The 71,288-nt window shown below is 36.0% G+C and overlaps 7 protein-coding genes across 10 annotated transcripts in view; 2 read left to right on the top strand and 5 right to left on the bottom strand.

Moving 5' to 3' along the window:
* Positions 1-6,391, top strand: part of LOC145130921 (uncharacterized) — a 12,369-nt gene extending 5,978 nt beyond the window's left edge. Inside the window, exons 3-6 of the mRNA XM_079065674.1 lie at positions 4,598-5,023; positions 5,110-5,310; positions 5,630-6,070; positions 6,140-6,391. Coding sequence (XP_078921800.1) covers positions 4,598-5,023; positions 5,110-5,310; positions 5,630-6,070; positions 6,140-6,391 — 1,320 coding nt within the window. The remainder of the gene's footprint in view (positions 1-4,597; positions 5,024-5,109; positions 5,311-5,629; positions 6,071-6,139) is intronic.
* A 1,079-nt stretch (positions 6,392-7,470) lies between these two features.
* LOC145128290 (protein OSB2, chloroplastic-like) lies at positions 7,471-10,131 on the bottom strand. The gene is made up of 8 exons (XM_079063097.1): positions 9,571-10,131; positions 8,827-9,053; positions 8,550-8,681; positions 8,371-8,441; positions 8,162-8,270; positions 8,012-8,047; positions 7,865-7,929; positions 7,471-7,770 (listed from the first exon to the last, which is right to left on the bottom strand). The coding sequence occupies exons 1-8, from the start codon at positions 9,987-9,989 to the stop codon at positions 7,624-7,626; spliced, it is 1,206 nt and encodes a 401-aa protein (XP_078919223.1). The 5' UTR covers positions 9,990-10,131; the 3' UTR covers positions 7,471-7,623.
* Positions 10,132-28,681: 18,550 nt separating this feature from the next.
* LOC145129936 (uncharacterized) lies at positions 28,682-30,374 on the bottom strand. 2 transcript variants are annotated; one of them, XM_079064778.1, is made up of 3 exons: positions 29,698-30,374; positions 29,139-29,321; positions 28,682-29,040 (listed from the first exon to the last, which is right to left on the bottom strand). In XM_079064778.1, the coding sequence occupies exon 1, from the start codon at positions 30,209-30,211 to the stop codon at positions 29,720-29,722; it is 492 nt and encodes a 163-aa protein (XP_078920904.1). In that variant the 5' UTR covers positions 30,212-30,374; the 3' UTR covers positions 28,682-29,040; positions 29,139-29,321; positions 29,698-29,719. The 2 variants fall into 2 exon arrangements, with proteins under 2 accessions (XP_078920904.1, XP_078920903.1); XM_079064777.1 differs by having other exon boundaries at positions 29,139-30,374.
* Positions 30,375-30,504: 130 nt separating this feature from the next.
* On the bottom strand, positions 30,505-36,975 carry LOC145129935 (exocyst complex component SEC5A-like). Of its 2 annotated transcripts, none has more exons than XM_079064775.1 (21): positions 36,480-36,975; positions 36,120-36,268; positions 35,823-35,911; positions 35,536-35,730; positions 35,333-35,460; positions 35,089-35,247; positions 34,401-34,505; positions 33,977-34,051; positions 33,691-33,828; positions 33,281-33,469; positions 33,076-33,189; positions 32,846-32,975; positions 32,568-32,778; positions 32,378-32,490; positions 32,075-32,285; positions 31,885-31,978; positions 31,554-31,631; positions 31,427-31,483; positions 31,140-31,289; positions 30,872-31,066; positions 30,505-30,786 (listed from the first exon to the last, which is right to left on the bottom strand). In XM_079064775.1, exons 1-21 carry the CDS (start codon positions 36,810-36,812, stop codon positions 30,577-30,579), a joined length of 3,123 nt encoding a protein of 1,040 aa, XP_078920901.1. In that variant the 5' UTR covers positions 36,813-36,975; the 3' UTR covers positions 30,505-30,576. The 2 variants fall into 2 exon arrangements, with proteins under 2 accessions (XP_078920901.1, XP_078920902.1); XM_079064776.1 differs by having other exon boundaries at positions 36,120-36,350; positions 36,480-36,590.
* Positions 36,976-40,012: 3,037 nt separating this feature from the next.
* LOC145132689 (replication protein A 32 kDa subunit B-like) lies at positions 40,013-41,953 on the top strand. Its single transcript, XM_079067579.1, has 10 exons — positions 40,013-40,236; positions 40,324-40,434; positions 40,525-40,622; positions 40,709-40,750; positions 40,836-40,913; positions 41,008-41,086; positions 41,171-41,266; positions 41,347-41,426; positions 41,509-41,577; positions 41,668-41,953. The coding sequence occupies exons 1-10, from the start codon at positions 40,126-40,128 to the stop codon at positions 41,750-41,752; spliced, it is 849 nt and encodes a 282-aa protein (XP_078923705.1). The 5' UTR covers positions 40,013-40,125; the 3' UTR covers positions 41,753-41,953.
* Positions 41,954-48,322: 6,369 nt separating this feature from the next.
* CYCH;1 (cyclin H;1) lies at positions 48,323-52,098 on the bottom strand. Of its 2 annotated transcripts, none has more exons than XM_079069637.1 (17): positions 51,947-52,098; positions 51,693-51,852; positions 50,836-50,928; positions 50,582-50,656; positions 50,455-50,505; positions 50,288-50,366; positions 50,075-50,193; positions 49,930-50,003; positions 49,727-49,847; positions 49,585-49,653; positions 49,453-49,494; positions 49,296-49,373; positions 49,168-49,226; positions 48,988-49,072; positions 48,807-48,895; positions 48,585-48,697; positions 48,323-48,509 (listed from the first exon to the last, which is right to left on the bottom strand). In XM_079069637.1, the coding sequence occupies exons 4-16, from the start codon at positions 50,639-50,641 to the stop codon at positions 48,664-48,666; spliced, it is 960 nt and encodes a 319-aa protein (XP_078925763.1). In that variant the 5' UTR covers positions 50,642-50,656; positions 50,836-50,928; positions 51,693-51,852; positions 51,947-52,098; the 3' UTR covers positions 48,323-48,509; positions 48,585-48,663. The 2 variants fall into 2 exon arrangements, with proteins under 2 accessions (XP_078925763.1, XP_078925764.1); XM_079069638.1 differs by having other exon boundaries at positions 51,697-51,852.
* A 5,491-nt stretch (positions 52,099-57,589) lies between these two features.
* LOC145134310 (U4/U6.U5 small nuclear ribonucleoprotein) lies at positions 57,590-59,358 on the bottom strand. The gene is made up of 2 exons (XM_079069173.1): positions 58,580-59,358; positions 57,590-57,783 (listed from the first exon to the last, which is right to left on the bottom strand). Exon 1 carries the CDS (start codon positions 59,212-59,214, stop codon positions 58,585-58,587), a length of 630 nt encoding a protein of 209 aa, XP_078925299.1. The 5' UTR covers positions 59,215-59,358; the 3' UTR covers positions 57,590-57,783; positions 58,580-58,584.
* Positions 59,359-71,288: the final 11,930 nt, after the last annotated feature.

Below are 71,288 nucleotides of genomic sequence, written 5' to 3'. Positions count from 1 at the left end.
TGTTTGGTTCAGTCTGGGAGCCATTTCGCAGCAGCAGCGGCAATGTAGGATTACTCGCGTAGCGGTTGGGGTGAGTCTTCTCACTATACTTGCATGTATGGTAATTCATGTGTGACCGGAGGGTCTTATTCGTGTTACTGACCAGAGGGTCTTATTACATTATTAACCGGAGGGTCTTATTTGCTTATACTGTGATATTTGTTATTATGCATCCTGTCTTCGTGACTTATGTTGTTATATGATTCTTAGGCATGAGCAAACGGACCGAACCGTCCGGAACCGGCCCGGCCCGGACCTGAACCAGGAACTGGATTCAGCCAAAATCAAGAACCGAACCGGCCCGGCGGTTCTACCGGTTCTGGTTCCGGGTCCGGTTTTTGCCGGTTTTCGGTTTTGGAACCGGTATGATTTGACACGCTTCCTTCCGGGGCTTGTAACTCATTCAATTTTTAACAAAATCAAGCGTTTTTATAGTCTAAACTTAACTACAAAACCTAAACTACGTGTAGGAAAAAGATTCAGGTAAAAAAAACTTAAATTGAGTGAGTTATGCACATTTGAACAACAAAGTCAGATTACATTTAATTGTTGTAACATAAAAAAATTCTGATTTGACACCCTTCCTTGCGGGGCTTGTAACTCATTCAGTTTCTAACCAAATCAAACGTTTTTGTAGTCTAAACTTAACTAAAAATCCTAATCTACATGTAGGAAAAAGATTCAGGTCAAAACAAGTTAAATTGAGTGAGTTATGCACATTTGAACAACAAAGTCAGATTACATTTAATTGTTGAAACATAAAAAAAATTCTGATTTGACACCCTTCTTTGTGGGGCTTGTAACTCATTCAATTTTTAGCCAAATCAAGTGTTTTTATAGTCTAAACTTAACTAAAAATCCTAATCCACATGTAGGAAAAATATTCAGGTCAAAAAAAGTTAAATTGAGTGAGTTATGTACATTTGAACAACAAAGTCAGATTACATTTAATAGCTGAAACATAAAAAAAAATTCAGATTTGACATCCTTCTTTGTGAGGCTTGTAACTCATTCAATTTTAACCAAATCAAACGTTTTTATAGTCTAAACTTAACTACCAATCATAATCTACATGTAGGAAAAAGATTCAGGTCAAAAAAAGTTAAATTGAGTGAGTTATGCAACTTTCAAAATTTGAGTGAGTTATCCGGTCCGGTTCCCAGTTTTGGGCCGGTTCCAACGACTGGTTCTTACCGGGTCCCGGTTCCAAAATTGACGAAATTATAGTACCGGTCCCGTCCCGACTGGTTCCATCGGGTTCCGGTTCCGGTACCTGTTCCGGTTCCGGGACCGGTTCCGGCCGGTTCCCCGGTCCATATGCTCATCCCTAATGATTATATATATATATATATATATATATATATATATATATATATAGTTATGACCGGAGGGTCCCTTTCGAGATTTAGCCATGAGAGGCTAATATTTGGGTATATAGTGTTTTGGGGAACTCACTAAGCTTCGTGCTTACCGTGTTGATTTAAATGTGTTTCAGGTACTTTTGTAGATTCCCAGAAGGCGGACGCATGATTGTACACATTCGTCGGCTTATGATAAATTGTGGATTTTGGTGTAACATCCATAAATTTTACGCCAAATTTAAACTTTTCAATCATAAATAAAACCCAATGGTATTGTTTACAGAAAATGTTTTCAAATCATTATTCAATCAGAGTGTCCCAAAAGCCAGATCATAAGGATGAGGAGCGGTATGGTCACGCCTTCGCCTTGCCATGATCTCCTGAAGTACCTGAAACAATAACTGAAAATTGTAAGTCCGAGGGCTTAGTGAGCTACCCCCAAAATACCAATACCACACTGATAATACCATATCCGTAATAATAAATCAATCAACATGCATGCTGGGCCATCAGCCTGACTGGACCGCCCTACAGGGCTTACAGTCTAATTGAATCTATACCGAGCCTTCGGCATGACTGGACCGCCACGTGGGCCTACAGTCTCCCCGGACCGCTCATAGGGTATGTTGGCCTTCAGCACAAAGCAGGACCGCCTCAGCCCAACCAACGAGCAAATAATCATGTGCACATATCTAACATATACTGACATATACAAACATCAAATATATCTATCTTACTGATCATCAATCATAGCAATCTCTCATAACTAGAGCTCTGACCTAGCAGGCCACTAACAAACCAATCCCTAAGGATCATAAAAGCATAACATACAGTCTATCCTGATTCTGATCTATCAGATCATATCCGCATATATCATATCATAACCATAACAACTAAAGGGCCGACCTTGGTGCCTTATACCCTTTTGATATAGTGAGGATAACTCACCTTGCAAATGTCGACTCGGTAGATAAACTCCAACTCTCGGATCACTTGCCAAAGACTCCACCACCTATTACCATAATATGAATATACCCATAAGTCCTCAACCTTACAAGGTACTCCATAAACCTACTAGTCAACCCTTGGTCAAAGTCAAGTCCTCAGTCAAGGTCAACAGTCCATGTTGACCCTAACTCGTCGAGTACCCTCGGCTACTCGCCGAGTTCCTTGAAGTACTTGCCCACTCGCCGAGTCACCGGGGTGACTCGTCGAGTTCCTTCGGTTTACGATCGAAACTCTAAGGCCACTCGTCGAGTTTCCTTCATGCAACTCGACGGATATGCACACATACATAACTTGGGGAATTCTCATCCGACTCGCCGAGTTGTTCATACAACTCGTCGAGTCTATGGCAATCTCCAACGGACTCGCCGAGTTGTTCTTCCAACTCGCCGAGTTCATGCCTATCTTCATATGACTCGCCGAGTCGACCATGCGACTCGCCGAGTCCCTTCAGTCCTTTTTGCCATACAGACTCATTTTAGCCATGCAGCGGCTCCAAACTACAGATCCAAGCTTCTAAGGCATGCTTTTCACGTAAAGTTGCAAACTTTACGTGCATGCATAGCTACAAAGGCTCTTAATGTCAAATCCAAGCTCACAATGGGGGTTTCATACTCAAAGAGGCTTCATACATGACCATATTCGGAGCTTTATGACTCTAGAACCCAAGAAGGGTACAGATCTGAAGTTACAATTTCAGATCTAGCTCATATCCCACATTACCATCTCAACCAAACCATAAAAACCCTAAATCTCAACCAAAGAGGTCTAGAAGAAAAATGAAGTAAAGGTGACGACTTGATACCTCCAAATGATGCTATCTGAGGTAGATTTCTGATTCTCACACTTCCTTGCTCCTAGCCTTTTGTTCTCCAAGCTCTTCTTCTCAAAAGATCTCCTCTCCAAAGCTTTAAACACACAAGAATGAAGCACTACACGAATTAGGATTTTCTGAGCTCTCAAAGGACTGCAAAGAGGCCAAAGGAGGCTTATGTTTCTTTAAATAGGGTGCAAAACCCCGAGATTTAGGGTTTCATCTGCCAGCTCCTACTCGTCGAGTCCCTTTATGGACTCGGCGAGTAGGCCACTAAATACGCGAACCAACCCGCTGCTACTCGACGAGTAGGGCAACCAACTCGTCGAGTAGGCCTTGAAACCAATTAAATTCTTATTTAAACAATACCTGAGAATCGGGGTGTTACATTTGGGATACTCTGATATTGTTTTGATAATAACTTATGATTTATGTGATGACTTGAATTTATGAGTAATGTTTGGTGAATTTAAAATGAAACATTTGTCTTGAAATTTGAGGCGTTACACGAATCTAGGCACATAAATCGTAAGCCAAATTGCTAAAAGGATTCTATGTTCGTCTGAAGAAAAGAGAGCTAACAGTTGTGTATCCCTTCTCAAAGAGAAGAGTCGTTTATATAATAAACGAGACTTAAGGTTTGCTTCTTAGGGTTGGCCATCATGGGTTGCTTTGGAAGCAAGTCAGGGAAATCCGAAATTTAATGAGGAAATCAATGGTTTCCAAAACTGACGAATTTCGTCAATTTTACCATAATCACCCTCAAGAATTTGATTTTCCCACTATGTCCCCATGTGTAAAATTCAGGACCCCAGCCAGGGGCTCTGCCCCTTGGACCCCGCTAGGGGCGCTGCCCCTTTCGAAACCCGGACCCAGGGGCGCTGCCCCCGGACCCCCGACTTGTCGTCGAACCGACTTATAATTCGATCTTATACATGTGCACACTCCGCACATACCCGTACATATATTGGAGTACAAATTATAAAGCCCCTTAACTCACATGTTAGTTCCAATTACATAAAATGACATAGTGACACTAAAACCACCAACATTTAATTGGTTAGAGACTTAGAGAATAGCACAAAAGAGAACAAACTTATTGTTTATGTTGTTACTTGTTTGGAGACATTGTCGGGCAACAAGGGGGAGAGATGTATTTGTAACAGGAGGCGTTGACACTTGGAGTAGAAAGAAATCATTGAAAGATCATGTGGGTAAAGTTGATAGTCATCACAACAAAGCAAAACAAAAATGTGAAGATCTAGTAAAGAAAAACCAATCTATTAGTGAAGCTTTTCATAAGCAAACTGAAGTTGAAGCGAGTAACTATCAAATTTGATTACGTGCTACAATTGATACTTGTGGATTTTTATTGAAGAATGCGTTACCATTTCGTGGTCATGACGAGTTAGATGGATCAATTTCTAAAGGCTTTTTCATTGAAGAATTATCATTCCTTCGGGACCATAATGAAAGCATTTATAATGTTACTTTAGAAAATGCTCCAAAAAATGAAAAGTTGACGTCTCCAAATATTCAAAAAGAGATTGTTCAATGCTTTTCAAAAGAGATAATAAAGTCAATTTGTGAAGAAATTGGTAATGATGTGTTTACTATCTTAGTAGACGAGTCTAGTGATGTATCCAAAAAGGAACAAATGGTTATGGTTTTGCGATATGTTAATAGTCTTGGATTAGTGAAAGAAAGATTTGTTGGAATTGTTCACGTGAAAGATACAACTTCTTTAACTCTAAAAGAAGTCATCGATTCGGTATTTACCAACAATAACTTGAGTATATCTCAGGTAAGAAATTATGAATTCTTTTTTTTTGTATGTATTTGAATCTTTATCTATTTTATTTCTTATATATATAATTTTTTTTGAAATAGGTAAGAGGGAAAGGATACGATGGAGCAAGTAATATGCGGGGTGCATTTAATGGTTTGAAAGCATTAATATTGAAAAATAATCTTTTGGCATATTATATATACTGTTTTGCACACCAACTTCAATTAGTGGTTGTGGCTGTAGCAAAAAACCATGATGGTGCTAATGATTTCTTTGAGCAATTAGCTTTGGTGGTTAATGTGGTGTGTGCTTCTTGTAAAAAGAAAAGATATCATATGAGATAGTTACAAGGAAAGGGTTCAAAAAGAAATTGGTAATGGTGAAATTGAGACCATAAGAGGGTTAAATCAGAAGATTTCTCTTGTTCGAGTCGGGGATACAAGATGGGGCTCACATTATAAAACAATAATAAGTTTGAAGAATTTGTTTCCGGAGGTTATCAAGGTTCTTAAATATGTTGAAGAGGAGGGATCTAGTTTAAATAATCGAAATCAAGCGTACGATATTTTGTCGTATTTCAATACTCTTGATTTTGTGTTTTATTTACACTTGATGTTGGAGATTTTTGGTCTCACGAATATCTTGTCAAAACATCTTCAAAAAAAGGATCAAAATATTTTGGAAGCGGCTTTTTTGGTAAAAGTGACGATGAAAATGTTCAAAGCTTGTAGAAATAATGGGTTTCCTTCAATGTTGGAGAAGGTATTTTCTTTTTGTCATAAACATAAAATTAAAATTGTGGAAATGTCTGAATTTTATGTTACTCCAAGAAACCGTAGAACCAAGGTTACTAATCAACATCACTTTGAAGTTGATATTTTTAACACGGTTTTGGATATGCAAATTCAAGAATTTGGGGGCCGTATTAGTGAAGTGAACACCAATTTGCTTGAATACATGGTGGCTTTAAGTCCTTGTAATGCATTTTCTATGTTTGACAAATCAAAGTTGGTGAAGCTAAGTGAGTTGTACAAAACTGATTTTAATGATTCGGAAAGTGGTGTATCTTGATGGTCAACTTGAAACCTATTTCACTCTTTGATTGATGATGAGAGATTTTCTAATTTGAAGGGAATTGCGGACATTTCTCGTTTGATGGTGGAAACCGGTAAACATCTTTCTTTTCCTTTGGTTTATAGGTTATTAAAGTTGACTTTGGTTTTGCCCGTCGCAACCGCAACCGTTGAAAGATGTTTTTTCGCAATGAAGCTCTTGAAGACCGACTTACGTAATAAAATGGGTGATGATTTTTTGAATGATGCTTTAATTTGTAATGTAGAAAAAGAAGCACTTATGGATGTTAAGATCGAACGAGTGATATAGCGCTTTCAGAATATGGGTAATCGTAGAGGACAACTTTAAAAAATGTAATTATGTAAGACTTTTGCGCTAGTTTGTTATTTCTAACGAAACCGTAATTAAAAAAAATTATCTTACTATTATTTATCGGGATTTTTTTTTGTGCTACCCCTTGCAAAAGTTTCTGGTTCCGCCATGATATAAATAGATAAGTCAATACATATCGATTAAGACAAATAGACAATAAGCTGCACCAATAGTCTTTTGAAGACAATGTTTATGGGTCTAGGGGACATTACATTACTATACATTCTATAACTAAGATGCATAGGATGTATTTTCTAAATGACCTTTATATACTATTGAAATTCTTTCAAATATGAGTGATTATTCTATAAAAATAGAAGTTGAATTATTAATTCAAAATAAAGGTGACAATGAGTTGGATTGAATCATAAATGGATTCACATGTTTAATAATTAAACGGAATCAAAATTTCTATCCAACCCAACTTGTTTATGTAAACGGATTAAAAATTTATAACTCAACCCAACCTTTTTAGTAAATGAATTGAAATCGGGTTAATTGTTTTCCGAATTGAACATTTTTAATAAATAGGTTGAACTTGGGTTGACCATTTTATTATTCCAAAAACTCTTAAAAATTAAATAATCTTTCAAGTAAATTTACATAAAATTTAAAAACTCCAATAATTGTTTACATTTGAAAAATGATACAATCATAAGTCTACAAGTTCATAACACAAACACAAATTAAATGTTTACTACCATAAAACATTATAAATTTTAATTTTTAAATTCCATGCAACTTAACTTTTACTTTCACCAACTCGAAAAATTACTAACTCATATTTTTGAGAAATTAAAAGTAATCAAAATATAATAATCAATTAAATAATAATACTAAATAAATATAAATTTAAAAATATTTAAATTAGTTGGCGGGTTGTAACATGTTGAAAATTTTAACCCTAACAACCAATTTAATTAAACAGATTGGATGTGTTGACCCACTAATCGATTCACGCTCCAACCGATTCAACCCCGGGTTTAAAACATTGGATATCATGATCTCTAAAAACATAAGCAATTAGTTTGTTGTCATTTCAAGAAAACATACAAAACCTTAAACATTCACAACTTTTCTCTAAGTCTAAAAGTGCAAAGAAAAAAAATTAAAAAGAGAAAGAAAATGCAAAAAATATATATATATGGTTTTTTAGTTGGTGGAAATTACTAAACCCCCCATCCCTTTTTCATATCTACACCAAGTGGTTTACGTTGCAGTGGTGGCAAACTCGACAATACCCAGTCGGGTGCACTATCTAGCCACAACACTTTCCCGGAATCTTTGTTTTTGAAATCCGGTGCCTTCTCACTTTTCTGTATCAATAATATAATATTTCTCATCAACACAGAACAAAACTGACTGTACTGTGTACTGCATTTGACATGTATTGGACTGAGACTGACGTACCTTATCTAGTCTATTGTCCCACCAATTACCAGGATTTTCGACCAAGTGTTTCCAAGAATCACCATCTATATTTAAACCCGACAACAAACATATTTAGCAAGAAGATGACAGTAATTACAAAAAAGTAAATTTTAAAAAAGTAGCAACCTTTTACAGCCTTGTTATAAGGAACACCATCAGACTCTACAATGAAGCCATAATAAGTAGAATTAAATTACACTTTATATAAAAGTGAATTTGAAAGTATTAAAACTAGGTTAAAAAAGTAAATGGGTTTAATAGGATTAGAAACACCACCATTAAAGTGTAAGTGTCCAAGGCTTTGTAAAACCTCTGGTGGTGCATTGTCAAGCCATAGTCCATCACCACTGACTTTGTGTTTGAAGTCTGGGTATTTGGCTTTCACCTGGGATACATATTATATAATTTTTTTTTTTAAAAAGTGCATGTTATTATAACTATTATAATAATAAAATTTAATAATATACTATAAAAGTAATAATCACCAAGCCCTTGTGTTTCTTTTCACGGTTATCATCCCATTGTGTGGAATTAGTTAACAGATCTCTCCAAGAAGCTGCCAAAAAGAGTTGAAATTTATATTCTTGATATCATGGAAATTGGCAATGTTTTTTTAAAAAAAAAAAAGATTAATGTGAGAAATATTTATATATATGTGAAGTACCACGGGGGATTTGTTTATCAAACTTTTTAGCAGAATGAAAAGTTTTGACTTCTTTTGAATTATTATGGACTTGGGGAGATTCAGCATCATCATCGAGTAGCAGACTTTCATTTTCTTGTTCAAATGCTGCATCTGTTGTACATAAAGATTTGTGAATTCTTGTAATTCATTTGTAAATATAGGATGGAAATTGGAAAGGTGGAAGATTAGTTTCAAAGGCTATCAATTCTAGCAAAAATAGAAAATGATGAATGAGAATATTATGTGAACAGATTACCTGAATTCTTAGTGCTCCACCTATCCAGCTTGTATGGTGTAGAAGTAGATGTTTTCTTTTGAACAAAATTAATGGTGTGTGCCATAACCTGGACATTTGCTTGAACTTCACTTAGTTTAAATGGTGGAACATCAACACTTAAATGACCAGCTACATGTACAAAATCTTTTTCTTTCAGATGGCTCATTGCAATATGTGCCAGATCACCTTCAAATATAACTGGAATCCTATATTCAACAAGAAGCAAACAACAAAGAATTAACAGATACAGAAAATTGTATACAAATGTTCAAGATAAAAGTGACAAACACCAGTGTAATATACCCTAATGAAAATTTTATACATAGTCAAGATATCCACATACTTTGAACATACAACATACATGAAGTTATTATCTTATATTAAAGTTAAGAAATCTGAGCTAACAAAAGAATACTCAAAGATGTGCGAATTGAGTAGATAAGTTCAAAATTCAATATAATCAAAGCCCTAAATTATAAGGTGAATGAAAAGTATCAATCCTAGGTACATAAAACCCAATAGTATCTCCTTTTTAGGAACTGATGAGTATGTTTTTTTTCCTTTATAAGGAGAAGGAAAGGTATCACGATCATAACATGGATGTAATACCACCAAAAACGAAATGATTATACAGTTGGACTACTAAACACATTAACAATAAAGCTGTGCAACTTGAAGCAATACGCGAGCCAATATCAATACCAGGTGAGGTAATAGTAGTACCAGAAAGACGGTAGAGAAGTAGGAGATTCAGAGTCATCATCTTGAGAAATGATAGTGCCGGCCCAATTTTTACCATCAGAAGAAGTTTCAAACTGAACAGGAATCTTAACTCGCCCAATTAAATTCACCGAATTAACCACCTTCGCTTGCCACGGAATCTCGCTAGGTTTTGCCCAGGTCACTGGTTCCTTCAGAACGGCGTCATTCGAAGATGAGGTGGGTGCCAAAGGTGGTGGTGGTGGTGGAGGCGCTGATGATCTTACTACCGGCGCTCTAGTTTTGGAGGAGTTGAGAGTTCGCGACGTACTTCTAGCAGTAGTAGAAGAAGAAGAAGCGTGCTGTTTTTGGAGAATAGAAGTCGGAGAGAGTGTGAGGAGGCGTTTTCGTTCAGCAGTGATAGCTCGACGTATGGAGTTCATGACGACAGCAGCGACACCAGCCGCGGCGGAGTAAGGAAAGCGGAGTGTGTGTGTCGAGTGTGGAAAGAAATCAAAAGTTGAAAACCAAATTGCGCATTTGGGGCCGGGGGCCCTGACCAGAGTGTTCTCTTGACTCTTGAGGGAGAAAACCAAACTTAAACGGTGCCAAATATTCAAATAAGGTACATTTTAATTTATTATTTACAAAATTGCAAGTTTGTTTCTTGTTGTATGTCAAAAATTGGACATCTTGTCCAAAAAATTTTAGAGTTGTATCAATAGTCTAAAAGGTTTGTTTTGTTGTGGAAATGGTCAAATGGTGTGGAAAAGTTGCCTCCAAAATTAGCAAGTGGCAAATAGTTCAGAGGTTATTTCAGTAACTTATCATTTACTATTCATAGTTTGACTATGAATAGTAATATATATGTGAATTTGAATAATTGGACGGCACATTTTGGACGCCTACAATTTGACTATGAATAGTAATGTAATGTTTGAACGGCGAACCTTTTGGTCAAATGTTAGGCGCCTAACATTACCTAACATTGCCTACAATTGGACGCACAAAGTTGGACGGCATTTTTTCCTTTCATATGATATTCTTTTTGGCTATAAATAGCCTGAGCCAGAGAGATTTAACATAATCATCCAAGTATATATAAAAAATCATTACATATATATACTGATACACCACCGTGTATTTTAGCTCTCTCACTCTATTTTGTAATCTCTTTCATAATCCCTGTAAACACTGCAAATTATAGTGAATTGTTTCTCGGCTTCCTCCGCCCGTGGTTTTTTCCCGATTTGGGTTTCCACGTAAATTCCTGTGTCTTTATTCTATTTATTTTATTCGTATTACGTTGTGATTATTACGCTTTGATAATTTTTGATCCCATTCCGCATTGAGCTAATATTATTTAAGTCAATTTGAATCTGTCTTATTTTACAACAATTGGTATCAGAGCATCCGGGTTGTGATATTAGCTCGTTGGGATCATTTTATCAAGTAATTAATCATGTCTTCGGTAAAATACGATATTCCACTACTGGATCGTAACACCCGATTTCCGTTGTGGCAAGTAAAGATGAGAGACATTCTCATTCAGATGGATTTACACAAGGCGCTCTTGGGTTTCAATATGATGCCCGATACATGGACCGAAGAAGAAAAGGAGATGAAAGATCTGAAGGCTTTATCCCAGATTCGTTTGCACTTGTCAAACGATGTTTTGCAAGATGTTCTAAAAGAAACGTCAGCGGCTTCTTTATGGCTAAAGTTGGAGCAATTGTTGATGACCAAGAACTTACCAAACAAGTTACATTTGAAGCAACGGTTGTTCAATCTCAAGATGATTGAAGGAGGCTCTTTAGCTGAACATATATCCACATTTAAAGAGTTAGTAAATAACTTAGAGAATATGGATGTTCAGTATGAAGATGAAGACTTGGCTCTATTCTTACTATCGTCGTTGCCAGAATCCTATAGCCATTTTCGTGATACTATTATCTATAGCCGTGACACTCTAGTTTTAGATGAAGTCTATACAGCTTTGGATTCCAAAGAGAAGATGAAGCATATTACTGGTGGTGGTTCAAGTGATGCTAAAGTCGAAGGTTTGAATGCCAGAGGAAGAACAACAGAGAGAAGTAGAACGTCTCAATCTTCCAACAGAACCAGATCCAAGTCAAAAGGCAAACGAAAGTTTTGCAACTATTGTCACAAGAAGGGACATGTGCTTGAAGAATGCTTCAAGTTGAAGAATAAAGAAAAAGAGAAGACGACAGCAAATGGCAAACAAGCTAGCACTTCGGGTGAAGCCGATGTAGCTGAGGTTGAAGGTATTTGATAGCTTCATTTTATTTACTTCTTTTTATAGTTTATTTTAGCATATTTCATTCGCATTTTAGTTAATTTCCATGCATATTTTCCTTTTTGTTATTTTTATGACCATTTCGGGTACTTTCTAGTTTCTTGAGCATTATTGCAGATTTTTTGGAGGCTAGCAGAGCAGGATTTTTGGGAGGCGATTGGACTTGAAGAGAAATGGGGATTTCATGCTTGAAGGCGTGGAAGTGTTGAACTTTAAATTTGAAAGACACGGGAGAATTCTTGAGTGTGCAAGATCGATGTTTGGGGAGTTTGCGGAAGTTTTGAGTGATGTGGAGAGACAAATTGGGCTCAAATTGAAGAAGTATTGAAGAGAAATGGGCTAGAAGCAGATTGGATTCGAACTGGGCCAATGGATTAGCTGTGGGGGCCCAAGACTTGAAGAAGCCCAAAAATTTCCGTCGAAGTCACGCGGCCCGCGTAAGATTCCCCGCGGCCCGCGTGGATTCCTGACAAGGGCAATTTCGAGATTTTACTTAGAGCTCTATATTGGGAAGGTTGGTGTGCCTCTTTAGCATAATCTTGGAGGTCCGATTTTGATACTTTTCTCTCTGGAGTTTGGAGCATTTTTGAAGGCCAAGAACCCTCAAGAACTTCACCATTTCATCTCTTAATTTTTGCTAAATGTTTGGTACAATCTTAACTAACTTTGTTTCCTTGAGTTTAGTCATGCTTGGCTAAACTAATCTTGGTTGACTTTTGTTGAATCCTTTGAACTTTTGTTGAATATTGAAGAATCCATGAATTTGTGTTTGAATCTTTATGAAAATGTTTTGTGTTTTAACATCTTATCATTACTTGCATGTTTTTATTCATGAGTTTAAATGTGTTTGTGGTGATTAGTTGGCTAATTTCTTGATTAAGTAAAGGATCTTCAAATTAGCAAGCAACAAGTGATTCTTGTGTTAGTTTTACTTCACACAATCATAAAAACATTTTCTCCAACATGGTGGTGAAAGCATTTGACCCCTCTTGGATTTGGTGACTTTTTTGGTTCTTAATGCTAGTTGACTTTCACTAATTACATGCTTAATGGAATTAGTGACTTTAACTAAGGAAATTGTTATGAGCTTCTCTAACCATTTCAACAATTAAGAAAAGTCTAGGTAATCTCAAGCTCCTTGGATTACTATAGCCAAATTAAGGGTTTAAAACAAGTATTGCACCATTTGATTCTAATGATATGTTCATCAAAAGTCAAAGTGAGGAAACCTTAAGTCAACCATCTTTCTCTTATTGATTTCACATCAAATTCTTATTTTTGCCAAATTATTCATTTAAGTTCTAGTTTAATTCTAGTTTTAGTTTAAGTATTTCAAAAATATCAAAACCCCCATTTTTATTTTATTGTCATTTTCCAAGTATTTTTACAAAGAGATTTTTCATAGAGTTATTAAATTGAACCAATCCCCGTGGATTCGATCCCTTTACCACTATACACTATTTTAGTGTGTAATAATTAGGGTTATTAATTTTGTTGGCCTCGACAACCACCAAATTTTGGCGCCGTTGCCGGGGATTGGTTTATTTTAATCAGTTTGTTTCTCTATGCCTAGATCTCATTGTGCAGGTACTCTAGTTTAAAAATAAAAAATTGAAAAAAATTATGCTTCAGAAATGAACACTCCTTGCATTGAAGATAAACTTTCTGAGCTAGCTCAGTTAGTTATGATGATTGAAAGTGACCAAAGTGTGCAACCCTCGCCTCTTCTTTGCGATAATTGCGCCCAAAATGGACATCATTCCGATATGTGTCCATATTCACAAGGAGAATGGGAAGAAGTGCAAGAGAAAGGAAGCTACCACTGGTCAAACGAATGGATTTATGATCAACCTCAACATGATCAATGGTGGGACAACAACCAAGCTTGGGGATACAACCAATACCAAAGCCCATATCAAGCTTGGAGAAATGAAAAACACCAACCAACTCCACAATTCCAACATCCATATCCTCCACCTCCTCAACAACCTGAAATTCCAAGCATGTCCTTAGAGGACATTGTGAAGGGCATTGCCACATCTACCCAAATTTTCCAAGAAACAACCCAAGCTAGCCTCAAAAGCTTAGAGAAACAAATAACACAAATTTCTCAAACAATAAGTATAATGGAAGCTCAAGACAAACTACCGTCTGAAGAGAGCCCAAGGCATAGCACATGTGCCATTCCTTTGAAAGATGAGAAAAGTTTTGATGGCCCAAGAGTGTTATGTGGAGAAGAGGAAGAAGGAGTAGAAATGGAAGAGGTTGTCAAGGAGGAAGAAGAAATTGAGAAAGATGTCAATGAAACTATAGAGGACGTGTTGGGGGTTAACGAAAGAGAGTTTGAGCCACCCACTACCATTGATAAACTAACTCCAGTGGTAGACAAACCACAAGAGCCGAAAACGATAAATCTGTCGAACCCTTTAAATGATACATATCCCGAGAAGGAAGACACCCAACCGGTCACCAACTCGACCGCTATGTCGAATATGGAAGAGTTGGTCACCTTACTAAACAAGTACAAGAAAGAATATGGTTGGATTCTTTCTATTATCAAAGGTCTAAGTCCGGTATGGTTTTTCCGTAAAAAGAAAGTCAAATACAAGAAAAGAGTCCCAATGGAGATGTGGAAATTAAAAAATGTTGACACGGAGCAAGTTTTCAAGGTTAATGGACATTGGTTGAAGCCATTATATGAAGGTTTTGATTCAAATGTCCAAGATGTCGTCCATTTGGACGCCCCAAAGTGTTAAAGTGAAGTTTGGAGGCGTCTCGCCGAAGACGTTGAAGAAGGGTATTTTTGGGAAGCATTGTGCTTTCGTCTTTTATAAAGCGAATAAAATGATTTTGAAAATGTTCATTTTTGAAAAATTTCAAGCTTTATTCTCACCTTTCGTCCAAACTTTTGTTGTGTTTTTGAAACCCGGGATTTTGCAGGAATCATTTTGGCCAAAAATCAAGTTTTTAGAAAAATTTTAAATTTTGAAGTGCAGGAAGTCACGCGGCCCGCGTGAAATTCCACGCGGCCCGCGTAAGGTCTTGTGCGGCTTATGTGCGGCCCATTCCTTGCCCGCGTAGAAGAATCACCTCCAACCCTGTTCAGCACACGCGGCCAACGTGCGGGTTCCACGCGGCCCGCGTAAGACTTTGTGCGGCCATCGTGTGGGTTTCACGCGGCCCGCGCAGATTTCCGATTCTTTGCCATTTTCAAGCTTCAGGTCCCGCGGCCTCCGTGCGACCAGCCCGCGGCCCGCGTGAAAGGTCAGAAGAATCAGTGGGATTTCGAGAAAACTAGACGCGGCCAACACGCGGCCCGCGCCTTACCCGCGCTCCGTACAAAAACTCAATTTCCCGGAGATCTACCGGTCAGAATCCCGCGAGACCACCGCCATTCTTCACCACTTTTCCTCCTCTACAAACCCCTATGCTCCGCCCGACCCTCCGATTTAGGTCATTTCTGCCCTTTCCTTAAGCATTGAGGACAATGCTTGTTCTTAAGCTTGGGGTGGGGCATTTCCCTTTTCTTTTACTTTTTCATGCATTTTTTAACTAGGTTGCATAACATTTTAGTTTTAAGCTAATTTGCATTCATTTTTCTTTTATTTTTTATAAAATTCCAAAAAGATTTTATTTTCTTCTTTTCTACTTTCTATTTTTGCATAACATTTAGCTTAGGGCATTAGCATTCATGCATTTTTGTTGTCTGTTTATTCTCACCCCCCCCTGGATGCCATGGAACAGGTTCATAGTTATTGTATCATTATTGGTCCAGGATCTTGTTGCTATCTCACCCATCGAACCGGGACCACTAGCTGCAGTTTGGGATTTCATACTTGGGATCAGATGCTGGAAGCTTAAAGGGGTAAGTGATCATGACCAGGTAGTTTCATGAAGAATTATGCATACAATACTAACAGCTGTAGGATATACTATAGCAATGGATGTTCTTACCCTTGCGGTCACTACCGCTGAGAGGATCACACTTGATCATGTTTGAACCGTTAAGATGAAGCACTGGTGCTTGTCCCCGAGTAGAATCCATATCCGGTCTCTTTACATCACCATATCTTTTTGCGATTTTCTTAGGATCTTAGAGAGTCTTTTAGTCCGCATATGGACATTTTCATTATTTTTGAAAAATTGCAAGTTTGAAAAGGAGCTTACATCTTTACGCTCCACGCATGGTCATTTTCACATTTAGACCATTCGGATTATATTATTACCCTCTCGGTTCCACTTACATACTCTTGGGAACCAAATTTTGAGTCAAAAAGTTTTCTTTATGAAAAAAAAAAAAGAGAAAAAGAATAGCATGCGAATTTCCAGCTGCAATAATCGTAGATAGGTGACCGGTTCAATTATTGAACAAATTTTCCTACATTTTGGTCACCCGGCGTTTGATATTCATTTATTTAGGATTGTCTTATTGTATATAGATCGAGTTGTTGTTTTTTTCGCAAATTGATGATGTTAGAGAGACTGTTGAGTCGAATACTACGGGAGGTTTGGGCCAACACTAAGTGAACTGATTCCTACAACGGTGCCCGAGCGATGAAACCCAATCACACTTGAGAGAGGCCGGCAGACGTGAGATCAGAGTGTACACTTAAAAGAAGAGCTCCACACGAGCCCATCCAACTGCTTTCTCCCTACTACAGATGTTCTTCATTGTATGTATGTTCCATTGGGTTGCGACTGCTCATCCCTCCTTACTCACCTAAAGGAGTTGTCCTGGCTGTGGTTTATGGTCCCATTGTCATCGGATGAAAAATTCGTGAGGTAATAGCAAGATCAATTCTGACCATGTTGACTAACGGTGATCAGGTTCCGCGGTTCTATCCATTCTTTTTATTTTCCCTAGGATAGTTCATCCCGAGTTCATTTTAGTCTTGTCTTACTTGAGGACAAGTAAGGTTTAAGCTTGGGGTGATTTGATAGCTTCATTTTATTTACTTCTTTTTATAGTTTATTTTAGCATATTTCACTCGCATTTTAGTTAATTTCCATGCATATTTTCCTTTTTGTTATTTTTATGACCATTTCGGGTACTTTCTAGTTTCTTGAGCATTATTGCAGATTTTTTGGAGGCTAGCAGAGCAGGATTTTTGGGAGGCGATTGGACTTGAAGAGAAATGGGGATTTCATGCTTGAAGGCGTGGAAGTGTTGAACTTTAAATTTGAAAGACACGGGAGAATTCTTGAGTGTGCAAGATCGATGTTTGGGGAGTTTGCGGAAGTTTTGAGTGATGTGGAGAGACAAATTGGTCTCAAATTGAAGAAGTATTGAAGAGAAATGGGCTAGAAGCAGATTGGATTCGAACTGGGCCAATGGATTAGCTGTGGGGGCCCAAGACTTGAAGAAGCCCAAAAATTTCCGTCGAAGTCACGCGGCCCGCGTAAGATTCCCCGCGGCCCGCGTGGATTCCTGACAAGGGCAATTTCGAGATTTTACTTAGAGCTCTATATTGGGAAGGTTGGTGTGCCTCTTTAGCATAATCTTGGAGGTCCGATTTTGATACTTTTCTCTCTGGAGTTTGGAGCATTTTTGAAGGCCAAGAACCCTCAAGAACTTCACCATTTCATCTCTTAATTCTTGCTAAATGTTTGGTACAATCTTAACTAACTTTGTTTCCTTGAGTTTAGTCATGCTTGGCTAAACTAATCTTGGTTGACTTTTGTTGAATCCTTTGAACTTTTGTTGAATATTGAAGAATCCATGAATTTGTGTTTGAATCTTTATGAAAATGTTTTGTGTTTTAACATCTTATCATTACTTGCATGTTTTTATTCATGAGTTTAAATGTGTTTGTGGTGATTAGTTGGCTAATTTCTTGATTAAGTAAAGGATCTTCAAATTAGCAAGCAACAAGTGATTCTTGTGTTAGTTTTACTTCACACAATCATAAAAACATTTTCTCCAACATGGTGGTGAAAGCATTTGACCCCTCTTGGATTTGGTGACTTTTTTGGTTCTTAATGCTAGTTGACTTTCACTAATTACATGCTTAATGGAATTAGTGACTTTAACTAAAGAAATTGTTATGAGCTTCTCTAACCATTTCAACAATTAAGAAAAGTCTAGGTAATCTCAAGCTCCTTGGATTACTATAGCCAAATTAAGGGTTTAAAACAAGTATTGCACCGTTTGATTCTAATGATATGTTCATCAAAAGTCAAAGTGAGGAAACCTTAAGTCAACCATCTTTCTCTTATTGATTTCACATCAAATTCTTATTTTTGCCAAATTATTCATTTAAGTTCTAGTTTAATTCTAGTTTTAGTTTAAGTATTTCAAAAATATCAAAACCCCCATTTTTATTTTATTGTCATTTTCCAAGTATTTTTACAAAGAGATTTTTCATAGAGTTATTAAATTGAACCAATCCCCATGGATTCGATCCCTTTACCACTATACACTATTTTAGTGTGTAATAATTAGGGTTATTAATTTTGTTGGCCTCGACAACCACCAGTATTGGAGAACTTTTGACAGTTTATTCAGATAAACTGGATTCCACTGGTGATTGGATACTCGACTCTGGTTGTACTTTTCATATGTGTCACAACAAAAGTTGGTTTTACACATTTGAAAAGGTTAACCAGGGCTATGTGTTGATGGGTAACAATACTACATGTCCAGTTCTTGGACATGGTTCAGTCAGGATCCGTATGTTTGACGGAGTTATTCGAACCATGGGGGATGTTAGATATGTTCCTGACCTCAGAAGAAACTTGTTATCTCTCAGTTCCTTTGACAAAAAGGGATACGAGTTTGCTGGTAAAGGTGGAGTTCTCAGGGTATTCAAAGACGGTTCCGACAAACTGAGAGCCAAACGAAAAACCTCAGATCTTTACTTTCTTGACGGGCAAACAATTTCGAGTGATGCTGCTGTTGTTTCAAAGTCTCTTTTTGATCCAGATCAGTCCCGTCTTTGGCACCTTCGACTCGGCCATATGAGTTTTCAAGGCATGTTAGAATTGAGTCGAAGAGGTTTACTTGGTCAACAAAAGATTGTTGATTTGGATTTCTGTGAAGACTATGTATATGGCAAGGCAAAACGAGTAAGGTTTGCAAGTGGTATCCATACAACGAAAGGACCACTTGATTATGTTCATTCGGATTTGTGGGGGCCGGCTCGAGTTGCTTCAAAAGGTGGAGCTATTTATATGCTCACTATTATTGATGATTTCTCCAGGAAGGTGTGGTCTTTCTTCTTAAAACATAAAGGAGACGTTTTCTCTACCTTCAGAAATTGGAAAGTTCAGGTTGAAAAGCAATCAGGTCTGGTGTTAAAGTATCTTCGTACGGATAATGGACTTGAGTTTTGCTCAGAAGAGTTTAATGTCTATTGTCAAAAGGCAGGCATTACTCGACATCGCACAGTAGTCCATTCACCTCAACAAAATGGTGTAGCTGAAAGGATGAATCGCACCATTATGGAGAAGGTCTGGTGTATGCTTTCTAATTCCAAATTGCCAAAGTCTTTTTGGGCGGAGGCTGCTTCGACTGCTTGCTATGTTATCAACCGATCACCGTCACGAGCAATCGAGAAGAAAACTCCGTTTGAGTTATGGTCCGGTAAACCTGCCAATTATTCAGATTTAAAACCATTCGGATGTCCAGCGTATGCACGAGTTGACAATGGGAAGCTAGAACCAAGAGCAATCAAATGCGTTTTTCTTGGGTACAATCAAGGTGTAAAGGGTTACAAGTTATGGAGCTTTGATTTGAAGAAAATTATCATCTCAAGAGATGTTACTTTTGATGAGTCTGCTATAATTCAACCAGTTGCTGACTCTTCTAAAAGAACAGATGCATCAGATGTATCATCCGAAGCAAATAAAGAGAATGCTCAAATGGAGGTGGAGCTTCCTACTTCACCTACCACTAATCAGAGTACAAATCAGCATCAAGATTCTTCTTCGTCGGATGAGCATGTTGTTGGTGAAGATTCAACACTTTCACAACCACAAGCTACTACTCCAAGCATTGCAAGAGATAGACCGAGAAGACAGATTATTCCTCCGAAGAGGTATGATGAATCTGATTTGGTTGCCTATGCTTTTATTGTTGCTGATAATATTGAGTCCGCAACGGAGCCTGCGAATTATGACGAGGCTATCAAATCTGAAGACTCAAATGATTGGATGCTCGCTATGCAAAATGAGATGGAATCCTTGCAGCGAAACAGCACTTGGAATTTAGTTCCTATTCCGAAAGGGAAGAGACCAGTTAAATGCAAGTGGGTCTACAAGCTCAAGGAACCTGTCAACCCAAATGATAAACCAAGATACAAATCTCGGTTAATAGCTAAAGGCTACAGTCAGATTCCTGGTATTGATTACACTGACATTTATTCCCCAGTTGTCAAACATACTTCCATTCGTGTATTGTTGGGGTTGGTTGCTTCTAATGATTTTGAGTTAGAACAACTTGATGTCACTACAGCTTTCCTAAATGGTGAGCTTGAGGAAGAGATTTTTATGCAACAACCTGAAGGTTTTGTAGTTCCTGGAAAGGAGAACTACGTATGCAAGTTGAACAAATCTCTTGATGGCCTCAAGCAGTCTCTTAGACAATGGTACAAGAGGTTCGATTTTTTCATGACCAGTCACAAATTCAGCAGGTGCACCTATGATAGCTGCGTTTATTTCAAGAAAGGTGACAATGGTTCAAAGATCTACTTACTCTTGTACGTGGATGACATGTTGATTGCAGCGAAAGATATGAAGGAGATTCAGAAGTTAAAAGACCAGTTGAAAGCCGAATTTGAAATGAAGGACTTAGGAGCTGCCAAAAAGATTTTAGGTATGGAAATTATTCGTGACAGAAAGTCTAGGATCTTGCATCTTTCTCAGAAAAGTTATATTGAGAAAGTCCTAAGACGCTTCAGTATGCACGAAGCAAAGTCTGTCAACACACCTTTTGCAGCTCATTTCAAGCTATCATCCGCTTTGAGTCCTACTAATGAGACTGGTATGGCTTACATGGCACGTGTTCCATACTCTAGTGCTGTTGGATCTTTGATGTATGCTATGATCTGCACGCGCCCTGATTTGGCTTATGTTGTTAGCATGGTTAGTAGATACATGGCGAACCCGGGGAAAGAACACTGGAAAGCAGTACAGTGGATTTTTCGTTATTTACGCGGTACGTCTTCTATGTGTTTACGTTTTGGTAAATCTAACACTGGGGTGTTCGGATATGTTGATTCAGATTATGGCAAAGATTTGGATAAACGAAGATCAATTACAGGGTATGTGTTTACTCTAAATGGTTGTGCTGTTAGTTGGAAAGCCCAGTTACAGTCTACAGTTGCCCTGTCTTCTACCGAGGCAGAGTACATGGCGATTACAGAAGCAGTTAAGGAAGATATCTGGTTGAAGGGGTTATTTGGAGAACTCGATGATAGAATAAAGGTGACCACAGTTTTCTGTGACAACCAAAGTGCTATCTTCTTGAGTAAAGATCAAATGTTTCATGACCGAACAAAGCATATTGATATTCGTTATCATTTTGTGCGGGATATCATTGAAAAAGGTGATTGTGTTGTGGACAAGATTCATACAGATTATAATCCCGCTGATATGTTCACTAAAAGTCTTCCTATAGCCAAGTTCAAATTATGTTTGGACATGGTGGGTGTTTCTGATCGCAGTTGAGCCTGAAGGCTCGTGGTGGAGGAAGTATTATTTATTTTTCGGAAACAATTTTTTCTCTATATAAAATTTGCAGGTTCTTATGGAAGTTTTAGAGTTTGGTGAGCTATAGGTTTTGACTAATCGTAAAGCATGACTTGCTTAATTTTGATGTCAAGGTGGAGATTGTGGAAAAGTTGCCTCCAAAATTAGCAAGTGGCAAATAGTTCAGGGGTTATTTCAGTAACTTATCATTTACTATTCATAGTTTGACTATGAATAGTAATATATATGTGAATTTGAATAATTGGACGGCACATTTTGGACGCCTACAATTTGACTATGAATAGCAATGTAATGTTTGAACGACGAACTTTTTGGTCAAATGTTAGGCGCCTAACATTACCTAACATTGCCTACAATTGGACGCACAAAGTTGGACGGCATTTTTTCCTTTCATATGATATTCTTTTTGGCTATAAATAGCCTGAGCCAGAGAGATTTAACATAATCATCCAAGTATATATAAAAAAGCATTACATATATATACTGATACACCACCGTGTATTTTAGCTCTCCCACTCTATTTTGTAATCTCTTTCATAATCCCTGTAAACACTGCAAATTATAGTGAATTGTTTCTCGGCTTCCTCCGCCCGTGGTTTTTTCCCGATTTGGGTTTCCACGTAAATTCCTGTGTCTCTATTCTATTTATTTTATTCGTATTACGTTGTGATTATTACGCTTTGATAATTTTTGATCCCATTCCGCATTGAGCTAATATTATTTAAGTCAATTTGGATCCGTCTTATTTTACAACAAATGGCTTAAGAGTCGTTTATGCCCTGTTTGTGTGAAGGTAAATCTATCAATTCATATCTTTTATTTTAATATCTGATTAAATTAATACCCCCTTATTAATTGATACCTACCTCCAAATCCTACTTACCTTTTTGTCGATTCCATCTCCTATCACCTTCTTCTTCGTCTTGCATTACGTAATCAAAAGCCCTGATCTTAAAGTTAAGGTTTTTTTGTTCTGATCATAGTTGGTTTAGTGTATGAACATACCAATATGAAATTTAAGGCTCTTAGACAAACTTTCAACCCAAAGGTGGCTTATGGTAAGTTTGCTTGGATTTGCTATATACATTACATAATGTATTTTTGTGACATCATGTTTCTGAAATTGTTTTTGTTCTTGATTTGGCCACCCAACATTGTTTAACATCAAGTTATACCATGGAGGTGAGTTCACCAAGTTTCCTGATGTTTAATACATTTAAGGAAGAGTGAACTATGTTGACATGGTAGATATAAACGAGTTTCCAATCCATGATTTGGATGTCATCATGAGAGGGTTAAGGTACAGTGTTCCTCCAGTAATTTACTATCACTTCCTTTTGCCCGGTGGAGACTTTCACTTTGGTCTTAACCCTTTAGGCAATGATGATGTCTTACGCAATTTTGCCTAATATATGAGTGATCATAAACTGATGAGGGTAGATACAGAACATGGTGATATAAATTTACTTGCTTAATTTATGAATCCTAAACTTGTAAGGAAGGTAACTATTGTACATATGGATGAAATAGATGAAAATGATGATAATAGAAACCCTACAGCTAAGGTACAGCCATTAACAAGCCCACCTAGATCATCCCCTGTTTTTAGAAGAACCATTGCCAACTCCAATATCCCCTTAGTATAATTTGATAAAGGTTTTGAACAAGGACAAAGGGATGTAATCTTGTAGTAAGAGATTGAGCTTGGACTATGATGTTGATGTTAGTATTACAAAAGATAAAGATAAATAGCTTATAGCAAATGACTTTATTGAGGCAGCTAGTGAATTTGATATTAGTTTGTACCAAAAGATTACAGTCAAATGTAGATGTTAGTGAACATGTGCAAGTACAAGTGGAAGAACAAGATTAAGTTGAAGTGGAAGAACAAGTTGAAGTTGAAATGGAAGAACAACCTAAAGTTAAAGTGGAAGAACATAATAATGCAAATCTTAGTGAACATGGACATAAGGCTGACATGGAAGATAACTTGATTAATGACATAGATGATTACATGGAGATTGAAATAGAAGGTAACATAGAAAGTAATCAGGAAGATGGGAGCAAATCTGATGGGAAGATGACAGTGAGGACAGTGATTGGGTGGATGAAGACAATATAATTCCTGAAGTTGAAGTGGATATGCAGGATTTCCATATAAGCATTGACACTAAAGAAAAGTTTTTTGAGAAAAAGACTAAGGGATAACATAGAGAAAGATGGAGATCAAGACCATGAAGAGTTGGATGTAATTTAAAATGAGGAATGAGATTCATTGGGTGGTGATTCTGATATGGGCAAGAAGAGAAGAGAAATTATAAAAGAAATAGGGAAGGAAACAAAGTGTTCTTTAGGAGCAGTTCATAAAGCTACTTTTCGTATAGGACAAAATGTAATGCCTAGTTCCTGGTATGTATATAAAATCCTAATTTATTCACTTTTGTAGAGAAACTCGATGAGTTGGGAGCCCCAGACTCGTCGAGTAGAGATGATTTGGGACGCGGGTTAAGAAACCTACTCGACGAGTTGGGAGGCCTCAACTCGACGAGTAGATTGGCAGATATGAAACCCTAATTTTCGGGGTTTGCACCCTATTTAAACGTCTTAAACCTTTCATGTTGGCCTCATTTATAGCCTCCAAGTCCCAAACCCAAAATATCGAAAACCCTAAAGCCATTTGAGTGTTTGTGAGCTATTTTTTAGAGTTTTGGTGTGTATTTGAAGCTATTGGAAGAAGGAAGAGCTTATAGACACAAAAAGGAGCATATGGATCCAGAATCCTTGCCTCATCCATGACATTTTGTTGGTATAAAGCTTAAACCTTTCCTTGTAGTTGCTTAGATATCCTTTTTGAGGTTATTTTGCTAGTTTGGTCAAAATGGCATGATTCATGGGATTTGGACGTCCCAAGTGGGGAATACTTCAGATCTAGGATCTTGAAGGGTTTTCATGGCATAAAGATGCCAACTTTATGGCCATGGAAGCCCCATGCAACCTTTAGACCATCATTTTGGTCTTTTGAAGCTCCTATGGCCATGCATGTGGATAAAGTTTAAGACTTTACGTGATCATTTTGTCCCTTGAGTCCAGATCTATGACCTCATGTTCTATCTTGAAGTTTTGATGGCCTTTGGAGTTGGATCTAAGCCATTTTGAGTTAGGGTTTGAGTTTTATGCGTTTGGAGAGGACCTTAACGGGTAAAGTTGGAAACTTTACCCTTCTAGGTGTATTTCCAGTTTGGATCTGGAGTTTAGGGGGTAGACAGGGCCGGCCTGATGTATTGAAAATATAAGCTAGGGCTTAGGGCCCCACTTAACCAAAATCCTTTAATGTCGAATCCATGTTTCTCTTCTCGGCTTCTGCATTCGTTGATATGCATAGGACACCTCAAATCAAAAGTGACGATCACACTTCTTCCTTCCTCATCCATTCTTGCGAACTGAATCTCTGATTGACTGATTCCCCTTTCTCGATTCTAGTAGGCTTCTTTAATCTCGATTCTTGAATTGTTAAACACTAAAAGAAAGGTTGAACCGCTGAAATAGCTTCTGTTCTTCTTCCTCCTCCATTCTCGACTACTATTTAGACCAATGAATTTATCTGATGATTAAGGTATGTGCTGTGTTTTTTTCACTTGATTTTTCCATTATCTGATTATCTATTAGGGTTAATAGTCAGTTTTTGTATTATCTGTTTTCACTTGATACCCTTCTATTCTTGATTTTTTTTTGTTGCTGTTTGATTTTTGATTTTTTGAGTTAGTATTTCCATTCATTTTTTGTGTTGCTGGTAAACTGAATCTTAATATGTTTAGTACTTGTCAAGGTATTACAAGATTTATCTGATTTGGTAAACTAAACCGGTAAACCTTAATTTGTTTACATCTTGTGAATTGTGTTTTTGTGAATTTGTGTTTACCAAATTTGTCAAGGTATTCTATTTGATTCATGAATTAACTATAACTACTGTTTTATATAAAATGTTTCTTTTCTTAACATATTAAATAGAAATACTTGGGTATGCAAGTCAAATAGGGAAAATGTTTCTCCTGTTATGAGAGCAGTCTAAGGAATGTTGGTTATTATCTATTGATCAATTTCTATGTATATGGCTTCTGGCTTGTTCATTGATTTTTGTGTTGAGTTGTGTATTTTTGAGTTAAAATAATCCTGCAAGTTTGACTTCTCCTTTTAATTAAAACAGTGCAAGTTTAAACAAAAAAAAAGACAATCTTCACTTTTATATTTGTTTTTATTACACAATATAGAATCAGGGTTGGAACAAAAGGGCCCCAAGTTTTTAGTTACGCTTAGAGCCTCAAATCTGGTTGAGCCGCCCCTGGGGGTAGATTTGTAAAATGAGGGCTTAATGCATTAAGAAGGGTTGACAGACTAATAAACTCGGCGAGTCTATAAGGGAACTCGGCGAGTTGGTTTGGAATGTTCCCGATTTTGTTGAAGGAACTCGACGAGTCCATAAGGGAACTCGACGACTTGTACTGGGAAGGTCGTGTTTCTATTGAGAACGAGGAACTCGGCGAGTTGGAGGAAAACTCGACGAGTTGGATCGCGCTTTCACGATTCTGTGATTCAGGGGAACTGGGCGAGTTGAGGGGTAAACTCAACGAGTTGAGTCAACTCGGAGCGTTGACTTGGACTTGACTAGAGTTGACCCTTAAGGGTTATGAGTATGGAATGGTATCTAAGGGATTGTTTTGGTTCAGGGAGTGAGTAGAGTTGATTTCGGGCAGAGACGTTTTCAGCTATCATCTGACAGTGAGGTGAGTTTCCTCCTGGTTTGAACGGGTCGAAGGCACCAAGGTCGGCCCGTGTATGTTATGTATATTGATTAGCAGTTAAGTGTGGGCAGGGCCCGTATCTTAGCATTATTTGAGTATGGATATGGATTGATAGATTTGATTATACTTGTTGTCTGTGTGATACTTGTATGTGTTTCTTAGTAGCTGAGTGTGGGCGAGGCCCGTATCTCATAGATAGTTGAGTGTGGGCTAGGCCCGTATCTCATAAATAGCTGAGTGTAGGCGAGGACCGTATCTCATAGTAGATGTAACACATGTTTCAGGTATTATTTAATTTATCTAAGTTTTAGGGTTTTGTGCATGTACTCGGCGAGTTGGGGTGCTCCAACTCGTCGAGTAGAGACTATTATGAGGATGCAGGATTTGGATTCTACTCGACGAGTCGGAAGGCCCCGACTCGACGAGTAGGCGCTGTAGAGAGAAACCCTAATTTTCAAGGGTTTGCATCCTATTTAAAGTACTTATGGCTCATTTGTAGCCTCCCTCATCGTCCTTACAGCCCAGAAAGAAACCCTAGCCGCATATTTGAGCTTCCTTTAGTGTGTGTGAGCCTTAGAGAGTGAAACTTGTGCCTTTGAAGAAGGAAACTTGAAGGTAGAGGAGCTTGAAGAGATGAGAAAGATTGGGATCCAACATCTACTAGTTGTGAGCATCCATTTAGAGGTAAAAAGTTACCACCTTGATCTCTATTTGCTTAGATCTCATTTCATGGAAGGATATGGTCACTTTTGGGTGCAAAATGGGGTCAAACTCGGATCTGGACTTATCACAAGGATATGGTTCCAGATCTGGACCTTTCTAGGTCCCCAATGACATAAAGTTGCTTACTTTATCCAGCTTAGCCCCTTTCCATACACTAAAACCTTGTAGGAAGCTTAGTTTTGATGTTATAGCCTTGGAGGGCCTTGCATGCACGTACTTTACGTGGTATCTGCACTAGGGGAGGTTGGATCTGAAGTTTGGGACCTTAGATCCCACTGAAAAGGGCTGAACATAAAAGGGACTGAAGGAACTCGTCGAGTCCCTTAGTTGAATCGACGAGTCGGGGTAGGGTTTGCCCGTGTTCGAGTTTCCGACTGAGTGCAGTGAAGGATTAGGGTGTTGGTCTGAATGGACTTTAGGTTTCTGGACATTTGATGAACTCGACGAGTCACTAAGGTGACTCGGCGAGTTGACTCGGGGTTCAGTGGAATGGACTGAGGAGGAACTCGACGAGTTACGAAGGTAACTCGGCGAGTTGACAAGTTATGCAGCTAACTCGACGAGTTGCTGGACGCACTCGACGAGTTGAGGTCATCATGGACTGTTGACCTTGACTTTGACTAGGGTTGACCAGGGTTGACTTTGAGGTATTTTTAGTATTTTGGGATTGCGATAAGTTAATCACATGATGATTTATAGGCAGTTGAGTTGGAGTGAAACATCCCAAAAATATAGTCCAAAAATTTCTTTTTAAAATCATTTACGAAAACCATAACCCATCAATATCATAATAAAATCACAAATCATTTTTCCAAAACATCATATCCAATTACTGTATCAAAACCATATGAAAATATCAGAGTCTAAAAACATCCCAGGCTAAAACTGTGGTGTGTGCCATGCAGTCATCCTGAGCTCTTCCCCTTACAAGCAGAAGTACCTGAAACCAAAACTGAAAACTGTAAGCACGAAGCTTAGTGAGTCTCCCCAAACACCACATACCATACACATATCACATAAACATATCTTGGGCCCCGCCCCTGTTACATCGAGTCAAGCTCGACATCGGCTTTCCCGGCATCAGGCCCCGCCCGGCATCGAGCACATCTCGAAATACATATGAGCATAATCAATAATACACATAACCCTAAGCATATAACATTAAAACTTAAACATTCCTCGGGCCCCGCCCGACATCGGACCGTAATCCGGTAACATAGTAACATTCCTCGGGACCGCCCTGACATCGGACAAAAGTCCGGAAACATACAATACAAACACATGCAAGAATCACAAAGACATCAAGCATACAGGAATTCCTCGGGACCGCCCCGACATCGGATCGAAATCTGGAAAAGCATATAAACCTACATCAGGCCCCGCCCGACATCGGACCATAGTTCGGAACTATTACTAGCTAAACGGACAGGCCTTGGTGACTTAGACCCGTTCTTACTGGACTGTAATCTTTTAGGTGGACACTTTGGTCCCTCAAAAAGTTAAGGTTTGACCAAGTCAAACAACAACCCCAAGACATGAGTAAATAAATTAAGAAACTTGCATGCTACTTAAGCTTTGAGGAAGCATATTTTCATGACAAACCTGCAAATGCCCTTCTTTCCTAGACATGCTAAATAAACATTGGTCCCATTTTTGTCACCACACTCATTATATCACAACTATTTAATTTTTTTTTATCGAATATCCCAAAACTAAACTTTTTTAACATTACAACACAATTAACAAAAAGAATTCCGAAAATACCCTTCCATGTTTAAAACCTACGGATATCTTTCGGGGGTTTGAAGTTGACCGGGTGAGTTTCTGGAGTGGCATTTTCGTCTTCTTTCCACATTTTAATTGTTTTGTCTGCTTCACATGTAACCAACCTTGATCCGGTCATATCATAAGATAATGCATAAATTCCAGCCTTACTATCCAATGACCCTAATAAAATTTTACAAAAAATTAAATATTTAGTGTAAATTAATAAAAATTATAAAGTTAGAAGTAGATTGCTATTTGAAGCATTAAAAGACACGTACCTGGTTGAACAATTGTTTGAGATTGTTGGAAACTATGACCTGGAATCAGGCATGATATCTACATCCAATTTCACTGTGGAACCTGGATTAGTCCTCAATAGCTCCAAATCATAAATCCTAAGCTTTTCATAGTGTGCCACCAAACTCCCTTCTATCTCATCCATTGCAAATTTTTTGGCATTTCTACACTGACCAAAACTAACTTTTAGATTAAAATCTCTAAGGACTGTTGCTGCCATTTTCCTGTAACTTATTCTTGGATTATCTATTATGGTTTCCATTAACTGTTTTCCAATCCAACTATATGTGACCATTGCACCTAAATTAAAGGCCCTACAACAGTTGTGTTCAGAGATTAAGGACTTAATCTGAAATGATCTTTCTTTACTCATCCAAGTTGCCCACAACCTAAAAGGGCATTTAGACTTCTCTTCACCTTTGCAACATCTAACTAATAATCTAGTTGAATCATTTTTTTCATACCACAGTTTATACCCATTAGCAACAGCATAATTGCTTAACAAATGCTTAAGTTCATAACGATCACAAAATTTCATACCTAAGACTGGAACCATTGTATCCTATTTTTTGTTAGGATCATGAACTGGATACTTATGAAGATCTTTCTTGACATCTTTCTTATCATCTACAACTCTTGGAGGCCTGAAAAATTTTCTTCTAATGAAACGATCATCAGATGGTTGTATTTGTATCACTTCATCATCAAGTTCATGCTCCACAAACTCATTATCTGAAAGCTCAGAGTCTACATCATCATCATCATCCGTATTACCATCTATCGATCCATCTTCAACTATCTCTTCTTCAATCCACTCCATAACTGTCTCCTGACTGTGATCAATGTACAAATTGATCATACCCCCATTCTCATATCCAGCATCAAGGAAACGAACATAATCATTTTCATCTTCCAAGGCTCTTAACCCATCTCTCAGTGAACGTTGTGGAAGACAATAGTACACATTGATTCTTCCATCCTTGACCAACTTCTTCACATACGAGATGAACTCCATGAAACTCATGCTTCTGAAATCGACATTGCTAACAACCATTTTTACCGGATTGAAATACACAATTGGTTTGGGGAAAAACAACTTGTATGATTTACTTCGATTGTCAAGTTGGAATCTATTGTGGTGATTCTGTGGAAAGGATGAACGAACGAAGGGGAAGGAAAGGAACTCTTGATTTTTGGGGAAATAACGAAGGGTAAGGGCACATATATTCCCATAAATCTTTTAACCGGCTACCCTACAATACCCGGTAAAATGATATTTTTTTCACTAAAAAAAGAATAATTGTGTTTTTTTACGTTTTTGAAACATTATTACCTTTTTATAAGTCATTTTCCCAAATTTAAATAATAAATATGAATAAAAAAACTTGTTTCCTCCTACAAGCAACTTGAATCATAAAATCATCTCCATCTATGAGCAGCGACTATAGCTTGTGCGCCCACAAAAATCCCACTGGAAGCATCCATTGAGCCTCTAAACGAAGCATAAGCTACTTTCACCGATTCTGGAGCAAACTCCAATGGAAACGACTCCATAAAACATGCTGTGTTTATCCGAGTCCTCTCAAGCTCAGATTGTAGCAGTTCACTGCTACACTGTTGAGCAAGAGCCTATCAAAAAATACCAATCACAATCAAATTTACCCCAATTTGTTAAGCTATAGAAGGAACGAGGGTTTCGTAATTCTTATCTTACTATGAGGTCATCGGGTGATAAAGGGATTTGTTGTTTATCATCTGCTTCATCACTTCCGCGTCGCTGACTCGGAGAATCACTAGCTTCAGGGGAACCTTCCATGGCTTTCTCTAATAAAATCCCTTGTAGTGATTTTAGTGATTCACTTGCATCCGATGTGAAATACTGATTTAATATTGTCTCAAAGTACTCAAGCTGCAAATTAAACCCACATAGTAGAAAGGCGTTAGTGATTCACTAGCATAAAGATATCGAGTATATAAATTACCTCAAGCATGAGTTGGCAATATCCATTTGCATCCAAAAGCTTAAGATCCGTGTCTTGATGTTCACGAAAAAGGTTGAGTAATGTGTCAATTAGACCTTCCACAAGTATTCCAAGGGTTTTGTCAAGCAAGGGCTCACAACCAGCAAACACCTGTGACGATTAAATATTTATTTAACTCCACCTTCAAAACTTGATATAAAATATGCCTGAATGTAAAATGACAATTTTGCCCTTGCTTTGCTTTTTATATAATAATGTACCAAAAGACCGAGTAGTAAAAATGTTACCTCAGCATGAACAGCAACAAGAGTGTGCATTAACTCGACAGCAGGGTCCCTTACACCCTGCAGAGGGCAATATGGTAAATATTTGAACATAACTCCATTAATAATGATTGAAAACATGTTGACTCACTTTTACAGCTGGAGCTCCTCCCCATTGTAATCCAGCATCTAACAAATAGTTTGTAGCAGCTGTTCTAATATAATGTGCCTAAAACAGTAAGCACCATTGTTAAGAACCTAACCAGAAAGGTCAAAGGGTCAATAAGTAAAAATCCAATCCAGGTCCTTTGTAGGTCTATTTTCAATGATGAGGGCATTCATGTCTTTTGCATATATATTATATGATCCCTGTCCCACCTTTTTGGGTTAAACAAAATTTCCATTTTTGTCCCAAGTATGCCAAACACAATAAACTTTGAGTCAAATTGGCAACAAAAGAGATCTTGTTATATTATATATACCTTTGCAAAAGTATATTGTGCAAGGACTTTCTCTTCAAGCAGAGAGAAAGACTCATCCAATTCTTCTCTATCCTTGTCATCATCTTCTCTTCCCCTACAAGAATTTATAAATTTTAACTAAAAAAGATTCCTTTCATTCTTTATTTGAATTAAACTTAACAATTAAAAAGAGTAGTTTCATTCTACCTACCTTGCCTGCAGCCAAACATGGTTGTAGTTATTGTACATCTCACGAGAAAGATCAACTTTACAAAATCCAATATTACTTAAAACCATCAACAGCTGTTGATGTGGATCATTAATACTTTCAAATGAATTTTCTTCAAAAACACAAGGAATGGATGAGTTTTCTTGGTTTGATATATTCTCTCCAATCTCACCTCCAATCTGCTCCATGTGGCCTAATAAAGTGCATGCATCATAACAAGTATTAATATCAATCATTCATAAGTTATTAAAACATCATAAAAAGAAGTGATCTTTTCATATATACCAGCAAACCCTAGTAGACAATTGAAAAATGAAAGCCTAACAGATTCTTGAGCTTCTTGAAGCAACATAAGGGTATCTTCTGATGTCGCTTCATTCCTTAAAGACTTCATCATCCTGAAAAAAGATAAACCATTAAAACTAGAATCCTATTTTCATTTCTTTCTATTACAACATTGTTGTTTGTGTCTTACATATCAATCTGATCCATTGCAGATGCCATCACTGAACGAAAGGCTAATGGGAAGGAAGAAATAGCATACTGAGATTTGTTCCTTTCTAAAACAGTCACTGGGACCCACGATTCATTTTTAGAAATCTCTTCAATTGAAGTTCGCATCCATGAACAAAGCCTTAGTATATAAATTTTTGTGCTATCAAACAGAAGTGCCTGAAGAGATTCAACTGTTGTCATGGAAAGTAGTTAATTACAGTAATAATATGAAACAGTAAAAAAAAAAAGGTAAATAACCTGCTGCAATTGTTGGTGCTGCTTCTTTTGCTTCAAATGCTTGACATGCTTTAGATATATCCATTATTGCATCACTCATATATGGGAAAAGAACATTCGACTCCTCAAGATCATTAAATGATCCCTGAACCTGAAGTATAAAACAACATGCAAGAAATTGCAATGTAGTTTTATTTATATTTATTTGTATTACAGGAAATATGAAAACAATCTCAAAAATAAACTCTTACCTTGGATTCATATGCTGATACAGTATTGTGTATCATTCCAGACACAATATCAAGAGAATGACTAGAGTATCTTCCTTCTGTTTTTTCCCCTGTTTTATTTTGTTCAGAAGAAACCTAAAAAGTGTAGACATGATTCATAGTTGAGCATATTCAATAGCTTTCCTAGAAAAGGGCAAAATGGTCATTTTACATGGACTTAACGTACCTTTGCAAATTTTCCACTTGAAACAGAAAGGGCAACTTTCCACAAAGCTGGTATGTGATGGATAATTACAGCTGTTAATCTTCTTATATATCTTCCTCTGAGAGCATCAAGCTCTACACAACTTAAATCACTTTGTTGTGAATCTACCAACAAGTTGTTTGCATGTTGGAGGGTGGAATCACCATCTTCCTGATAGTAGTATATAACACAAATACTTAAGATGACAAAATATGAAAAAGACATAAACGCCCTCCTCATCTTTATCATTGAAAATAGCCTACAAATCTTATCCAATCCCGTGTAACAAATGCAACAGAAGAGACACTGGACAAGCTTTCTAGGGCTAGGTTCGGTGATGAGGATGAGGAGGGCATTCACGTCTTTATGCATAGACGATGAGGATTGCTCACAGATTCATGTAAGTCTTGCTGGATTTTCTTCCACTTTTCATCTGACAATGCTTTCTCATGTAGCTTATCTTGTAAGTTTTCCATCCTTAATTCATGATCCAATGTGCACATCTCAAGCAAACTTCGAATCCTGCGATTCTGATGATCAAAAAATGTCCAAGTTATTAGTGTCTACCCAATTATAATTGGGTAGATTTTTCAAAATATAATGCCTTAATAAAAAAAAACTGAAAACATAATCCTGTAATACAAAGAAATAAAGGTAAGATATACTAGAACCTCTCACCTGTATAGTAAAATAACGCCTTACAGGATCTGATCCAGGTTCCAGCTCCAACAGAAGTCTCACCACATTCTCAAGCTACAAGAAATGTCAACAAAATTCATTCAATGTAAAAAAAAAATCATTTAAACTTTAAAAATACTAGCTTAAGGTGACACTAGATACCAATATTAAACCTCAACAAAAGTGTGCATTTCATCAGTTGGCCATGTCATCATTATCTTCGATTATGTTAGTAAGTTGTATAGAATTATAGAAAAGTGAAGCAATACATAAACTGAAATAATACAATAGACTATTGTAGTTTGTGACTACATTTATGTTTACAAAGATATTAGTGGATTGGATTAATGTAGGTATGTAACTACTTAAATGAACAGAATATATGTTTTTTAAACACCATAGGAAAAGCATATATTAGGCTTACATTTGTTACATCTATCTGTGGATCTTCCATAGACTGGTAAAGCATGGTTTTAAATGAATCCATCACCTTTTCAACCTCCTCAAGGACACGTTTTAATATTCCAACCTGTAACTTGCATACTTAATATGAACACATTGCTTTTACAAGTAAAAGACAAAATACATGTCAATGAAGCAAATCATTTAGTGAAGTCTCAAAATAACATTATCTCAAAAGATATTAGTGGATTGGATTAATGTAAGTATGTAACTACTTAAATAAACAAAATATATGTTTTTTAAACACCATAGGAAAAGCATATTTAAAATTCCATAAAAACTACTGTAGTGTGATTTTGTTGGTTTAACCATTCAAAGAACTTTTTCTAGTTTAACAACCATTAAAAGTAAGATATATTTTTCCGGTTAAGGTTTTTTTTTTTTTTTAAATCAAAGTTTTAATGGTTAAACCATAATAAATAATCTTTCTGAACAATTTCCAAACTATAGTGGTTCTTATATAACTGAAAGTTTATGTAGTGACCTTCTTGAAAAAGAAAACAAACTTTCAGTGGTCAAACCAAAAAAAGAACCAAAGTATATATAGTGTTTTTTTATGGAATTTGACCTGTTTAAAAAAGTTATGTAGCTCAAATGATGTTGATGAAAAAAATAATAATAAATAGAAATGAGTAATTCGTATAGAATACATGAGAAGGGAGGGCAATTGACTTTGCTTTGTTGTATTCTCTGACTGCCAAGTCATATTCCCCCTTACTAATATTCCCACGGATGGCACCAGGCAAACTGAATAAAGTCCGGAACCTCTGAAGCGTTCCTTGAACTGCCCTGATTTTCTCTGCTTGAGCCTTAATCAAACCATCATTTCATATCATAAACAAATACTTGTATATACATTATATGTATATAATGATAACATGCATGATTTCCAACCTGTCTTTCAAGTAGGGGTTCAAAAGCCCGATTAGCCACTGAATTCACTTTTTCCACACTAGTATACAGATGAGAGGTTCCACAACCATCAGGATCTTCCTCTATCCTTTTCAGTTTCGACTCGATATCTGTAAAACAAAATACATATATCACAAGCTTATTTACAAATCATTATACAAACATTGTTCAAGAGAAATAAATACCATCAATAGTGGTTTTGCAAGAGACAAAGCAATCAAAATTTTCTTTCACAAGCTGTTTTCTATCTTGAGTGCGACCCAACAGGTCACTTTTCAAAGCCACAGCACCAGACTCCAAGTCTGCTGCAGCAGTGAATTGGTGTATGCGGGTAAGGAATAATTTCGGATCAAACCTCTCTGAGAAAAACATCAACCTCTCTGCAAATTAAAAATGTTAACATATATACTTGTATAATTGTATTCAATTCAAGTAATCAATTGCAACACTTTTTTTTATAAAGAATAAGTACCTCGAAGGTCTGAATTCACTCTCTCTGACTTGGGTGGAGAATTTAATGAACGTTCATCAATCAACCTCAATGTTCTGTTGTCTATAATCCTAGTATTAAAAAATTAAACCAACTTTAGTAATAATAAACTGTAACACGTTAAAAAAAATGATTCAGCAACCTTGCATTATCAACATCAAAGCATAATGAGTAGATTCAAGAACATTCAACATGCAAACAGGAATCTATATTGTTTAATTAACTGCGGATTATCTTTTAGGCAAAGTGTTAGAAGAACAGATTAGGATAATATTATACCCCACTCCTAGAGGATCTATACACTCCATGCCACGTGGCAATGACTGTACAGTATTGAGCCCTTTTGCAGTTGTCGTTTGTTTCCTCTCAATTTTTTGAGTTACTGTAACAACTTTCGATTCCCTCATATCACGAACCCTTCGAGCAAGCTGTTCACCACAGGTAAAACTTCAGAAATTCAATAATTCTTCAAGCTAGCTATTTTATTTATGCACGTTGTACTCTTTGAACCTATATTTCGTTCGCACAGATGAAAGTATAATAATAAGAAACTTGTAACCCTTGGTGAAATATCTATACACTAGCTCTAGATTACAAGAAGCATTTGAGTGTGTATATGTATGTGTATGTGTGTGTTACCTCGGATTCATTGACTTGTTTCCATTTAGTAGGTTCCCCTTCGAAGAGTGTATCGTCATCCTTACCACCACCTCCGTTTGAGTTCTTCTGATCACCATCACCAGCATCTTCATCCCCGGATGATATACTAAGCAATTCCTCAGAGTCATCATCCGAATCCTCGGAGGGCTCTTTGCGATGTTGTGGCTTGGTTTTATGGCTTATTTTAGGTAACCCCAGCGTTTGCATGAAATTAGCTACAGGTTTTGGTTTTGAAGATTTTTTCGCCTTAGATTTACGCGATTTACCTTTCGACGCCACCTGCGATACCTCCTCCTCATCGCTGTCGCTCATTGTCGTGATATTAGTATTTTTGATTTCAGATTCCGACCGATCAAATTACAGAGAGACGATAGAAAGAGAGAGATCATATATGAGAGAACTGAAAGGAAGAAAAAAAAATCGATTTGGAATTCCCTTTTTTTTTGCGATTGGCTACGTACATTTTTTGCGGTTAATTAGTTAATACATAGTAGTATGATTTATGGGTTTTTTCTTTTCTCTTTCCAAAATTACCTAGGGGTTGAGGGAAAAAAATGGCCTGATAAAAGAGAAAAAAGAAAAGAAAAAGTCACTTTGTAAAACTCATTATGTTCAAGATGATGACGTGTCACAAAAGCAAGTGAGAACCCAACCGATACAAGAGAATGAGATGGAGAAGAAAGAAAACGAGTACATTAAGTTGCAGGTATGATTCATTTTCTTACATGTATTCATGTATTCATGTATTCATTGATAAAACTAAATATAATTGTTAAACCGTAAAAAATACTAAAATATAATGATTTTATGTATTTTGTCATATTTTATTATATATTTAGTTGCTTCTGGTGATAATTACAAAGCCATGAGATCTCTTGAATCATGGGTTAAAAGCATTAAGCCAAGAGTTTTTCACAAGCTGACTCTCATTTGGTGGAGTTCCGTTTATTCATGCAATCTGATCTAGTTTCTTATGAAGAAAAATATTCATATAAAAAGTTGGAACATGTTATATGTTTGACTCTGAAAGTCAAACTGGTAGATATGAATTTGTGGGGATACTTGTCATACAACAGAAACATCTACCGACCAAATAATCAAATGGACTTTTCTGGGTCAAATTCATCCATCCAAAAAAGTCAACTACATAAATTCAATGTTCCCTTTGCACCCTATTTACTAGTGTGGTAGAGTAGATCGTAAGAAAAGTTCTTATGTATCATTTATAGTCTTTTTTATTTATGATAACTTGAATAATCAGAATTACTAATAATCAAATAACTTCTTGTTTTATTATTAGAATTTCAAACAATCAAATACCTAATCTCCATAACTCAGTCTTATTATAAATAGTTATCTATTTTTAATTTTAATCAAGTAATTATTTTCAATACCCAAAGACCCCCTAAATATTATATGTTATCAATTATTGTTGATTCTTACCAAAATAATGTATCCCTATCATGACCACAATTTCCACCAACTTTTGGGGTTGCTTTATGTTTGAAAAGTTGATTTTCATTTTATTATTTAAAATTAATAAACAGAAGTACTTTTATACACCTTAACGTGGTTGTCACTTATATTTTTAAATGCCCTACGTGCCTTACAACATCATCTATAAGAAGACCAATATGACACTTTCCATCCATAATTCTTTTTATCACTTAACATCCCCCTCCCTCATTTCTTATTGCAAAGAAATGGAAAATCGAGACATGGATATGCCTCAAAGCCCTTCATCTTGCATCAAGACTCTTTCAAGAGATTCATCTGTGGGTCAATCATCATGTATCTATTATCGTAGTACCCTAAACGAAGGGGTGCCTTTCGATTGGGAAATGCAACCAGGAACACCAAAACATCAACCACAAGAACAAATTATTCCACCACCAACACCACCACCCGCAATGCAAAGCTTGGCATTTTCTCGACCAAATTTTGATCTTTATGATGAGCCTAAAGAGTCAACATCTTGGCGATTTTGGTTTTGGAAAAAAAGATCAAGCAGGAATTTTCAAAGGCGTTAAAAGATTACGTTAAAAGATTATTATGAAGACTTAAAAGCGGGTTTAGTAAGGTGGGTTCATTGTGATCTCTTTCTTAATTATTGGTCTTCTTCAAGTGATTCACCATGTGAAGTGTAGGATAGGGGTGAATTTGATTTTCACTCCATGAAGAACATGAGAAGAATAATAAAGGAAAAGGGTGCCATACATAAAAGATTAAAATGAACATTTTACTTAACAAAGGGTATTTGTATGCATGTGTTTTTATGTAATTTCAACTTTTGTTTTGAGAATAATGATTTCGCTATAGGATGTTTGATGAAATTGTCATGGTTCATAAAGATTGATACAATGCCATTTTTATGGTGTTTTATTTTACAAATTTAGAAGATATCTTTCTAGTGTTTCATTTCAGTTAGTTATAAAAATACCACAATCATGTGACGACGTATTCAAATTTCATAAACCTATCCAATCAAATGATCAGATACTATAACCGTAAAATAAACATCATTTAAAAAGTTTTCATCATACCTTGGCATGATAATCCTTATATGTGCAACTAGTTCGTATTTATTATATTTTGTTTGGTGGTTATTACGTATGTTTGACTTTGTTTTGTGGTCTTTTGAAAAGAAAGAAACAACATGTTAATATTATAATGTTAATATTGTACATAATATTTATATTATGTAAATATAAAACATTTGATACGGAAAAAAACCGAACGAAATGACGAGACTCAATAATAACAAATAAAATGAACAATTTGTATTCTTAAGAATTTTCACAAATTGTTTTATAAATTTTATCAATTCTCAAAACCTAGAAAACTATAATGAAAAATACCTTATTTATAATATACTATATTAATCCTATCATCCTATCATATTCTAATAAATGAATAGTTTTAATCTCCTTTTGTCAAGTGTCACTCTAATACAACTCCTCATTAATATTATGTCACGTGTCATTTAGATATATTAGGCAACTCATTTCAAAATTCAAATTTACATTTTCTAATTATATGTTAAATTTAAAGTTATAATAATTTTAAATTTTTGATATATCTCTTAATTAATAATTTATATAAAATGATTTATTAAAAATAATTGATTAATAATTATAAACTTTTATTATGAAAGTTTAATTAATTTTATAACTCGTGGTTCCCACCGATTATAAACTAGTAACAAAATAATTATATATACTTTTAAAGATAATTTATAACTAACAAGGAATACAATAAAATATTTAAAGTTATCTTAAATTCCAAATTAAAATAAATACTACTTAACTTTAATAAAATATTTTTGAAACTAAAAACCCTAAAATACGATTTCTACAACAACATTTATTACAATTTTGTAACAACTATATATTTTAGTAAAATAAAAAAGGAAAAGAAAATGGAAATCATATTTCGAATTTGGACTTAACCGGGTTTGGGACCGATCCGGGTATTTCGACCCGGTACCCGTCCTTCTCACCCTAGTTTCACCGGCGAAAGGGGGAGGAAATTGGCGGGAACAACATTTTGTGAAGCAGAATTTCTTCTTTAAGAAGAATCACCAGTTGATAGTTTTTCATCTAATTGTGAGATTGATACGAAAAAGATGTACGCAAACGCAAGTCAGTTCGACGGCGCCGCCGCCTTCTCAGGAGGTGGTTTCATGCCTTCTCAGGCCACTCAGAATACGGACCCTGCGCCCTCTTCGACTACTAAGGTATCCATTATTTCCTCAAACCTCCAATTTTGTCCGATTTAAATGTTTATCGCTAGGTCTCACAGCGTCTGATTTTGTTATTTGCAGAATCGTGATACACATACGCTGATTCCCTTGACTGTGAAGCAAATTAACAAAGCGTTGTTGTCGAATGATGATAAAGTGAACTTTCTCATCGACGGCGTTGATGTAAACAACGTAGGGTTTCGTTTCCATTCAAAATCCTCATATTTACTAATTTTTCTACACAGTAAAGTTACTGAGTACCTTAGTTTTTGTTGAACCTAGGTTAAGTTGGTAGGGATGATATTGAACAAAGCTGAGAGGGTTACAGATGTTTCCTTTCTGCTTGATGATGGCACAGGTCGCATAGACTGCAACAGATGGTATCAGATTTATCTTATACTTACATTTATACTCCCCTCCTATTCTGTGTTTTTTCAATATAATTTACGTGTTTGTGATGTTTTAGGGTTCATGAACCAGTAGACACGAAGGAGATGGAAGCAATAAAGTAAATCCCCAATTCTTTCTAGGTTTTCAAATGGAGATTCGATTGGAAATTCTGACATTCTCTTCTTTTGTTTCTGAAAATATAGGGAGGGAATGTACGTTCGAGTTCATGGCCAACTGAAAGGCTTTCAAGGGAAAAAACAGTTAGTGGTCTTTGGTATCAAGTATAATTTCCATCTTCAACTCCTTTTCTTTCTCTAATAATTTGATCATTCAACTAAATCACTTATGTGTTTATGATTTTTGTTGAACTTGCAGACCTGTGGTTGATTTTGATGAGATCACACATCACTTTGTTGAATGCATATATGTCCACTCTTACAACACAAAGTTACTGGTAAAATTTCACAACTTTGCTCTACCTTAGAACACATGATATTAAAATAAGAATACTTGAAATTTTTTTGTTCTTCTGTGACAGAAGCAACAACCTGGTAGTAGTGGCACTAGTAATCAATCTCATATGCCAAGTTCAGGGATTAACACACAATCTTACCAAACTGCTCCATCAAACCAGGTAAACCTTTTAGACTCTTTTCTACAGTTTTAATCATGAGAAATCTTACTTTGTGTCATGTTAACTTTGTGATTTGGTAGTTCACTGGTCAATATGTTGTTAACGGACTGAATGGAGTTGACAAAATGGTGTTGGATTATTTGCTACTTCCAGCCAATTTGTAAGTTGTTTAGTTTGGTTTGGTTTATTTTAGTTTTATTATGTGAAATTCCAATTCTTTATAAGTTGTTTGTATGTTTCAGATCAAGGGAATCAGGAGTACATGTAGAAGAAATTGCTATGCAGTTGGGCCTTTCTTTAGACAAGATTCGGTAATCCTCTGTTTCTTTTATAAGTGTTGTATGGATAAATGATAAATGATGATTAAAGAATATGTTTTGATGGTTTTGAAATATGAACAGGGAGGCGATTGATGGGATGGTAATTGAGGGGCTGATTTACTCATCGATCGATGACAATCACTTCAAGTCCACTGGCAATGCGTGATTCCGATTCCAATTCCAATTCCAATTCCAATTCCGGGACTGTTTTTAAGTATGGAATAGGTTGATAGTTTTGGTTCCTAAAGTTTCCTTTGTTTCTTGCTTGATCTTTTTGAACCGTGATGCTACTAGCTAAACTTAGTTTATCTGGTTTTGCTTTTACTAGTAAAGATATTAATTACATTTCTTGTTGCATGTTTCGTTATGGTATGACTACATATTTTAACTATGAAATGAAGGTATAAGTTATAACACTAATTATCAAAAGTTATTAAACAATTAAATAGATTAAAAATACTTTCTTTTAAGAGTTCACTTTTATTATCCTCAAATGATCAATCCTTTTATTGGCGTTTGGAGATTAGATAGTTGATGATATAGATATAATTCTAAAGATGAAACTCTATCTATTTATCGTATTTTAAACGTTTAATGTCAATTAATATTTATTGGAGTGGGGTACATTTTTTTTTTGAAAAATGGTCAATCATATTGTAATATTAGCTTTTCATATGTTAACTAACATAAACCTACCTTTATTACTAGGGTAATGAGAGGTTGGTACATAAAAAAGTTATCGTTTGAAAAAACTTTTGGAAAAAAGTGACGTGTGATAGAGAAATGTTTACTGCATAAGTGTAATACAAGGGAGGTGTTAATATATGTTCTCAATTAACCTATATTGAGTATATTCATAAAATGAATTTTCACCTTTACCATCAGTAGGATTAGCCAGTCCGTTAATTGGATGTTGTATTTTATATGAATAAATACTATAATGAAAACCACCTTTTAATATTCGGTGAGTGTTAATTATTAAATAACTCCTAAAAAGGATTTTATATTGAAAAGAGTTTTGCAGATGAATTTTTGTTGGATAAGGTTTGTAAAAAACCGATGCAGCAAGATTAAAACAAAAAGAATGATTAATGATAAAATCGATGTGAAAGTATCGGGTTTGTAAGTTACACCGTTTAGACCATCTCCAACCTATCTTCATTTTTTCCTCCATAAATGGAGTAAAAAATGGAGTAAATAGTGTTTCATCTCCAACCCTACTCCATTTTCTACCTAACTTTTTACCTCAAAAAGTATATTTCTAGAATATTCCATTTTTATAACTTATATATATTGTCAAATACACCCATCTACTAATTAAACTCTATATTTATGATTAATTAATATAAATTAGTATATAACATAATATTATAAATATTAAATATTGCATTTAAATTATAATTAGTAGATAAAATAAACTAGAAATGTATAAAATAAAAATGAGAGACTAAAATTGGCAACCAAACTTCACCTCCATTTTTGGAGATATGAATAGTATCCCCCCATATATGGGGGAATACTATTCATATCTCCAAAAATGGAGGTGAAAATGGGGTAGGGTTGGAGAAGAATGAGGAAGAAATGGAGTTTGGGGGTGGGTTGGAGATGCCCTAATTAGCGTTGCAAATTGTGCCAAATTTGCCAAATTAGTCTTTAAAATATTTGCAAATATATAGATCGAAAAATATTACTGTAGCATCATAAATTTATGTTTATAACTAATTACACAAATGGTTCTTATAGTTTCAATTTTTTATATCGTTGTCGTTCACTTCCGACAACCCTTACCAACGATTGTGTTATGTGATCTCCAATTATCTCCCTTAATTTCGATCAACCTTTGATCTTTTAAACGATGTGGTCCCTACTAGGATAGGAACACGAGAAGGTTCTCGAAGAATTACACCTTCAAACTCTAATAGCATGCCACTAACATCATCCGCAAATCATGTAAATCTAACATCTTGATCAGCAATACTTTCTGACGGTACGAGATCTTGCTTGCAAATGTTGGTCATATGTTTGCAACTCTCAAATGTTGCACTGCTTTTCGAAAAGGGGGAAGATCCATCTATGGAAACAACGTCGTCTTCCACTCTATTGCTGGAATCATCATTTTCCGCTGACATTTTCCCTTTCAACTAATCAGAACATTTTTTTTTCAATTAATCGGCCACAACTTCTTCATATACATTCAAACCATCACAAATCAATCCCAAATAAGCCACCATCACAATATACCTAAGTGTACATGCAACCTAAGGATCTAGGTTTCATACTAATTACAGCTACCCTATGAAAACATAAAACATAAAGAAGAATAACATACTTTTTATGTAGCTCTTGACATCCATGCTTGAGATCTTGTCCTCCTTGAAGTTGTTTGGATGAGAGTACCCAAACCAGAATCCCTCTAATGGTATCACACTGAATGACACCAAAGAGTGGAATAAAAATAACTAGGAGAATGGTCAATTTCACAAACCCTAAGAGGGTTAGATATCGTCCCTTTGAGGGAGGAAGAAGGGTGTAAAAAAGTCAAGACAAAGGAAAAAGGAATAATGAAATCCCTAAGGCCATATTTATAGCATTGGATCTCTTTCTAGGTTTTGTACTCCATCCCACGTGGGATGGGATGCAAATTTCGAAATTCCGTCTCATCTAAGAGGGATTTCGTCCAAACACTAATCTCATAAGGGTTCTAGAACATTCCTGATTAATATCGATTAATGAATATTCAACCATTTAATTAATTAAACTATTTAATTAATTCCTAAAATATATTTCCATTTAGTTTCTAATTAATTTTTAAACATAATAATTAATAAACTCATTTCTCATTTATTTATTCTACTCAATTTGGGTCTTGAGGGCAACCTAAAATGACCATGTTATTATTAAAAATATTACAAATAGTTAATGACCTTGGGCACTCTTTCCAATAATTAGGATGTTATTATATTGTAAAGTGTTGTTAGGCAAGTAGACTAGTTAGTCAGTTGTCTGTTGTGTTGAATTGTTGTTTGTTTGTCTGTTATATATGTTGACATATCATGTTGTCAGTTAATAACAGTCAGCTTTGTGCTAAAGGCCAAGATACTTGGGCGGACCAACTTTATGCTAAAGGTCAAGGGGCGGACCAGTTTTATGCTGAAAGCCAAGGGGCATACCAACTTTATGTTGAAGGCCATTTGTTATATGCATTGTATGTATATTGTGGTATGTGGTATTTTGGTGAACTCACTAAACATTGACTTACAGTTGTTGATTAAATGTTTTTCAGGTTGTTCCTCTGATCGGGGTAAGACTTCATCGTGATAGTACTCACATCGAATAAATAACTATGTTTTTAGACTTCCGCTAAACTCTCTTTAATATTTAATGAATGTAAACTATGATCTTTTAATGAAAAAAAGGGTTTTGAAGTTATTATATTTATGTTTTAAAAATGAATTTTTTTATTGAAAATCATTACGATATATATATATATCTTTTTGAATGCGATTACAACCTGCATTTGACTTCGTCCTGCATGGCCATCCATTCGAACTTTATATATATATATATATATATATATATATATATATATATATATATATATATATATATATATATATATATATACTTTTGAATGCAAAGTTTCGAATACAACCTGCATTTGACTTTGTCCTCCATAGTCATCCATTCGAACTTTGTTTTGCGCATTGTAAACTGTTTTTATTATAGATAAGTTATTCTCATTTCGACTCTTCAACGTTGATAAAATGTCATGTGGGGGACATTGTTCTTTCTCAATTCTACAACCATTTGTAATTCATTTTGGGTCAACTGCCTTACAAATGGATGACCCTTGATAGTTTCATTTTATTTACTTCTTTTTATAGTTTATTTTAGCACATTTCATTCGCATTTTAGTTAATTTTCATGCATATTTTCCTTTTTGTTATTTTATGACCATTTTGGGTACTTTCTAGTTTCCTGAGCATTATTGCAGATTTTTTGGAGACTAGCGGAGCGGGATTTTTGGGAGGCGATTGGACTTGAAGGGCAATGAGGATTTTGGGCTTGATGGCTATGGAGGTGATTCATAGGGTGGGCTTGTCAATTGCTTGAAGGCTTGGAAGATTTGAACTTTAAATTTGCAAGGCGCGGGAGAATTTTCGAGTGTGCGGAGATCGATGATCGGGAGTTTGCGGAAGCTATGAGTGATTTGGAGAGGCAAATTGGGCTCAAATTGAAGAAATCTTGAAGAAAAACGGGCTAGAAGCTGATTAGACTCGAACTGGGCCAATGGAATAGCTGTGGGGGCTCAAGACTTGAAGAAGCCCAAAAATCCGTCACACTCACGCGGCCCGCGTAAGGTTTCCACGCGGCCCGCGTGGATTCCTGAAGGGGCAATTTCAGGATTTTGTTTTGAGCTCTATATTGGGAAGGTTGGTGTGCCTCTTTAGCCTTATCTTGAACATCCGATTTTGACACATTCCCTCTGGAGTTTTGGAGCATTTTGAAGGCCAAGAACCCTCAAGAACTTCATCATTTCTCCTCTTGATTCTTGTTAAATGTTGGGTACAATCTTTACTAACTTTGTTTTCTTAAGTTTAGCCATGCTTGGCTAGACAAATTGTGGCTGACTTTGGTGAAATCCTTTGACTAATTGTTGAATGTTGTAGACTCCATGAACTTGTGTTTGAATCTTTATGAAAATGTTTTGTGTCTTAACATCTTATCATTACTTGTATGTTTTTATTCATGAGTTTAAATGTGTTTGTGGTGATTAGTTGGCTAATTTCTTGATTAAGTAAATGATCTTCAAATTAGCAAGCAACAAGTGATTTTTGTGTTAGTTTTACTTCACACAATCATAAAGACATTTTCTCCAACATGGTAGTGGAAGCTTTTGACTCCTCTTGGATTTGGTGACTTTTTAATTCTTAATGCTAGTTGGTTTTCACTAATTACATGCTTAATGGAATTTGTGACTTTGACTAAGGAAATTGTTATGAGCTTCTCTAACCATTTCAACAACTAAAAAAAGTCTAGGTAATCTCAAGCTTCTTGGATTACTATAGCCAAATTAAGGATTTAAATCAAGTATTGTACCATTGGATTAATGGATTCTAATGATATGTTCATCAAAAGTCAAAGTGAGGAAACCTTAAGTCAACCATCGTTCCCTTATTGATTTTACATCAAACTCTTATTTTTGTTGAATTGTCCATTTAAATCTTAGTTTAATTCTAGTTTATTTCAAGTATTTCAAAAGACCACCCCCCCCCCCCCCATTTTAATTTATTGTCATTTTACAAGTATTTTTACAGAGAGATTTTTCATAGAGTTATAAAATTGAACTAATCTCCGTGGATTCGATCCCTTTACCACTATACACTATTTTAATGTGTAATATTTAGGGTTATTAATTTTGTTGGCCTCGACAACCACCAACCCTCCATACATTGCAAATTCATGATTATGTTGATCATTTTTAACATTCAACCTCCAAACATCATTAGTCTTATAGTCACAAGCAAACAATTCGAATGAACAATTTGTTTTTCTTGTCCTCGTATGTTTGGTGGACGTCTCTAGACCTCTAAACAGTAAACACACCATCCCGATCACACATTAAAATAATTTGACATGTACCTAAGAGACTGTGCCGCATTCTGTACCCACTCCATTAAATTTTTACGATTGTTAATTACCTAACATATGAAAAAAAAATCAAAGTATAATATTTGATTAGCCTTACGAACATACAACATCAAAAAAATATATTAAAGCTATCAATAAAAAATAATACATGGTCAGTGTGAAAACCATCCGTTGTCTATATAGAGTTTTAGACATGTATAAAATGTTGAAAGCCTTCGGTTTGATAAAAATCTTCTTATCGTAATTTGACGAATGATGAAAACATTTGATTCTTATTGTCATGATATTTGATTGTCAATTATAAACCCATGAGGAATCAAATGTATTCATATAAATTGCAAATCTGGTCCATGTGTTTGTTTGTATTTGGATGAAAGAGAGTGGGTCGACATATAGGTAAAGTAAATCAAATATTGTAAGAATTTAATAATTTATATATGTTTAAACCATGCTTCCAACATGAAAAAAATTTCATACTTTTTGATATTTTGCAACAAAAACATATTAAAATAGTAATAACAATAATAATAAATTATAAAGAAAAGACAACAAAATAACAAAAAATAAAAAAACAAAAGTCTAACTTTCTTTAACGTGATTAATATAAAAAGCCAAGTGTGGGTTAGTTAAGGGTTTGGAGGGTACAATTAGAATGAATGACCCAAGATTCAAGTCTATATGGCACTGACATGGCTTCCACATAAACTTTTTTTAAACATATATATATATATATATATATATATATATATATATATATATATATTCTAAATTTACTATTTTAACTAAATTAAATAAATTGAATGCGATCAAAGAAAAAAGACAACCACAAATGGAGATGGAAAACTTTGTGTGTGTTTGTAGTGAAGCATTGATTTCATTGTTGCATTGGTTTTTTCTTGTGTGTGTTATTCCATATTTGATTTCTGATGAAGAGGTTGCTGACCTTGAAATTGTATTGTGTTTTATTCCATTTTAATCTTGAAGATCAACAGAAAAGGGGACAAATTAAAATAAAAGACTATTTCAAAAAATCCACATGAATGCCATGTCAGTACCACATGTATGTAGTTGAAAAAAATCAATATGAATTTAAAATTTTTGCAATCATAGAATAAAAACTTGTTATTATCAAACATCTGTTCATATAATTCTTTCAAATTGCTGGATAAAAACAAGCCAATTGCCAATCTGTCTAATAACATTTAGCCCCAATACTGCTAATAAGAAGATATGCCCGTATCCAGACCAGGCAAACACCAAAACCACCATACCTGTTCATAAGATATTTAAAAAAAATTAAAAAATCTTCAAAAAAAAATATCTTATTGATATAAAAAGTCACCAACCTTTTCTGCACCAGAATTCTCCACTGCATCCAGATAAAGCAAACTACCCAAAAATCTTAACCAATGCTGCTGAAAGTGTTCACTCTTTTGACCTATGCTTTCGTTTCTTACTCCTGAATTCACAACCCAAAGGGTATTTTAGACATTTCACAAATGTCTTTCAGAGAATCTTTTTCATATAAAAATCATAACCAATAAGAGAGAGAGAGAGTGTGTGTGTACTTTTCATGAGAGCCTGGATCCCGACAATATTTCAGCTTCCGATCAATGTGTTTCATATCAGCAGCAGTAGGTGTCACAAGATTATTCACCTACATTTATTTAATAAATCAACAAAATATTAGAATTTTGTTTTTTTTTGCAGTTTTTCATATTAAAAAATATTAAAGAATTGAATATTTACCAGCTGGTCAATAGCATTAAGATAAACTGTGAGTTCAGAAACAGGTCGTGCTGGATGCTGACGAGAAAGCGTGTTATTCAAATATCTGTATGTATAAAACAAAAAATATATAAAAGAATTTGTTACAATTTTTTAAAAAAAAAAAAAATTGAAGTGCTAAAAAATAGAAACAATTTAAACCTTTCAAAGTCAACAACTTGATGCTCCTCATTTGATCTACGCAAAGCAGCCAATGCAAGCTACAACATTTAAGTTTTCATAAATTCAAATTATATATTCAAATTTAATTTATTTAATAAAAATAATACCTGTCCAGGAGAAAATAAAAGAGGTGCCTCTGAACGCATCATTCTATCTGCAACCATTTTTGCTGTCTCATGTAAATCCTATAAATATTATTGATCAAAAATTCAAAAATCAGATAAATTTATTAAATATATTTAAGAGGATAAAAGTAAGAAGCACCTTCAGATGTTGAAGTTGACCATTGTTTGAATAGATAAAATCCTAATAACAAGTAGAAGAAACAAATATTATATATAAAAAATTTCAGAATTTTTTATTTTTTTAAAAGGAAAAAAGTAAAAAAAAATTAACCTCCATATCATCAATAAAACCGTCAATTGAACGGTATGGCGAATAGACAATAAGATCAAATCCAAGAGACTGCAAAGAAAAAAAAAATGTTTAAAACAAAATGAACACAAAAAATAAAACAAAAATAAAAATAAATTGATACCTGAAGAACAAGCATCTCATTATTGAGAATGACTTGATGATCTTGATCAATCCCCTTACCAAGCTCTTCAGCTGACACATGATTTTCTTCCGCTTTACATGCCGTATATATGCAAGTCAACCTTTTTTATAAAAATCCACAACTCAGAATTTCAAAAAAATTAAAAAAGATAAAATTAGGTTAAAATGTTAAATCAACTATACATGATGTCTTTTGGATGATGTTCCATCACTGACCATTGCAGATAGAATCTTTTAAAATATATAAGAGCTGTCGCCTGCAAATTATATAAAAATCAAGAACTAAACAACTATTTTTTATAAACTTCAAAACAAAGAATTAAAGTACCTGTATTTTCCTAGGGAATTTGAAGGCATCACATACATCTTGAATTTTGAACTCATAAAATGCACGTAAAAGTTGTTCTTCGTCTATTTTAAGTGGTTTTGAACGTGAATGCTTCTCACCTTTTATAAAAAGTAAAAAGTAATCAGATAATAGAAGAGTTAACTCAGTGAGTGAACTCGGATATTGTTTTTTAAATAGTAATAAGTTAAATACCATTGTCTTTTGGGTCAGTTTGAAGCTCTGGATATGACAAGGAGCCATCAAGATCAACATCCACCCTTGTTGATCCATACTACACAAAGATGTTTGTCCAAAATTACTTTTCTGCCCATTAATGATATTATGTTTGGTTATACAAGTCAAAGTTTTTGCTTGCATACCTTCTCCAGCATCTGTTTTGCTCTATGATTTGCAGCTTTGTATTTTTCTTTCTGGAAAAGATTATTCAAAGAAAATTTAAATTAGTAGAAAGATTTTTAAAGATTTGAATATGAGAAGGTTGTGTACCAAATCTTGTGGAGTGAAGATCCACTTGGCTCGGTGAGTGGATGTTAAAAAATCAGCCATGGCTGACTACTAACTCTGAAAATTAGAGGCAGAAGATCAATTTCCACATGAATGAATAATTTCATAAATCTATATCATCATTTCTATATAATGCTGTTTAATTTCTTGAGATTCTAATCCATCAAAGTACAAATCATAACATTAAAACATTGTTGTTCAAAAATAGCACACAAGATAGAAAAGTTAGGACAAACCTGAATGTTGTGGTTATAACTTATAACAAAGTTACAAGATGATAGTTTAGAAGTTGACACTGCTAAGAGTTGGAATCAAGGCTTCAATAGCTCCTATAAGAACAAAGTGTTACAAATTAAATACGACACCCCAAAATGGAAAATATGGCATCTTTAGTTCCACAAAGAGAGTCTATCTTCCATTCACAAGTTTCTTGATTAAAATTCTTTTAATCAGACTCAGAGGAAATTGATTGGCCTACAAGACAAAGAATTTGTGTTGGCATTGCAAAAGGCTTGACATTCCTTCATGAGGAGTCTATGCTCAAAATGGTTCATAGAGACATCAAGGCTCAAGGTTTGTATCAAAATCAAGGAACCAAACATAAATGTAATTATGTCTGAAGACAAGTTCAGGTTTGAAGGACTTAGAGGGAGGTTTGAAAAGATGAAGTCCCAGGAGTCTGATCAAACAGAGATTTCTATTGAACAAACATCTTCCAGCTTAATCGACTTGTATCCCAATAGTTAAATTTCTGAACAATGTTGACTTGTACATAATGGAGTTTGTAGCATACTAGTCAAGTTCTTTATACTAGTTTTATAAGAAGAGGAAATCATCAGGTACTGAAACATGTCTGCCAATCATGAGTAAATGAGATGTTTATATTTCGGTTTGAGGATTTTGAATGTCTTACTGTGACAATAATACACCATGAAGCATATAGATTTATACATATGTGAATTCAAACAACCTTTTTGAAGTGCATGTCCATATGTAACATATATTTTCTAAGCAGTAACCATTGGGAGTATACCTATCAATCGTTTTGTAATGGAGTTTGTAGTAAACTACACTCAAGAAGGCTAGAACTTACATACACATATTCACATTCAGAAATCAATTACGTCTCTAGCTCGATTCTGAAAGACTGAAACTTCAACTTCCGTCGATTCACAAAGAAATTCAGAAACTTTCGGCGACTCAGAAATCAATTTCAGCTCTAACTTTCGGTTCCGATTCACTGATTATCGGTGCTATTTCAGAATGGAAGAATTCAGAAATCAGAAAATAAGAAAATAAGAAATCGATTGATTAACCGTTAGAAGAATTAAACAACAGATAACTAACCGTTGGCTTCTGGAGAAGTGGAAGTCCTTTGGAGTTTCCATAGAAATCGACTGAAGCGTTGATGACGCCTTCGAAATCGGAAACGCACGCTAGGTCTCGTCGTCTCGCTCCAGCTCCCTATTTTGGATTGGCGCCTGGTTTGGTTAGATTGGGCTTTGAAGAATTAGTCCATTAGCATTAAAAATAATGGGCTGTCCAATATAACCCAATATAACAAACATAAAATAGAGGCCCTTTGTTATTTGGGGGGTCGGGAGAGGGATTGATTTCAACAAACAACAAACATTCGTCATCCAATTTGCTCTGACCATGGGCCGGCCCTGGGTTTAATCACATAATTGATTTCAACAAACAACACACATTCATCATTCAATTTGCTCTGACCATGGGTCGGCCCTAGGTTTAATCAGAGAATTGATTTCAACAAACGACACACATTCATCCATGTGTAATAGACAGCATAAACCCAAAAATTCACATAATAATCAAATAGATAAAGAAAGAGAGAAAAAAAAATCCAAATCTCGATATATGTATATAGTAGCAAGTGATTAGATTGGAGTCTTGAGAGAAGATGAAACCCAAATTTGTAGAAGATTCGTAATGCAATGATTGTGTCTTTAAGAGATGAGTGATTGGTTCGCTTTGGTTGTTTTTGTTGCGAAGGTTAGGGGTTTGATGATGAGTTTTATAGATAACAAGAATCATATTTTTGGTCATATTTTTGGCGGAAAACATAAAACCATAAATTTGCATACACCCTAAAACATTTATGTTCTCACTATGATGTGCAAACAACAATTTAAATTCAAGAACCCTAAAGTAGATTGCTATTTTCGAAATTGGAGAAGGGTTACTAAAAAACATACATTTTAGTTTATTATTGTAAATAAACTTGAATTCCTTCTTTGTAGAACTTCAGAAAGCCAGCACCATAAATCTCGTAATATTTTTTGGACCAAAATCACGTAAATCTTTTTATTTTGGACCTTCCATGCAAGTTAGAAACTTTTTGGACCCTATCCAAAAAAAATTTGAATACCACAAGGACCAATGTTGCAGTTTTGTCTGGTTTGTTTGTAGAATTAGTCCCTGTTAAACTTGAAAAGACTAATCTACCCTTTTAATTTGTTTTTCTATTTTCTTAAAAAATTTCCCTTTTATTTAAATTTTTAAAAGTAAACACAAATAGAGAGGGCCCCACTTCTCTCTCTATCTCCACCGTCCCCATCATTTTCATCCAAAAGAAAAACATGCACCTTCCTTCACAACCAAATTGACATTCAGTGCTGCCTAGAGTTTATTGGGTTTCAGATTCGAAATTTATTGGATTAGAACAACCTAAAGCTCCCATCACTCTCAAAATCGATTTCAGATTCAACATTAATTTCAGATTATATTAGGGTTTATTGAGTTTGAATCATGAGACATCGTCTTTGTCCCTATATGTGTCTGTGTTTATTTTTTCTTTCTCCACTTCGATACTCACATCGGCGACGGTGGTGGTGTTGGGATTGAGAAATGTGGTGGTGATTAGTTTTTTGGTAATAAAAGTAAGCATCAGCTTAACAGGTTTCTTCCCTAATCTGAATCCACCATCTGAAAATGGTCACTGGTCTAGTGTTTGTCGGAGATGCTACCTAGTCTGGTTTGGGTGATGGGCGAGGTATGGTGGGTGATGTTTAGGGTCCAGCGGGTGGGTGGGGCGAGAGAATAAGGGTATTTTCCGGCGATTGTATTTTCCAGGGAGAGAGGAATGGGAAGGAGGGTAGAGACTTTTTCACCAGATTGCAGATCGGAGGGGTGGAGTTTAAGAGAAGATGGGGTAGTTTTTTTTACTTAACGAGAGAGAGAGAGAGAGAGAGAGAGAGAGAGAGAGAGAGATGTCCTATGTTGCTGCTGCACTATCGTCGGTACTAGAGGAGGAGCAACCGGAGCCGCCTGCTCTGATACCTTTGGGTTGTGGGCTTTCAGTTGTGAGCTTTTGTATTGTTGTTTAAGGGAGCTTCAGGTTGTTCTTCTTTGGGTTCAATTATCTCCGTGTTAGCATTTGGTGGACTCGTCGGAGCTTCGTCATATTGTTCAATGTTGGCGGCAGATGGTGGTTCTGCAGATTCCGGTGAGTTGGGGTGAGGGACTGGGGGTGCATTACTGATCATGTATTCATGAATCTTCAGTTTGTGTGTGTGCGCGCGCGTATGAGGTGTATGTATGTTTAATTTGTGTGTGTTTTTCTAGAGAGAGAGAGGTATGCCCCCCTCTTAATTTGTTTTTATTTTTAAAATTTTTAATAAAAGGGGAAATATTTAACAAAGTAGAAAAACAAATTAAAAGGGTAGATTAGTCTTTTCAAGTTTAACAGTGGCTAATTCCACAAACAAACTACCTCAAAAGGATCATGAAGCCAAAAAAGTCGAGGTTTGGACTAAACCTCGGAAAAAAATGCATACGATAGGAACCATGTTTGCAATTTTGTCTATAAATTAAAATTATAAATATAATTTACATTATACATAAAACTATAGCTTTTTAATCTAAAGATACATGAATAAATATATATTTTATAGTCCACAACAACCACTTAAAAGATTAGTTTTAAAAGATTAGTTTCTAAAAACACTTCCAAATACATTATTAACATATTAAGACAAAAATTATTTATTCTTATATCTATAAACTAAATAATATATGTTCACAAATTATATATCTTTGGTCTTCTTAGAACCATCTATTATGGTAGGACTCTTAATGATTAAGGGCATTCGCGTTAGTTTCTTTTATATATTTAATTTATCTATCTTCCAGCCACACAATTCAATCCAACTAAAAAAACTACATTGTTAGCAATCCAGTTTAAACCAATTTTTTATTAAATAAATATAATTTATGTTTTTTTATTAAAAACATTAGAAATAATTATTTTAATCTTAAATAAATAAAATATTCATTTTAAGGAGTAGGGATTAACTGTTTTGATGCCAATCTATAAGAAGAAAGGAGATGTGCAAACTTGTGACAACTATATAGACATTAAATTGTTTTAGTCATACCATGAAGGTATGAGAGACGGTGTTAGAGGCTAAATTAAGATATGAAACTAGATATCGGAAAATCAATTTAGCTTTATGCCATGGAGGTCTACAACTGAGGCGGTTCACATACTTCAACGTCTTATGGGAATATCAAGAAAAATGGGGATATGCACATGTTGTTCATTGACATTAAGAAGGCTTATGATAATGTCACGCATGAGGCGATCTGGAAGACCTTGGAAGCTAGACGAGTTCTAGCAACTTATGTCCGAGCGGTACACGATATGTATTGTCGGTCTATTACTTGCGTTAGAACTGCAATTGGTGACACAAAAGGCTTTCCCTATAGAAATTGAGCTCCATCATGGCTCGACTCTTAGTCCACATTATGGATGAAATCTATTATGAGACTCAGGAAGGGGGCCATGGTGTATGATTTTTGTTGATACGACATAATGCTAGTGGCCGAGTCTAGATTTGAGTTGAATGCTAGGTTGGTTACCTAGAAGGCGGCTTTAGAAGAAAACAGGCTATGTATCGAACTACCAAGATAAAATATCTATGTTGCAAATTTAGTAGGGATCAAAGAGGTAAAGAAATAGAAGTATGCATCGATGGCCATGTATTACACCCATATGAGAATTTCAAGTACTTGGGTCTATGATCCATAAATATGAGGGTGTGGAGGATGACGTTACACAACACACTAAGGCGAGATGATTAAATTGGAGGGCATCGACATGAGTCTTGTGTGACAAGAAGCTACCATGGACACTAAAGGGGAAATCTTTTAAGGCGGCGATAAGGCCAACGTTTTTGTATGGATCTGAATGCTGGCCGATCAAGAAGGAACACAAAAGGACGATGGAGGTCGCGAAAATGAGAATGTACCAGAACATGTGGTAGAACATTGTTGGACATGATATCGTACACGACTATTAGAAAAACGTTAAGGGTGGCGTTGATCGTCGAGAAATTAAGGGAAGGAATATTACGGTGGTTTGTGCATGTCTATAGGAGACAAGCAATTGTTGGTGTTAGGAGGGTGGAGTTGATTATATTTGAGGGTATAAGAAGGAGAGGACAACCAATAAGGAATTGGGAAGATAGCAAATGATTAGACTTAAATGAGTTAGCCCTCACGGATGACATGATCTCAGATAAGAAAGTATTGATGCTTAGAATTAGAGCAACATAGTAATAATATAAATATAGTTTAGGGTCTAGCTTCCACCATTTTTAGTTCTTATGGGCTACTTTACACATTCTTTCTTGTTTGCCTATTTTACTTCTAACATGTATAACTAGCACATGCTTCGAACTTCATATATCTACTTCCACTACTTGCGTATGTAGCCATGTTTTAGTTGTTGACCCGGTCACTCTTCATGTGCACGTGTTTCTTTCTCGTGTGTAGGTTGCTTTAATAAACCTTATTCCACTTTGTAATTCATCACGAACTGTCGTTTATATGCAAATATCTTATGCAAAGATAACTTCAATTGGAATGCGGTTATGAAAATTTTACTTTATTATATTTGTTTATTTTTGCTTTTTTATTTCGATTTATCGGACGTCTTATACAAAAGCAGTCTATCAACTTATGTTAGAAGTTGCCGACCATCTTACATCCCTTTACCTTATTTGTATGAAACTAGAGTAACGTTGTTGTAAATAAAAAATTAAATAAAATATATAAAAAGCCATTCTACATTTATCAATCATCTTTTATATAATAAATAAAATAGACCAACCAAGTAATAAGATTCGGATAACCTAGAGAATCATAATGATACGAAATTTGATGCGAATTTGAGTATGTGATGTGCACATGCTTGCGAAATTGCAGTAATCATAACCATCCTACGTTGCCAATTCAATCCACTTAAACAAATTTCACAACACATGTAAGAAATCCATAAGTGATATTTTTTCAAGTTTGCTAACAACTCAGATACACAATATCTGCAAAACATAATATAACAAACTAAGTATTGAGAAATAAGGCACTACCGAGGGTGAGATTATATTAAAAATAGTCATTTGTACAAAATCTTGGACGATACACACACAGAGGGTGAGATTATATTAAAAATGACAATTATTTTATGGTTGTGGGAACAATTATTTTGTATTAAATACAAAATAAACAAGTCACATATCATTTGCTTTAGGGTCTTTTTCTTTAGACGTAATGGTCTTAATGGAATAACAGATATACATGGATGTTTCTTATTGACTTAATGGACAGAAGCCAAATAACTTGACTTAATATGGACACAAGTCAATACATTTGTTGTTTCCATGAGAGAAGTTTTGAAAGAGACATGTGGAGAGGAAGGGCAAGATTGGGATTTTGGATATTATGTGACAGTGATCAGATGGTGTATATATATATATATATATATATATATATATATATATATATATATATATATATATATATATAAGTTTTAAAGAGAAATTCTTGACTTGGTACAGCTTAAGAGTGGGCCCACATGAGGTTAGAATTGTGAAGAAGGTGTTTTCTTCTTACATGTAAAAATTCTCATGTCATCAAAATGGAAAACCACAACCAATTGTGGGCTACACTACAACAAATGTTAAAAGATTTGGAAAAATAAAACCTTATGTGACCATATTGTACAATGCAAATACATTATCATTTAGCACAAGGGGCAGATGTGTCACAAACAGAAATCCCCAAATCAAGTAACTTACAGCAATTGATGACATTAAAATTGTTGAATCAATGAAAGGGATCATGCATCAAGTGACTTGAGAGTTTGTCATGTTTTCAAGCATCTGCAAACACCCAAACAAGATATTGTTACATACTTACACACAACTTTATACTTATCCTAGACAGTATTACTTGATAAATTGTGGATTGCACGTTTCATCACTAATAAAAATATTCTATATTTCTTCATTTATTTCATAACTGCTGTTAATTTGATTTGCATAAGCAATTATTTAAAAGCATGTACATTATTAATTAAATCGAATAGGCTTTCATTAGCTCCTTCAGGATGAAATTGAAACTCTTTTTCGATGAAAGAAGGGGACAAGGTCCTCTAGTTACACAGGAAAGGGGCAAAAAGGGAAGATCACTTTTAAAGTCGATGGGTTCATTTAGTTGATCAAATTGGTGGTTAGTTAACCACTATTTGTGGCTATAAATAGAAGGGAGGGTTGATCCAAACTCACACTAATATGGGGGGTCTAATATAGAAGAAAACTGAAAGGATTGATTTAAAGAGATTGTTCTTCATTGCTCGAAGTGCAACAAACCTTTATATTGGGAATATATTGGTCCTCTAATTTTCAGCATTTTGAGGTATGTTCTTGACACTTTGGTTTCTAAATTCGTAATTAATCAGGAGGGTAGATTCTTGACATGTTAATCAAGTAATAGTGATAGGTTTAACACTAGACACTACTTTCAGAAGCTATAAAACAAGTGTTCATACAGCAGTAGAACCATTCGTCTAACAATTCAATTCAAGTTAGGTTCAAATTCGTATTACATTCACTAAATTTGAGAAAAGAAACAAAAGCAAAACAGATGCAGTTTCAACAGAGAAAACAAAACCCTAACCTCACTCAGCGGTTCACTTCAGCAGGCAATGGGCGATTGAACCCACCACGGCGGTTCATGTATTGACGAGGCTGTCTTTTAGTCACCGCTCTGATCCCGCTTATATCATTCCCTTCGACCGGCTTCCCTTTAGTTGAATCAAACCCAACAGGTATGCCCATCATCTTCATCATCTCTATTTCATTGGCATCCATCTCTCCACCAGCATCATCTTCAACCATTTCTACATCCTTAGAGTTCTTCTGCTGCTGTTTCTCCTTCACAATCTCATCCACAAACTCCGAAACTACAGCCGCGGTACGCTGGCTATCATCATCTCCGTGCTTGCGACGCTTCCGCTGTTGGTCAGGGGACGGGGTACGGTGGTGGCTTCTCCTGCGGTGCCTGTCGGTGGATCTAGAACGCGACCGGTGGTGGTCCGGGGAGCGAGTCCGAGACCTATCGTGGCGAGAACGAGCTCGTTCTGGTGTGTATGACCGTTTGTTCCTTTCCTTACGCTCACGGTCACGGTCATGGTCTCGCTCTCTATCACGGTCTCGTTCACGATCATGATCGATGTGTCGGTGCCGGAGACGATCCCGGTCTCTATCTCTGTCCCTATCCCTATCCCTATCCCTCTCCCTCCGATCGCCCATTATCGTGCTGTGCGATGGCAATTGTGCAGGTGACGTTGGTATAGAGCGGGTTTAGGGCTCCAACGAAGGGCGATACAGGCAATTTTAGGGGTTTATCCTTTATCGGTGTATCGGCAGAAAGGTAAAAGTTCGGTCCTTCTAAAATTCTAAAATAGACAATGGTCATTTAACTTTTTTTTGGACCGGATACACTATTAAACCCAAAATTTACCTATCTAATATTTGTTCAAAATTAACCGGTTTCCTAGTTCCATTCCTTATATTTACATTGACTTTGATAGTCAAAAGTTTTTACTCACATATATAATTATATACACGGTCTATCTGATAGTCAAAGGTTTTCGAAGCCAAGGGTAGATTCATCCCCAATTGAAGAATAATTGTTTAACCTCTTAAGAAAAATCTACATCGATCAATGAAAGGACTCCCGTCTTCAATAGAAAACTACAACGATGAAAGTGTGTTATCTCAATCATATAATAACAACCATGTGGAACCGCTGGTAAATGGCGGTGGCGGTGGATTTACCGAAGACGGTGACCAGAATTCCAGTGGTCGAAGCAAGAAACAGTGGCTCTAATTAAGATCGAGTCAGAAATTGATGCAAGATTTTCATGATTCAAATCTCAAAGGCCCATTATGGGTTTGTTACCGAAAAGCATCAGAGATTATAATGTATTTCAAGAAATGGGAATTTGACCACCGATTAGAATGTATTTCATGAATTGAGAATCCTGGTTAGTAATATGTTTAATTTTGGAATTGAGTCTTGATTAACTCTTTATTGTCATGCTCTTGATTTTCTTGATTAGTTTTGGGTTTTGAAGAACTAAGAATTCAAATCTTTAATTACTTTCTTTTAATTTTGACATTTTTGCTATAGAGTTTGATAATGTGACCACCGATTATAATGTATTTCAAGAACTGGAAATTTGGGTTGGGTAAGATGTTAAATTTTGAAAATGCGTTTTGATTAAACCTTTATTGTCATCTTGTTGATTTTTCTTGATTAGAATTGCATGCTGAACGAATCATTAAAACGTCTTCTATTTTTTATTAATAATCAACCAATTGCCTAATCAAAAGCTTAATCGACTTAGTATGCAGAATTTGAAAAGCTTACAAATTGCACTTGTAGTAAAATTCTTAATGTGTTTATGATATTATAGAGGTTTTCAAGAAGATTGTATGTGTATGGTTCATCTTTGCAATCTCTGAGCTCGCCAAGTGTAACATCCTGTTTCGAATCGTTTCATAATTTTGGGCCATAACCCGAGGACTAGTTATCATAAGGCTTCGGGCCTTGGGGGAAAGAGAGATTTAGACCCCTTTGGATGTGGGTAATGTAGATTAAGTGATTCGAGAGTTCGGTTGGTGCTTTGGAGCCCAATGGTATAACTGTAAAGTGATAGTTCGGGCCTTTAATGAATTTTGGATTTAAGTTCGGAAAGTTTTAAGGTAAATGAGAGTTGATAGGGTTGTAATTACCTTTCTGTGGATATAAGGATCGTCAAATCGGAGTTGAAACAAAGAAGTTACGACCGTTTGAAGTTAGGACGATTTTTGGGTTAGCCGCGTACTAGGGCATCCCTAGTATATTGGGCGTACGCGATCAGTGCCTAAACCCTATTTTCGTGGTTTGGGCCCTATTTAAGCTCCTTAACTTCCCCAAACCCATTCTATTCTCAGCCTCCACCTCTCCAACACCCTCTCTTGAAACCCTAACCTTAGTTTGAGCCTTGTGAGCAAAAAGAATGTATTTTTAAGTGCTTTGGAGTGTTCTTGGTGCACCTTGGAGAAGAAGGAACTCATTGAAGAAGTGTTGGTTGCATTGAAGCTTGTAGATCCAGACCTTGTTCACCTTGATCTTTCTTCTGGAGGTATAAAGTTTGAATCTTGATGATGCATTTGTTAGATCTAGATAGTATTGGGTGTTATGAGCTTTTGGTCACTTTAGTGCATAAAGTTTAGATCTTGAAAGTTTGTGACCTTGTTATGGATAAAGTTGGAAACTTTATCCATCTAAACATCATATTGATTCAGATCTAAAAAGCTTGAGACTTCGACTTAATGGATTAAGTTGGAAAAGATGCATTTTTGGTCCCTTTGAGACTTAAAGACTAGATCTTGGTTCTTTATCCATTATGGAGTTATTAGGAAACATAAAAAATTCATCTTGATGGGTTTTGATGAATCATGCTTAAGTTGATGTTCATATTATGGGTTTAGATGGATAAAAACGGGTTTGGGTCTCATTAAGACATGCAAAGGGGTAAAGTTGGCAGCTTTATAGATTAAGACCTTATTTAGAGGTTAGATATGAGTTTGGATGTTTTGGTCTTAAGTATTAAGTGCTTAATATGAAGTTTTAGTCATTTGATGAGTACGTTGGGTGTACGTATGCATACGCTCAACGTAATGCAAGAAGTCCCCGTCCTTGAGCTTTAGAGAGTCGTACCTTGTGCTTCAGTGGGCCGTACACGGGGTGTACTAGTTAGGTACGCACGTCGTACTCGTGAGATCTTATTTTGGGCCTTGGGTCTTTTAGAGTTTGGGCCATAGGTTATTGGATCAGATATGAGAAGGGTAAAATGGTCTTTTACCCATTGGAAGTATAGAATATGGATTGGACCTTGGATTTTGGGAAATGACCTTAATTATTGATTAAGATATTTGATTATGTCCAGTGTGAGGTTTTCGGTGGCAGCAGTGTGTGTGTGTGTGTGTCTCGGTTTATCTCGGATTGAAGTGAGTCTCCTCACTGTGTTTGGCGGGTCGAAGGCACCAATGTCGGCCAATGATTTATTATGATTAGGATGCTAGTTGTCTGTGTGACTCTTGCATGTGTAGTATGTGATATGTATACCGGGCGGGGTCTGATGGCAGGCGGGGCCTGGTGAGTATAATGTATGCTATTTGTCTTAGTGATTCTTGCATGTGTTTTATGTGTCTGTATGAATGTCGGGCGGGGCCTGATGAATGTGATGAGGCGGGGCCCATCTCATGTTATTGACAAATCTGTTCCAGGCAGGGCCCGATGTTGGGCGGGCCTGATGTCGAGTGGGGCGCGATGGTTGTTGGGCATGGCCCAGTGTATGTTTGATATGTATGGTATGTGGTATTTTAGGGAACTCACTAAGCGTTGTGCTTACGGTTTTATGTTTATGGTTTCAGGTACTTCCGGTACAAAAGGGAAGGGCCCGACGTGACTGCACTGCATCCACCCATGTTTCCGCAACTTTATGATTTTGGGATTTTACTCTGATAAATATTTTTACTCTGATATATTTTCGAATGATTAAAAAGGCCAAATGGTGTTTATGGTTGAATTATAAATGAAATTTTCACCTTACAATTTTTGGGATGTTACACCAAGCCTCCTTCCTCGCCACTCGATTTCTCCCCGAAGAAATCCTACCATTTTCTCATTTGTGATTCATCACCGGTTGTGGTGGCATCACTACCATCACCACCGTTGGGGTTGCAACTGAAATTGGATTCACAAGTTCTGTTCCAGAGATTCTAATTGATCGGAAAAATGATAGATATTTTCGGGGTTTAGAAGTCTGCATTCTTTGGTTGGCATTCTTTGGTTCACCGGTGATATATAGGTTCTCAAATTTATCTCTGCAATAGTTTGTTCCATGTGGCTATAGAAACCTTTGACTTTCAAAAGTCAATGTACAAATGAGGAATGGAACCGGAAAACCGGATAATTTTGAACAAAATGATATATTAGATATGTAAATTTTGAGTTTAATGGTCTAACGGGTCTAAAAAAAGTTAAATGAGCATTTAAAACCAACGGTAAAACTTTGATGTGTTTTTATGTCAACAACCCTCTAAAATTTTAATTGGGTAAAAACCAAAATAATTAGAAAAGAAATTCAACAGTCCACGCATCATTTTGTAACTTTATTTTTAAATCGTGACTATTACTATAAAATATCTGAAATCTTATTAAAATTCTCACTATTTTTGATTCATTTTATGAAAAAAAATCATAAATTTTATTTTGTTAAAAAAATCTCGATTATCGGATAAAAAATTCAAATCGGCATTTTACCGGTAAACTATTTTTTACCCAGTTATTTCCAGAAAATCTTCATTATTTTGGCCTAGATTATGAAAAAAGTTAAATTTTTTTCACTTCAACTCTTTTACTACCGGAAATTTCTTGGTACAAGTTATGAATAGAAAAAAAAATCATTAAGCTCCAAAAAAACTAAAGATCAAAGTCATCTATAACCAATTATTTGCCACCAAACAATAACGTTAACATCATTTTGAACTCATCGTCGTCTATATAATTTATTTCTCAAACAAATTTATGTTACAAGTATTATAAGATATCAAATATGTATTGGTCACCTTATCGCAATCTACTTAAACATAGGTTAAAGAAAAACCAACTGTTATGTTATATAAGAAACCATTAACTGATGACAAACTAATCAGTACAATAGTAGGTTAGGTGAGGTTGTACAAATTCTAGAGAAAAGCATAAGTTTTATCAAGGTCGGTCATGAGGAATTAAATATCTTCAAAGACTCAGGACGATCTAGAAAAAAGAGTTCTTATCGTTGTTATAAGTTTTTATTTTTAAATATATATATATATATATATATATATATATATATATATATATATATATAAATTGGGTCATGTGCAACTGCCCACTTTGCCCCCCCCCACCCCCCCCCCCCTCAACGTCGCCCATGAGTTTTATCATTAAATCTTAAGTATATATATGAATAGTTCATCCATGGATCAATTACTTCACATGTCAATAAATTTAAATTTTGGATCTCCAAAACATCGAGACCATAACAACCAAATCTTATCCAAAATTATTTAAGCAATGCTCTTTAACATCGATTTTTCTTCAACAATGCTTTTCAATCAATCTTCAAACCAATCCCGATAACATCTTAATCTGATCCCAAATTCCCAAATTATTTAAGCTTAAAGTCATCCATTAACACCAAAGAACACCAGGAGAGAAACAAAGAATCAGATGAGCAGATCCTTAGCCCTAATATTCTATCATCCAATTGAGCAGATCCTTAGCCCTAATCTAGCATGCATATCTACAAGCTTATACAGTAGGCATACAAATAAATCTCTTCTAACATTCTATCATGCAATTGAGCAGATCCTTAGCCCTAATCTAGCATGCGATTCTCAAATACACAAATCAATGTATATCACATAACACATGTACGAGTATTTTGGGAAAATATACTTGAGCTCGATCGATTGCATGCACCACACACCTTTATTTTATTAGAAAATCCTTTAGTAAAACATTTCTTATTATGAAAAATCCACCAAACCCTCAGTTTGAGTTCAGACACACCCGAGAGTATGCCTGAATCCCTCAAACCAAGGCTCTGATACCAACTTGTAACGTCCCAAAACCCAGAACCCAAAAATTTTGTTTTTATGTATAATAAAACATCAAACAAACGTATTTATCAAAACTATAAGGAACTCATACTGTATCAATAATCATCCAAAATATATGAGAGTCAATAAAGCGGAAAGTCATGGTGTGTGCAATGCGATCATCCCGAGCCCTACCCCTTCGAACCGAAGGTACCTGAAACATAAACTAAAAACCGTAAGCACAAAGCATAGTGAGTTCCCCAAAATGCCTCATACCATACATACAATGGGCCTTGACTGAAAACCATCGATCCCCACCCGACATCGAGCCTGCCCCGGCATCGGGCCCCGTCCGGAACAGATCTGTCAGTAACATGTGATGGGCCCCGCCCAACACACTCATCATGCTCACCTGGCATCAGGCCCCGCCCGGTATACATACAATACATGCAAGAGTCACAAATACAACTAACATACTATATAACATAATCCAATGGGCCCGCATTGGTGCCCTCAACCCGCAAGTACTGTGAGAAGACTCACGTCAATCTGCTGAAAAATCAGATAAATGCTCGGATTGTTGATCCGGGAAATCTCCTCATTAAATATGATCAAATAATACCCTAATTAATAATTAGGTCATAAACCATAACCGAGAGTCCAAATCCTTAATCTTGCCTCCTAGGGTAAAAGACCATTTTACCCTTCCCTTACTGGGCCTAATCAATGACGACCCAAACCCCCAAAATGACCCAAACTAGTCCAAAGGCCAAAAAGCCCAGCTATTGAGTACGCCCTGCGTACCACCAGAGTACGCCCGACATACTCTTCGTTGACTAAATTTTGAGACTCAAACCCAATACGCGCAACGTACTCAGAAGTGCGCCCATCGTACTAGCCAGTGATCCTTTTATCATTCTAATGCCTTAATCCCTTAAGACCTTGACGTCCCAACCTCAAATCTACTTCTTAATAAGGTCTTAATCCATAAATTTGGCAACTTTACTAACTTGCATGGCCCAAAAGGACCCAACACCGAACAAAACTACTTAAAAAGGCCAACAACTCATGCATGGGTGTACCATAACCACCAAGATTCGATTTGTATACTCCAAGGACCTCAGATCTAATAAGAAATGACTCCCTAAAGTTGTGGAGTAGCCCATACTCCCAAGAACCAAGGTCATGGGACCAAAAGCTCCTAAATCTACCCACAAATGAGATCTTAACAAAAAGAACCATCAAGGTAAGAACTTTTTACCTCCAGAAGCTTACAATAAAGAAGATAACTATGAATCTTGAAGCTCCAACTCCAACAATGCACCACCACCAAGTCTTTTCTTCTTTAAATACACAATAGAACACCAAATGAAACGTCCCAAAAATAGTAACATAAAATTTCTGTTTTTAGATTAATAAATCGTTAATACATAACATTTCCACAAAACCAAGGTAATCAAGATTCATCAAAACATCATCAAATCAGAGTAAATCACAAAATGCAGAAACATGTGGTGTGTGATCTGCAATCATCCCAAGCTCTTCCATTTTGGAAAACCGAAGTACCTAAAACATAAATTGAAAACTGTAAGCACAAAGCTTAGTGAGTTCACCAAGATACCTCATACCATACATATGTAAAACACATACTGGGCCCCCGCCTTCCATTAGGCCTCGCCCGCTCTAGAGTCCCACTCGGCCTCGGGCCCCGCCCGACATCGAGCCCCACTCGGATTACAGATCTGTCAATCACCAGGCCCCACCTGACATTGGGCCCCGCCCGATGCACACATAATCATATAATAATATAACCATATAAACATAACCTTACTAACACATGCAATAATCACAAAGACTATAGCATACCATACAGTCATCGAGCCTCGCCCGGTAAGCATAGAAACAGATACTTATAACTAGCATTCCATATACTCATCAGGCCCCGCCTGGCATCGGGCCCTGCCCGGTAAACATGCCATCATACAATACATGCACGAGTCGCGCAGACATCTAGCATCCTATCATATAAACCACAGGCCGACATTGGTACTTTTGACCCGCTAAACCCAGTAAGGAGACTCACCTCGCACTGCCAAATCACACAGACGATCCTTGGCTGCTGGCTGACAGATCCATGAACTGTCAATATCAAAACAACACCTAATTAACAATTGGGTTCCACTCCATAGCCATAAATCCATACTCAGGGTTAAAAGACCATTTTACCCCTGCCTAGGTTGGTCCAAGACTAAGGCCCAAACTCACAACCTGAAAGGCCCAAAAACTATATAACCAACCAAGGCCCAAATATGGCCCAATTTTCCAAATTGGGCCCATGTAAAACCCCTTACATGGGCCTGACCCTAAGGCCCAACCAATTCCCTAGTCCAGAACACTTATACTCAGTTGGCCCATTGAGAACTCAAACAACCAAGCCCAAAAAGGAAGCCCAACCACGAAGCCCAAAAGCCAAAGCCCTCCTCACTGAGTACGCGGGGTGTACTCAACTGTACGCTAAGCGTACATACAATTTGGCTTGTACGCTGTGCGTATAGACTTGTATGTCCAACGTACTCATCCATTAAGCCAACTTCGACATTAAGGTCTTAATTCTTAAGTTCAGAAGTCCAAACCACAGATCTGAGTCCACACAAGAGTCTAGAACCATAAAGTCACTGACTTGGTGACTTTGTATGCCCCAAAAGAACCCCATCTCGAAATATAACATCCTATTTCCATTAAATGAACTCAAAATCATGCATGGGGAATTCTAAGCCTTAAAGGAGACAACTTTATGCATTTAGAACCTCAGAAACACCAAGAGTTGCAACTCATAACTCCTGGAGTGGTACCAAACCACGGGATCTCATTCTTGGGACCAAAATGAACCAAAACTCATACAACATGGATCTAAGTTAACAATGAACAAGGTCAAAGCTTTTTACCTCAAACAAGCTGGAAATGAAGCACATAATCAAAATCTACAAGCTCTCCCTTGAGCCCCCAACCTTCCACCAAACTCCATCTTCTTGGAAATGGCCTAAAAACACCAAAATGCACACCATGAGCTCAAAATCACAACCATAGAGGCTTAGAGACGATTTCTAGGGTTTTAGGGATTTGGAGGCTGGTAAAGTGGCCAAACCTAAAGACTTTATGAGTTTATATTTGGTCCAATACCAAAAATAGGGTTTCGTAAATCCCCTCGTACGTCCCACGTACTCCTCGTACGCCCAGCGTATGAGGCTTCGCATTCCCGATTAGCCATTCGCACTACGCTCAACGTATACCACATTACGCCTCGCGTACCCTCCTCTGCAGCAGTACGCATTGCGTACTCCCTAGGTACTCCCCGCGTACTAGGGTTTCCCCTAAAACCCTAACTCATTCCGAAGGCCGTAACTTCTTCGATATAAATCCGATTCCAACGATCCATATATCCATGAAAAGGTAACAAGAAGCTCTACACTCTAACTAACTCGTATATGTATTACCATATCTCAAACAAACATCTATTTTCCATAGAAGCCCGAGCCGACAAATTACCAAAATACCCTTTTGTTGGATTAGGTGTCTAAGCCCATAACTATAATTGGTATGCACTTGACCCGAGAGTAGCATGGTCCATTTTGGGTTGCATTCACCAGAACAATCTGATAGGATGGATATTTGAGAAAGAGACTTATTATTTAATTAGTATTGATCAAGTATTAATTTGTAATTAATTTGGTGATCAAAAGAGACTAATTAAATATATAGGGGTTGATTGTGTAAACCAATGATACATATAGGTTGGGCTAATAATCTATAGTTGATTATTGATGGGATAAGCTTATGTAAGTATCCATATAGTGTTAGTCCATTACAAGCCCAAGTGTAAGAATTAGGGTTTACTCATAACCCTTGGAATTCTACACTATATATATGTAACCCCTTGGCTTGAATGAAGACACTAGTGATCTTAGAGACACTATAGCCGATTCTAGAGTGCCTAGCCTCTCTCTCAAGTTCTCCAATTATTGGTGTTGTTTCGTGAACCATTTGAGGCATCACACTTGAGGTGCTAAGTTCTTAAAGGCCAAATACAACAAGCTACAACAAGAGGTATTCTTCTAACTAGTTTTATGATTCATATACCAAATTTTTGTATGGTAGTTTAGGCTTCATGCTTTGGAAACAATATTGCATGTATAATTAAAGAAAACATAGATCTAAAGCATTAGGGTTGCATGTGCACCATAAGGTTGTTATAGTGCTCAAAACCCATCAGTGGTATCAGAGCCTAGGATTGTTTTTCGTTATATTGATGCTTGGTTATTTTTCAAAGCTGAAAAAATCGAATTTCTGGCCTCTGACTGATGAACTCGACGAGTCCAATGAGCAGACTCGACGAGTTTACTCACAAAAAAGGCAACTCGACGAGTCCAGTTCATGCACTCGTCGAGTAGAACCTTCTGTTTGTAGAATTTCAAGTTTTATGGATAGAATTGGATTCAGATCATTACCACAAACTGTTTTGTATCATAAAAATCATTTTTCTAATATGGTAATGTTTATCCTCATCCAATTAAAGGACAATTATCAAATTTTAAGATAATAAGTTGATTATTTGTATTATTTGATTTGAATTGCCTTGCCTTATGAGTTAGATTAGATCAATGGTAAATTATATGATTATGTTATTCATTAAAATTGATCTAAATGTTTTAATGAACTCCATAATTTGTCCTCAAGTTATGGAACATCAAGAGTCTCATTCATTAAAATGCATTAACTCATAAGTTATGGAACCCAAAAGTTTTGAAGAGTTTCAAACCTTGCCCTCAAGTTTTGGAATTTGTAAAGTCTCACTTATGAAACATTTAATTCCAATCCTTAGAATTTTAAAAGTTTAAAATTCAATCCTTATACTATTATAATATTATAAGTTTAATAATTATATATGTATAAAAGACAAGTCAGTCTTACCGTTAGTAGGCCTCATTCACGAAGCCGGTCTATAAGGAGGTATAAGGTTACTGCCTATAAAATGATGGTTTAATGGGTGTCCACTCTCACCCACCGCTTCCTTGATTAGTGGAGGATCGTTAGCCGAACGGGTAGGATAGGACATTAATTCTCGTTAAAAGTATAATGATAATTATAAAGTAACTAAATGTTTTATTAAATTCTCAATCATAGTTACTTTTGGAAAAATGTGAAAATGATGTTATTCCATGAAATTGCACTTTGCACCTTGCCAAGTCGTTAGTGGAGCGTGTGTGGTTAACCGGCACACTAACTTGGACTAACAAGGGTGGCAAAGGGTAACTTGATGTTTGTCATAGATCAATGGAGCGTGTGTGGCTAACCGGCACATTGATTAGGTGATAAATGACATCGAGTGTACCAAGCACATTTGCATGGTTATTCACACCTTGTTTGTGATCCTCGGCATCCCAGTCACAAACTTGAAGGGCATAATCGAGATTTAAACATGTCATTGAAAAGTTCAATGAATCTCAAAAGAATCTAGGAATTTCAATCCAATTTAAAACTTAATAATCAATTTCATTTTTCATGGTGGAAATTGGTAAATCGTCATTTACCTACCTTCATTTTTCAGGGACTAAAAAGAAGTAGGGTTGTGGAGCACGGGAAGATGAACTTGATCATGGGGAATAGGAAAATGCCGGCTGTCACCAAGATTGGAGTTTATTCTTTATTGTTTAGTAATGGGTTAGAATTAGATTTGAATAATTATTGTTACTCGTCCGATATGGCGAGAAACATTATTTCCTTTCATGGTTTGTACAAACAAGGTTTTAGATTTTCATTTGATAATGAAATTGGTTCTATTAATGCTTTTTATAATGGTGTATTTTATTTTAAAGCATTGCCTTGTAATGGTGTATATGAAACTGTGATGGTTGTAGACAACTTAGGAAATAATGTGTTTCACATTGATTCTTCCAATAGTTTGGATAAGGCATGCTTGTGGCATTGTCGTCTTGGACATGTCAACAAGAAGCGCATAGGCCAACTCAAGAAGGTTGGTGTGTTGGAGTCATTCGACTTAAAGTCGGATGACAATTGCGAATCTTGTTTGCTTGGAAAGATGACCAAGTCACCCATCACTAGTACTTGTGAAAGGGGTGAGGGTTTGTTGGATCTCATACCCACCGATGTGTGTGGACCCTTCAGAACCGCCACAAGGGATGCTAACCGCTTCTATGTGACTTTCACTGATGATTACAGCAGATATGGCTATATATACTTAACCAAGCATAAGTCAGAAACCTTTGAAAAGTTCATGGTTGGAGAAATCGCTAATCGGTGGACTAGCGATTAGGGATTAATCGGCTAGGCGGTGATTAATCAGGAGATTAATCGGGGACCATTAACTATTAAGAAAAATATTCAAAAATTTATAAATCTAATTTTAATCCGACAAAAAAAGCGATTAATCGACGATTAGGTCCGATTAGGTCCGATTAGGGCCGATTAGGTTCGACTTTGACCTGCGTTGACCAAACCCGATTAGGTCCGATTAAGTCCGATTAGGCCCGATTAGGTCCGATTAATTCCGAATTTGACCTGTATTGACCAAACCCGATTATAGTGACCGATTAGCAATAAATCTCATCGGTGGAGGTCCGATTAGCGATTAATGGCTGATTAATTGGCCGATTAGGCCGATTTCTGCA

This window comes from Lactuca virosa, chromosome 8, assembly GCF_052849685.1.
Source record: "Lactuca virosa cultivar CGN04683 chromosome 8, Lactuca_virosa_CGN04683_v6, whole genome shotgun sequence".
Classification (NCBI taxonomy): domain Eukaryota; kingdom Viridiplantae; phylum Streptophyta; class Magnoliopsida; order Asterales; family Asteraceae; genus Lactuca; species Lactuca virosa.
Note: the sequence above shows the minus strand (reverse complement) of the source record. Positions and strands in the feature narration are given on the sequence as shown.

Coding starts and splice junctions, on each gene's coding strand:
- LOC145132689 (XM_079067579.1), top strand. CDS start 40,126: ATGTACGCAAACGCAAGTCAGTTCGACGGCGCCGCCGCCTTCTCAGGA. Junction 40,435..40,524: donor ACGGCGTTGATGTAAACAAC/GTAGGGTTTCGT, acceptor TGTTGAACCTAG/GTTAAGTTGGTAGGGATGAT. Junction 41,578..41,667: donor CTTTCTTTAGACAAGATTCG/GTAATCCTCTGT, acceptor AAATATGAACAG/GGAGGCGATTGATGGGATGG.
- LOC145128290 (XM_079063097.1), bottom strand. CDS start 9,989: ATGAACTCCATACGTCGAGCTATCACTGCTGAACGAAAACGCCTCCTC. Junction 8,442..8,549: donor TGATAAACAAATCCCCCGTG/GTACTTCACATA, acceptor TCTTTTTGGCAG/CTTCTTGGAGAGATCTGTTA. Junction 8,271..8,370: donor AAAAGAAACACAAGGGCTTG/GTGATTATTACT, acceptor TATGTATCCCAG/GTGAAAGCCAAATACCCAGA.
- LOC145129936 (XM_079064777.1), bottom strand. CDS start 30,211: ATGGTTGTTAGCAATGTCGATTTCAGAAGCATGAGTTTCATGGAGTTC.
- LOC145134310 (XM_079069173.1), bottom strand. CDS start 59,214: ATGGGCGATCGGAGGGAGAGGGATAGGGATAGGGATAGGGACAGAGAT.
- LOC145129935 (XM_079064775.1), bottom strand. CDS start 36,812: ATGAGCGACAGCGATGAGGAGGAGGTATCGCAGGTGGCGTCGAAAGGT. Junction 32,976..33,075: donor TATCAGCATATGAATCCAAG/GTAAGAGTTTAT, acceptor TTTATACTTCAG/GTTCAGGGATCATTTAATGA. Junction 31,067..31,139: donor ATTGCCAACTCATGCTTGAG/GTAATTTATATA, acceptor TTTAATTTGCAG/CTTGAGTACTTTGAGACAAT.